Below are 65,077 nucleotides of genomic sequence, written 5' to 3' on the forward strand. Positions count from 1 at the left end.
CCAGGACCCAGCGAGGAGTTGCTGTGACGCGGAGTGTGTTTTGTGAGGGGAAGAAGTGTCACTACTGCCCGTACACCTACGGACGGGCGCCCCGAGAGGGCCGGCGGGCGGAGGGCAGGCGGCCCCCGCCACCTCGGTCCCTGAGGGCGCGCCAGCCCTTCCCGGCCCTTCCCGCCCTGGAAGCCCCTCCCCCCGCTGGAATGCGCCGGGAGGGGAGTGGAATGACGCGGGCGCCGCGGGGTCACGTGGCGCGAATGGAATGCCAACAATGTAGCGAATGTCCCGACTGCGCCCCGCACTCGGCGCCCGGGACGGCCAAGGGGGAAGATGGAGAGCGGCCCGCGCCGCCGCGGCCGCCGCCGCTGCTGAGCCGCGCCGTGCCGACCCACGGAGGGCGAGCGGCGGCGCCGGGCACTCCGGGGAGGTGAGCGGAGCGGGTGCGGGCGGCGCGGGCTCCCCCTCAGCTCCGGGTGGGAGCGCTCCCCATCCCCCAAAACTGCTCTGCGCGGAAGGGAAAGTCTTGTGGGGAAGCGGGGAGTGCGGGCGAGCGGAGCCGGGTCGGTTCTCGAAGCGGGAGCGAGCGTCCCGTGTGTGAGTCCCCCCCGTGGGGGCCGCCCGGGCGCCCTGCCCGCACCCTTCGACATTTTCCGGACACTCGTGTGACAGCGCGGCGCAGCTCCGGCGGAGCGGGGTGGGGGTCCGCCTGCCCGAGGCCTCTGCCCCAGCTGGCCGGAGCTGCTGATAAATGGCCGGAGCTTATTTTGGGAGCTTTCTGCCCACGAAAGGAGTGGGGGGAGAAGGGGCTCCCGGTGGCACGGGGTGGCAGGCGACCCGGTGGGGCAGACCCTGCGGGCTCGGTGTCGCAGGGAGCGAGGGCCCCGGGGAGCGGCCGGGGGCAGGCAGGGCCCGCGGGGTCCCCTGTGGCTGCGGCGGGGCCCCGCTGTTCCCAGTCAGCTGAAGGTCACTGCCAAAAGCCAGCAGCTCGCCACCCTCTCCGCTGCCTCGTGAGCGGTGTGCGTGTTGAAATACCCCTTTCCTCGGGAAAGGCACTCGCCCAAATGACGCAGAAAGGGCTTGTTTGGAGTGTCCGGGCTTTGCGGTCAGTCACTGCCGGGCTGCTGAAGGAAGGTGAGCTCTTTCCCAGAGCCCTGCGTTGGGCCACTGCTTGTGGCTGGCAGTGGGACACGGGCACAGAGTCACTTTTGGACAGTTCTGTGAGCAGGAGAGGTGGAATCGTTTTAGGAAAAATCCCCTTTCTACTTTTCTTCCCTTCCACAATGTGCCCACTTATAAAGAGAAGCACGGTTTGTATAATAATGAAATTCCTGAAACGCTTCCCCCCATTGTAGACTCCAATACGAACTGAACAGTCCCTGCTTCCTTGAATTAGTGTTCTAAAAAAGCCCAAAAAGCGATACCTGTAAATTGAGAGAGGCAAGGAAGTTGTAGCAGTTTCTTAAAACTTTACTCCTTCCTATACTGCAGTGATTTCAAGTTCAGCTCACTCCAGTGCCTGCACAGTTACAGGGAAACAGCTCACCAGCTTGGGTGAGCTTTAGTTTCTTGCCTGTGTCCCAGCTCCACAGAGCCACTAGCACATGCAGCCCGTTGGTGAATGAAGAAACAGGAGAGTGAATAGATAGTGCTGCTGGGAAAACAGACATCAACATATAATTTCAGTGCGTCATTGATCGGTTGTTTAGTTGCTGACAGAGCAGCTATTGGTATTTCTCAAATAAAACAAAAGAATCAGTTACTCAAAAATTGGTTAACTTGATGTAATTAAAGTAATGCTGCACCTGCTTAAGTGTCCATTATCCTTCAGGATAATGGACAAGCTTCTAATTAGTACAGAACATGTAACATTTTGGAAAAGACATTAGGACTGTTTAGTCAGAATGGCTAACAACTCAAAAATACTTTCTTCTGATGGCAGGAAGGCTGTTGTTACATCCATGCTGCAGGCAGGGTGCAGATTAGAAGGATTTGAAATTATCCAAATCCAGATGTACAGTTAGAAATGCTTGGATAGAATGAGACACACTACATATCTTTTAAAGCGTACAACGATTTAATATTTTTTTTCTGAAAAATGCAAATCACAGGAAGATATAAAAAAAGCCAGCAGCTTGTCTTTCCTTGTAAATCATCTGTAATATTTAGTGTTCCATTTTTTTTGCTTATCTTACATATTTAGTTTTTAAAAAAACCCTGCAAAACACGAAACAGGTTTGCAGCTAACTCCAATACTTACTGCTGTTGTTGCTCTCATCCATACTGTCTGAACGACAGTATGGATGGTTTCTGGTTTAAGCAGTATTGTAAATGTAAGCTGAGGAAGTTGCCAGCTGGCTTGACCCAGCATTATTAGACTCGAGCTGAGGCTAAAGGTCACAGAAGTTCTTTATGTGAAGCATGTGTGTAAGTGGGAAAGCAGTCTTTTGCTGCAAAAAGGTGGGGGGCTTGCAAGCTTTCCCAGCGGGTCCCAGGCCTGAGGATTGGCACAGGGACTGAAAAGGAAGAACAACCCAGATGCCTAAACCAAGCCATATGGTGCCTGCTGCTGTCAGGAAAAGAAAGAAAATTATCGACCAATTAATTGCTCTGTATCTTCTGAGCACTAGCTAGTTATGATGTAATCCAAAGAAAGCTGCAATACTATTGTGTTTCATTTTTTACCAAGCCTGTGTATTATCTTTTGCTATATTCTGTCCAAGTAGAAAAAAACCTCTTTTTGAGATCCAGCAGTTGCTTTTGTCTTCACTTGGGACAATGAAAGCTTGATCTGTTACTGACCAATAGCTGGTTTGTGGAAACATCAAAATCTGGATGAACAGCTTTAGCACTTCCCTTAAAACAATTGGCAAATGTTGCTGTCACTTCTCTGTCAGTTAGCTTTGCTGGGTATTCATGGAAAGCACGGAATGGAGGAGCTCAAGACCTCAAGCACATTATAGGTGGTTTTTTTTTAGTTAATGAAGCATTTAAATCCTAACAAAAAAAGATTGACTTGGGTTAATCTCAAGTGTTTAATCTGTGCTCCTGCATTTCAGTCTGGTGAACCATCATAGAAGAGTCTGGAGCCTGACTGCACTGTTGCATTTGAGATTTTGGTAGAGGAAAGCTTGAAGTAGACTCTGTCCTGATGCGGAAGTGATGGTGGGCTTCAGAGGTGAATGTGTCCTGATTCTGTTGGGCTTCACAGCAGTAAGCTGTTTGCTTGGCAGTGAGAAGTGATGGTAAATGCATGGAAATGGTTGGTTTTTTGGAAGTACTACAGCTTATCACAACAAAAAGAAATTTCAGTATGACCATGGGAAAATAAAGAACAGTACTTCCCTGAGAAATCCTTTTCAATGATAAATGTCCTATGATCAAAAGTGAAGCACCTTTAAAAAAAATCAAATTGACTTCTGAGTGCCGGTGTGAAACATACAGTGTGTTACCATCCTCCGTATTTGCAATTTGGAAACAACTGAGTGGAATTCTTCCCTTACCAGCAAGGTGGCTGGAGCACCATTCACAGTCACTTTGCCAGTGCAAATGGCAGCAGAAGAAGCCAGCTTGCATAACCATCATCAATAGTGAGGTTGTATTTCTGATGAGGCTGTCTTTTAATCCCATTCCAGATTATTTCATTATTGTATTGAGGTGATGCATAAAGATTTAGTTGAGGTAGGATTCTTGTTGTAACCTCTGCTGCATGGAGATCACGAGTTTTACAATTGCTCAGCTGTGCTGCATAGGTGTTCTCTGCTGCACATCAGAAGAGCTGACATGCAGCAGAGAACATAAAGCTGTCTCAAAGTCTTCTTTTTCTGTGTTGGTGTGCTGTATGATCTGGTTCTTCATCTTCTGCTCTTACTGTGTAGCTCCATTTACCCATCTTTTCCTTTTCTTCCCTATAAGGCACAGCTAATGAAATATCAATATACCCTTTCCTCTCTTCTTTTTTTTCCTCCCCTCTTCCTTGCAGTTCTGGTGAGAACTGTTACCTTTGGACTTTGCTAAGTTATTCACGTGGAAAGACAAAATATCTTGTCTTTCTGTTATTCACTTTATTATTGAAATACTAGAAGTTGCTATGGTTAGAGTCATCAATATTTCCATCATAAATCATTTTCATAAACTTCTGAAACTGTGCTCAGCTAGTGTAAAACAAACAAAATCTTAAGTGGGGAGAAAAACATTTCATAAGCATACTCTTCCCTATTTATGAAATAGGATAGGCTTGTCCAGAATTCAGTTATGCAATTGGATAGGAAACTTGCCACAATTACGTACTGTAAAATTCTTAAATTATTTTTTTAAACCTTGGTTTTTAGGAGTTTTAATTTATTTTGAAGATTAGACTTACAAGAAAAACGAGTTATTTATTGGTTATGTTGAGAAAATGTTCTAGAATCCTGCTGAAAACAGATATAAAGTGAAAATCATTAAAGGGTATCCAACTGTGACAGCTTAAGAGGTTCAACTGATTCATTTTCACTTGATTAATTGTCATGCTGTCCCTTCAGAGGCATTTACAATATCTACTTAATTGAATGTACTTCTGGTTTTTTTTTTGTTTCAGTCACTGTCAGTCTGCAAAATGATGATTCCACAGATTATCGTTTTCTGTAGGAAATGTGAAGATTGTGAGCTGAAGTAAAACATTGGCAGATATCTCTTGAGAGAATTTTGCCTTTTCTTCTCTGTGAAGGATTATGTTTACAAGAAATTGATACCATCAAGTGACACTTCTTTGAAATAATTTAAAAGAAACAAAGAATAAAGCTGTATTTATGCTCAGAGAAAACTGGATCAACAATGAGGCCAAAGACTTTTCCTGCTACGACGTATTCTGGAAACAGCAGACAAAGGTTGCAAGAGATTCGAGAAGGTTTAAAGCAGCCATCCAAATCTTCAGGTCAGGGACTGCCAATTGGAGCAGGCAGTGAAACTTCTCTGGACCCTAAGATTTTAATAGGGAAGGATGCTGCAAGGCAGCAGCAGATGAGACAAACGCCCAAGTTTGGACCATATCAGAAAGCTCTGCGAGAAATCAGGTATTCTCTGCTGCCCTTTGCTAATGAGTCGAGCACCACAGCAGCCGTGGAAGTCAACAGGCAGATGCTCCAGGAACTGGTGAATGCAGGTTGTGATCAGGTACGTATGAACTGGGAGGGGAGGATTGGCACTGCTGTCAAAACAAGTTCATACTCTGGGCTGAAGAAAGGATTTTGGTGGTGGCTGTCAAAATTATGGAAATTCACTGATTCTTCTGGCAGTCATATTTCTGTATGAGCAACAGAATAGATGGACTTACTGGGGACAGATGTGACTAGTGTGGGGTTCAATTATGTTAAAGACAATCATGGTCACCTCTAGGATTCTCCTATGATTATTCTATAGTTTCCCCAGTTGATATATGAGACAGAACAAAGTAGCTTGTCTTTTTTTTAGCTTTCTTTTCTTCTTTTTTCTTTTTTGTTTCTTCATTTTCCCTGCAATGCTTAGTAACAAGCCTTAGTTGTGAGTAATAGGGTGGAATTTTGTCTAGCACATCTAAGCCCAGCTCACTGTCAGAAAAAAACTGTAAGAAATTATAGACACAATATCTGGTATTTGAAGAATCTCACTTGCTGTTGGCCAGAAGCACGAGGGCTTGGATGGATGTTCAACTGACTGCAGTGATTCTGTCCACACCTTTTCTTCTTCACTTTCTCTGCTTCTATTAGGAAGTGGTAGCCCTGCTCAGATCAGAGACTTGGTGTAGAGATGCTTTTTATTTTTGTCATCCTGGGATTGATGCTAGAATATATTCTTAATTTAAAGACTTTTCACATGGTGCAGAACACAGGCTTTTTGTGTTGAGCTGCATTCATCTTGCTTGTGCTTCCAGTATTGGCATCAACTTTCACCCCTGTCCAGGAGTAGTTCAAAATTCGGCTTTTTAGGGAAAAAATACTGGTTTGGGTTCAGATTCTGAGTGTTGTAGGAACACTTTTTTCCCTGTGTGATTGAATAGAAGTTGTTGACAAGCTGAAACATTTCCATTTATAGTCCTTGATAGAAATTGGAGAGATTTAAAACCAAAGTGCTTGCAGTGGCACCTCCTTGATTTCAAAACTTGGCCCCCATTCACTCATGGCAGAATGTGAGTCTCTTTACTCTCCTAGACTATATTCTCATTCTGTATAACAAAACTAACATCAAGCATTATTATAAACAGTATAACAGTATGCATTTCCCTGGAGCCATATAAATATTAATTAGTGCTGTTTCTATGCCAAAGAGTTTATGCAACACAAGATAATCAGAGCTAGAGTAGATTGCATATCTAATAAGAGGTGCTGCAGAACAACTAAACACTTCCTTGTCCAGTGAACCAAGATGCTGTACTGAATTATTTAACTGGAGGAACTAAGGATTTTCTCTGATCTCTAGTACATCATGAAAACAGTGTTTTTTAGAACTCTAGCCTCTAAATTTCCCTAGCTGTTTAGGATGGGAACACTCCCTGTTCATATGAGCCAAGGTTAAATGAGCACAGCTGGATTCTGGATTGGAAATGCACATTTGGTAGGTTACAGGGACAAATCGTTCACACATAGAGCTTGGCTTGTTGGACTGAAATCTTGGAAAGTACTTTGAGCACACTACAGCACAGTAATGTTAAGCCAATGTATAAACCAGAAATACCTGAACACCTGTTAAAATGTCTTGGTATTCAAAGCAGTGTAATGAAGTATGTGTGTAAATTTTTTTATATATTCAGCTATTTTGACTTCAATGTTCATACAATGATATTGCTGCTTCTAAAGCATTGAACCCAGTTCTGACTCTAATGTGGAGATTTTTGCTCCTTAAATTTTGCTCACATTTTTGGTTGGGCTTTTTTTTGCTCCTCCTCATTGACCATGATTCTTCCATCCTCCCATTTGTTGTTTCTCCCCAGCTATGACTTGTTGCCTGGCAATGGCATTACTGGGCCTATTCTTTAGGTGTGTTTGGCACTCAGGTCTGTGCTTAACCAGGGTCACATTTGGCTGGGGTCCAAGTAGAGGTTTCAAGACTGGAATCCTGTGAATAAAAGTGCTGAGCTTCCTAGGGTGAGTCCAGACCACATAAAGATTCACTGTCCTGGAGGGTGTGAATGAGTGGAGCTTCTTGAGATGATGTGAATGGTATCTGACCTTGGAGATGGCATAGTGTAGGGTGACAGACCTGATTACTGCTTCTAGATTCTTCTCTTCCCCCTTGTGCCTGAGCTGTTCTGAATCAGATGCTGAACTGTTTCGTATCATGATGTGTTTTAAATCAGTGATCCCAAGCTGCTCTGTCCCTGCTTGTAAATCAAAGCCTTTGGATGCCTACCACACAGACATCTTCTGCAGTCCTGTGGGCAGCGACAGATCTCTGATTTACCAGAGAAGTGAAGGCAGCTTCAGTTTCTTTGGGGATGTTTTTATTTACCTCTGTACCCAGTGCTTGTGTGAGGTTGGTAAATGGGCATTGAAGCCCACAACCAACCTTCCCCTTTCAAAAGCCATGAGAAGCTGTTTTGAGGTTAAGGATTTCAGTCCATGAATAGCTAATGTTCTACATGAGCCTTCCACTAGAGCAACCCTGCAGAATACAAAATTTTACTCCTCCTGATCCTGCTTCACGGTACACAAATAGCTGTTCAGGTGCTGCAAGCATCCTGAAGTGTCTGGCAGTTTGTCATAAGCTCTATTCATGAGCATTCTAGGAGGCTGTGAAGAAGGAGTAGAGGGCTATAACACTCAGTTTGATCTGATTGGAACTCCATTTTCCAGCTGGGTTTGGGCTGATGATTTTTGGTGTCCTGGATGGAGCACTGAAAATTAACACTAACCTTGTGGGAAATGTGGTGGACACCATTCAAGGATCAGGATTCTTCTTCAGTCTGTTTATTAAGTCACAATTTTGGCTTTTGGAAGGGTGAAGGGAAGTAGTGACAATTAAAAAGGAAAATAATTTTAGAGGCTAGAAAAAGGATACTTCTCTTTAATACTCTTACTAGCTCCGTGTATCTGTAGCGTGGATAGATTTTAAAAACAACCATTTTACATCCTACAAGAGATGTTGCTTACTGGGGTTTGTAGCTCCCAGTTCTGCCTAAAGTGACTCTTAAGTTTTAAGATTAAATTGAAATTGGTTTTATTAAATAAAAAGGAAACGTAACGTTTTATTACTTGACTCTTGTTCTGTAAAGTCCCACATAGCCAGGAGGTTCATTATAAACCACTTGATAGACTTAACAAGTATATGAAATGCAGTGTAATTCATGAAGTAAATATCAAATTCTCATGTCTCCCAGTTGCAGTCAGCAAGGGTGTTACATAGGAAAACAGACTTTTTTTTTTTTAATTGGTTAGGAAGTTGCCGATATTATTTTAAATGACCTGTTTTCTTCCAGAAAGATTTCTATTTTTCAGCCATTGTGTAGTTTTTGGTTTTATAGTGAAATCTGATCCCCTAAACTTAATGGAGACTTCAGTGTTCACCTGAAAGAAGCCACGATTGCATATTTTCTTGTTTTTAAGAGATAGAAACCAAAATAACACACATAATTAGTCATTGTTTTTCTGAAACAAATGGAGCAACTTGTCTGTTGTTTGCTTAAGTCTTCTTTTCAACAGTAATTATTTAGTGAGTTTCAATCAAAAATAATTAGTGCAGCCTAAATAGTTTCGAAACTCACAGAGCATGACTGTAAAAGACCAGACCCTTTTCTTTGTAAAAGCTTGAAACCAAAAGCACACCTAATATGCCATTCTTTAGTAAATAGAAGTCCTTGGGCTTGGAAGTATAATTTGCAGTCACTGTAGGGGGACAAGAGTGTGGGGCATCTGTCCTGTGGGCTGGTAAACCACTGGAATCACCTGGGGCAACTGGGTGGTGTTTGGGGTGTGGTGATAAAAGCAGCTGCTGTTGTGGACTGAGTGTTTCTAATGAATAGATGCAATTGAGTGTATGATCAGTGGCATTCCAACAACCTGAATGGGCTGTACTGTACTTACTGTACTTCCTTAGAGCATAAACAGCCACTGACATTGTCATTTAGAGTGGGCTGCAGCAGTTCTAGATGAACTGTGGAATGTTACACACTTGTCACTTTTGTGGGCTTTTTTTTTCTTTCCCTCAAGCAAACTTTCCTTTGAGCAAAGGGTGCCTTTTCTGGGTGAAGATTTCTAGACATGGTTTGTTTGGGCAGCTATTTTTAAGAAAAAAATCATGTTTTAGGATTTTTTACAGGCTACATACTGCCAGTAACATGCTATCTGCTGTACAGCTATGAATATGTGAAGTGGGGAAGTTCTTATGCTTCATTTTCTCCAGAGGCTTTTATAAATATCTGGAGTAAAACATGTACCCCCTGTGCCAATATCAGGATATTTTGAAAGGCAGGATCTTTCCACTAATTGTAGTGTCTTTCAATAAAATGAAATGGTGTCTGTGGAATGGTGTAATAATGTGTGTAAGAATATCAAATTGACTACTTTGTCATCAGTGTTATGCTGAATTAATGAGATTCAGTTTGTAGAAGTGGGGTGGGGGTTTTGGTTGCTTTCTTCTTTTTTTTTTTCCTTAAATTCCTCATTGCATTCCAGGATTCTTTCAGTCTCTTCGTCATGGCTTGCCTTCTTTTTATTGAACCCGTTTGGCAAAGATTCTACCCTGATTTGGGAATGCTGATTGGTTTCAGGTTTTGAGAATGGGGGATAAAGGATTTCTCTCAATTTGAACAAATATTTGCAGTTCTTTAAGTGAGAGAAATTCTGTTCTGCCAAACAGAGCTTGGGCAAAAAGTCCTTTTTTTTTCCATTTAGCATGTAGAACTAGTATTCTGTTCTTCCTGTTCTGTATAGGTTGTGCTTGTCCACCTATGATCCATGTGCCATCAAGAAGTGTGTTACTGAGCAGTAGGACTTTACACCATAATGTTGGAGTGATGACAGGAAGCAGATACAGTGTAGAGTTTTGTTTTGATAACAGACTTGCTGAAGCTTTGCTGTAGTAAAATATCTGTTGTGATGTATTTGTTAAGAGAACAAGTCTAAAGAGACAGCTTACCTTCTAGGTGAAGGACAGCAAAAATGTAATAGCAAGTAAGAGAACTAATTTCATAACGCTGGCCTGTCCTGTAACATAATTTTGTGTTTGCTTGAGTAAACTTTACCTGTGTTAGGAGTTTTGCCTGCCCAGCTATTTACCAAAACCTCAAGGATGAACATCTTAGTCATCTTCTGGATGTTTTCAGTCCAGATTGTTTGGTTAATGAAAAATGACTGAGCTGTTATAAGATTGCCTGGGTTATTCTGTGGGACATACTTTAAAGGTGAGGATCACAGAATATTTTGAATTGGAAGGAATCCACAAGGGTCATCAAGTCCAGCCCTTAAGTGAATAGCCCATACAGGGATCTAACCTGTGCCCCTGGTGTTGTTAGCACCATGCTCTCACCAGCTGAGCTAATGTGGTGCAAGTCATTACAAGCTGTGCTGCTTGTAGAAGTATTTTGGGTTACAGGGAGGAAGAAAGGGATGTTCAAATGAGGGCACTCATTGCTGAATGCAGGAGAAAGGTTTTATTTTAGCAACTGAAATAGATTTGATAATTCAGGCCAACAGTCTCTTGAGTGTTCCATTTGCATCCACCATTTGAAAGTAAGTTGTTCACTCTGCCTTCTCTTTACTAGCTGTATTGAGGGCTTGTTTCATAACCTTTTCCTACACTTTTTTCTTTCTAACCTCCCTTTTTGGTTTCAGTCTTTCTGAGAGATTTCCAGTGTAATGCAGTGTTCTTCCATCAAAGCATGTAACGGAATGTGTTTCCCCACTAATATGCCTGAGGTTAGCAACTTAAGTCATTTCAGTTCTTCAGAAAAAAAATGAGTCATAGCTTTCCAGGGGCTGAAAGCAAGAGGTAGAGATGGCTCTTCAGATGATAGATTCAGACACCTTTCTCTCCTAAGCCCTTTCTCTTGTCTCCAGTCTTCCTATGTTTCTGTCACTTCTTGATGATACTGCCTTAGTGAGCATACTTAGATTGTCTGTGTCAGGACACAACTCCCACAATGTATTTGAGATGGCTCTTGCTGTTGTTCTGTGTGAGCATGGCTTGGAATATGCTTGTCCTGCAGAAGGAAGAAAAGTATTTTCCCTTGAGTTTTTGTGGTGGTGGAAATATTTATTAACAGTTGTAAATGATTGTGTGTTCTCCTTCACGTGACAAGATTTGGCAGCTGGGCAGTAATATTGCACTGAAGAAGAATATTTTAAACTCTGCCCTTAATTGTTGTTAGTCTTTTTTCTTCTTTATCAAACTATAGAATAAATTACATCTTGGTAGTAGGATTGTGTTTGAAATGACAGGACAGGAATCAGATGCTAGACTTCAACTGTAGATAAGTGTGAATCTTGAGTTATCTTAAACTTTCCTATTCCTCATATGAGATAAACATTCTAGAACTTGGGAGTTAATGTAAAAATATAAAATTGTATCTTGCTATAACCAGGTACTGGATTAACTTGCACTGGATACTTAAAATGTATTTTTAAAAAATTTAATTGCCCGTAGAATTTTGAGCTATGGATTTTATTTTTTTTGTGAGAAAGGAAATGACTTCTTCACAGTCACTAAAAAATCTGCATAAGCATTTACTTCAGTCTCTGAATAAAAAGCCCTTGTGACCAAAAGTGAAGATTGCCATTATTATTCTAACAGGAAGCTGATATCACAATAGTAGTAGGGTGTAACAGTTCCTTTTGCATTTTTTATGTTGTTCTCAGCCTAAATCTCTGCTGCTCTTTCAGCTTTAGTATCTCAAAGGAACCAATGTGATTTTATATTTTATACTGAGACTGAAAAATAGCATCTCTGCATTGGAAGGGGAATGTGGAGTGTTTTTTGCTTGTCTGTGGGGGTTCTTTTCTTTCTTAAAGAAATTGAATGGCACTTATAAACTTAGAGATTTCAGCGAAAGGACTTGATACAAGACTTTTGCATGCTATTGTCTTTAGGGGTAGGTCAAGGTGTGCATTATGAACTCAATTCAACCTAGGAATGTTTTTTAGTAGTTACCAAACTAATTAAAAGCTTATGTTAAAGCTGCTAATTAAATGTCAGTATAATGAAAATAAAAATTCCTTGCTACTCATGTGATACTCAGGTATGTGCCATACTTCTGTGGAGTGTTTTTTTAAAAAAATTCTTTTCTTTTTCCTAAAGCATGGGCAAATATACATAAAATAACATACAATTACATTTGTTTTTCCTCAGTTTTTTCTTGCTGTAGCCCCATCTCAAGCAGACAACAGCTTGTTGGTGCTCCCATGGGCTCAGCATTCAAATTCTGCTCGGCAGCTGCTTGCGGTGTCAACTCCTATAGAATGTCCATGTGTCCATGTGCCATGTGTGTTGTCCATGTGTCCCCCTAATCTTCCATAAATCAGGCTTCACTCTTTGCTTCTTGGGTGCTTCCTGTCTGACTTGCAAATGCTTGTATGCAGTGCTGTCTGAAGTAGGTGAAGAGAGATGTGAAAGAGCCCTTCAAATCTTTTTACTTGGTGGTGCCAGCTGCTGTTTTTCTCATGTAGTGGATATGTCCATTAATTCCCCACCATTGCCTTGAATCACTCTTAAGAAACAGCTGGTTAGACCCAGCTTTTCCTTTCTTTGACCTCGGAAAGAATTCTGAGCGTATTACAGCTGCCTGTGGCTATAGCTACTCTAGCTATAGAGTAGATGTTCCACAATCAAGTACTGCTGGAATAAATGCCATTTGCACTAGTAAAATCAAGCAGGGACAGACATAAGATCATTGTTGGCTTAAAGCTACAAATGTTTGTGTTAACTTGGGCTTTAAACTTATGTAGGTTATGTGTATAGCATGTGAAATACATCTAACTTCTTTCATTCCTTCTGCTTATGTTCATAACCTACTTGTGAGTGTAGATTAGATCTGACATTTTCATATTGCTTGGAGCTGAGGCTTAGAGTGGGAAATGCTGGCCCTTATTTCTAAGTTTTTATCATTCCCTAGTTTTTTGGGGAAAAGAAAATTAAATTTAATAATGCTTCTGATTACCAAATTAGAGGCTGAAGTTGCTGTGGCATTGCTGTGGTCTCATCCTAGCAGTAGCAGTCTCATGTTGTCCAGGCTTGAGAGAGGTCCCAGTTTCCCATCTCCAGAAGATGCTTTAATAAAAGCCTGGTGAAAGTCAGTCAGTCAAACTCTTGCTGTCTGCCTGCTCTACACATCTGCTGCATGTCACCCAAAATACTGCTGCTGATAGGAATATTTTTGATTTTCTGTTACTGGGCAGCTTCTGTGGAGGTGGTTCTGTCAGCTCTGATCTTGATGGGGTCTCCCAGCTATGGCTGCAGCACAGCAAAAGTGGTTTGTTCCTAATGAACTTGTCCTGCCATCTGGGCAGTCACTGGCAGTTCACAAGGAACTTCTGGGTTACAAATGGACACATAGAAATTTGGTTTCCTACAAGCAGTGCATGTGTGCATATATGTGTTGGGATATAGACTCAGTGTTTGCATGGTGCCAGCTGTTTATGAAGAACTTAATCCACAGGATTTGGTACTGCATTGAGGATTTCTTTTTCAGTCTAAGAAACAATATTCTAATGTTTGAGGCTATGTTCTGCTTCCCTGCAGTGTAAGAGATGGATTTTTCCTGACGAGAAACTTGTGCTCTTCATTTTGAGTGAATCCAAGTAATTAAAAATATTTCCTTAGGGAGGTGAAGGATAAAAAGAATGAGAGAGGATATGAAAATACTTAAAAAAAAATTTCTAGGTCAGTTAATTTTCAGAAGGCCGAAGCTAAAGAACACTGTGTACCTGTAACTTTGTGAATCAGGTAATGGCCATGGCAAGGACAGTCTGTGGAAATAATTCTGTGCCTTTGCTTTGTCTTTAATTGTTATCAGTGTATGTGTGCATGTGTGAAACTTACTGTGACACACACAGTCAGTTATGCACTTAGAGAAATACAAACACAGAGCGAATTGGGAAAATGGTGGGATTTAAATGTGTACTGCTTGAATGACCAAGCGTTTTGCAACTGTTTTCTACACCCTTCATTATCCTCCTTTTCTGTATCCTTCATTACTCTAACACAAGGTTTGTAAATTACGCATTTAATCCAAGGCATGCAAAGGTGCGGGGTCTGGCACCTCACACGCATAAAATGTTAGAAAGAAGGCTGCTGCTGCTGGGTGATAATATGGTTAAGTTTCTGCCCTTTAAAGAGACTGACTTTAGAAGGAGAGCTAGCAGTGTAAAATTACTCCTGTAAAAGTCTTTATATGGCTACATTTGGATTTTATCCACTATTTGAATCTGTTGGATGGGGTTTATTTCAAAACAAATGTCAGCTGAAACTTAGAGATAACTGTTGCTGATCTGCAGCTTCATTCCCTCCCTGTTTATTTGTTTTGTTCTCCCCCTGTATCAGTTCTTATCTTCCAGCCTCTTCAAGTCTATACCTTCCTTTCTTTACCTGTTGTCCTATTGCACTGCTTTTTCTGCTCGATTGGTTTGAATGACTAATATCCAACACCTCTTATGGGCCTTTCTCTAAGTGCCTCTGAATACCCTAAATAAGTTTTTTGGTTTTTTTAATAATTGCAAACTACTAAGGAATAACTCTTTTATAGACTTCAGTCTTAAATATAAAAAAATTTGGTGTGACATGTTAAAGAATTATAGATGCAACTGTAATGTGACTTTGCCAGCACACCCTGTGTGTTTTCCTTTCTGCATCTTTTCTTCCATTCAGTGTCAGGGATTCATAGGCTATGCTTAAACCAGCCACCTGTGCCATTCATGCTTTTCTTCCAGCATTGCCACAGTTGCTGTGTTCATTCCACGATCCTGCCAGATGTCAGCCTGATGAAGATGCATAAAATCCAATTCAATCAATGTAATTGGAATCTTTGAAATACTAATTTGTGTGGGGTATCCCCGTTAAAAAAAAAATTCTGATTGTATCAATTAAAAACATAAAAAGTTGTGGTCAAAAGACAGAGACCTTTGAATCAAGATAAATTCACTCCATATTGGGCTGGTTTTGTCCTGGCTCCAAATGAGTGCTCCAAACAATATGCATTACACCTTGGTGGAGCCTGGTTTTTTTGGTTGTCTGGCACAGTTTGATTCTATTTCAGATGATCTCTGTATTTTAGATGATCCCCTGATTGCCCATGTGATCTGTGCTGCCCAGACATGGTAGCAACCTGCTGGCTGTGTGCTGGAGCAGGGTGAATTTTTCTTCAGCAGTTGCTATGCTGGAAACTCACTTCCATCTCCTTCCTGTGATCATTTCTTGCATGTTGGCCATCCCTTCTGTTTAGAAAATCTTTTTATTATGTTCTTTAATGCAAGCACTATGTCCATTGAGTGCTTTCTGGAAGGTGTTTTATGACAAACCTGTGAAATGCGTGGTGTTGCAATTGTGCAAACAGTGGAGAGAAGCTACTGGTGCATTGTTCAGCAGTGCAAATTGAAGACCTAGAGCCTAGAAATCTATAAGTGGGCAAAAGTCTCAGTGTCAGCCAGGACACGTGGCAAGCCAGCTGCCCGTGCTACAAGAGGACCTTACTGGGAATTGCCAAAAAAATTGAAAGCAAACCACAAGAATTTTCATTTGTGTTGGTGTGCCTCCCCCCACCCCTCATCTCTCTGTTTGCTGAGAAGTGAACCTTCAGGGCTCTTAACCACATGAAAGTAACTAGAAAAAGTATTTTTTCTGTATTACTTTGTAATACTATAAAATCATTTGCAACAGATTTTTCCAGGAACTTCTCTGTGATTTCAGAGTGTTAGAAACTGGTGGAGGTTGAGAACTTGCTGTTGCAGGCCCTGCTCCTCACTCAGGCAGAAGTGGGTGCTCAGATTTGCTGCCAGGGAGAATCTTGTTGTCCCCCGAGCCTGGAACACCACTGCTCGGGAGGGAGAGTCTGGGACACAGCTCTGCTTTGCAGGCAGAGCTGCCTTCTCCCAGATTCCTGGGAAGGTCAGAGTGTTCTGCTATGTGTTCAGCACCTCCAGGAGCACTATTTTGAGCAAATAGCAGTGCTACGTGCCTAGCAGGATTTTTTGGTTCTTTTCAAAGAACTATTTCTTGCTTTGGGCCAGAGGGTTTGTGCTCCCAAGCTCACCACTGTGTAGTGGAGTATGAACTCAGTCTTCACCCTGCCCTACACAGCCAAACAGCAACAGCTGTAGCACCAGCTCAGCATCTACATCTAGCTGGAGCAGGCCAGTTATTTTAGTTTCTGCCATGCACATAACTTCCTTCTCTTCCTCTCTCCCATGAACTTAGAGAAGCAGGACCATTGCCTAGCTTCAGACAAAGCCATGAGTCAAACTAGTGGAGCCCTCCTTGCACAGAAACTGTTGAGCCTATGAATTTGGGGAAGCTCCTGCCACTAAACAGAGAGCTAGTTTGTTTTGCCACATTCACATAGTAGTTTTGTGATTTCCCAGTCTGAGAAGAGGCTTTTTTTCTTTATTTTTTTTGACTCACAGATCATGGCAGCTAATGGATAGAGGGAGGAAACATTGCTGTTGAGGTTTAAACTCTGACAGGAGAGTGATATCTGACAATGCTGATGGCCAATGGGAAGCATAACAAGGATGAAACTCCTGCTAAAAAGCAGGAGCTGGGTGTGTGAGCAGAGATGATATTTGACATTTACTCGAGGGGCAATGGCAGTTGGGTCTCAAAGGTGGTAGTGCTGAGCTCAACCATTAGTAGTAAACTGGTTGTTTTAACTGCCATATCTGGCTTGAAAGGATCATGCTCAGGTGTTGGGAAAGCCCTGCTCTTCCACTCTGCAGGGTGGAAGAAGCAGCAGCCTGAGCCTGAACTGCTCCCTGCACATCAGGGAGAGCAGTGTGGGGTTCCCACCAGAGTTCCCCCAGTGTGTGCCTGCTCCTGGTTTTAGCAGGGGTCACTGCAGAGGTGCTTTCCCCACCTTCTCAGTTTACTGAATTGAAGAGCTCCAGGTTACCTTGCATTCCTCCCTCCCACCCTCTTTTCAGTTTTTTGTTTGCTTGCTGTCTAAAGTCATCCTTAACCCCTCATTCTGCCCACATGCTCTGTTCCACAGGGCTTAATTGCTTTTTGTACTTTCAGGTAACACCCTCCTGTACTTGAAACGCCAGGCTTCTGTGCTTGTTGCAATGGTTGTTCTTGTTTTTAAGAAAATAAAGGATTTGCTTTTCATGTAAAATTAGCTTTATTGTTTCCATATGCAAGGAGAAATCAGGGCAGGCATGTTTCCAGGTCAGCCTGGAGATGGGGTTGGATAGTGAAACCCACTGTTCCAAAAATGGGCTGGAGCAGGCAACAGTTCTTGATCTACTGAGCAAAGTTAACTGGCTTGGAGGGAGGCAGGATCCCTTTTTTGGGTGCACATGCATCATGCTGGTATTCTGGAGAGGAGTCAAGCATTGCAATAATGAGCATTTTATTCTGTTAAGTGCTCGTGTTTGTTTTACAGTTTTCTCATAATCAGGTTGTTTTGGTAACTGTAGGCATGAGTTTTGCATGAAAGATTACAAAGGAAAGTTTCTTAGGGCATAGTTCTATACTGCAAGAGTATCTGAGTAGAAGATGTTTGCAGGAGCAGTCTTGTATTGTTCCAAGATTGTGCTCAGTTGGCAGCTGTACTTTGGATTTTGTTGTCTATGGTAGCCTTCTTGTGAATCTTATTGCCATGTGTTTCTAAATTTATATGAATGTGATATGGATCTTTTTCATCTTTGTCTTTTGCTAGGTCATATTTTTACTTCCTTCAGGTGTATTTTAGAAATCTCTTTAAGGCTTTTAAAATTAGTCAGCTTGAATTTTTCCTTTAGCTTCACGAAAGTCACTACAGGAGTAAAAAGAGCACAGAAGGGGAATTACAGGCAGTGTTAAAAATGTTCCTTCAGAACAGAAAAGCAGATTTAACATGAATTAAAAACTCAGCTCTGTTTCAGAGTTGCAAAAGCTCTTTTATTCACCAGAGAACTGTTAAAGCTAGTAATTTTTGGCATAGTATCGGTCAGGGAAGCGTGACAAAGTGCAGTGGAATGCACTGAGCTGTGATCCAGCTTGTAGCGTTATATGACTTTTAGTGTATGGAGCATTGCAGGAAGTGCTGCAGGGGGATGGGGAAGGCCTTTTAGTTTCATCAGCTACTGAGTAACAGTGTCCTCCTTCCTCAGACCCCACCTGCATAACAGGGGGTCCACCTTGGTTGCTTGGGTCAGAAGACAAAAAGTGAACTTTTTGCCTGCACAATCTGCTCAGAGCCTGTCTGTTTTCTGAGCACCACTGTGCAGAATGCAGTGAGATGAGGAAATTTTGTGAAAGTAGTGAGAAAGAAGAGGAATGTGTTTGGGATTTCAGATCCACTATGCATGTAGACTGGGATTGTATCCCCAGCCCCACCGTGCTAGAATATGAAGATTCTTGAGCTGAATTTCTGCCCTCACTGGAATCAGCTGTAAAATTCCTAGTGATTTCATCAGGCCAGAGTTTCGCTGCCTATTTTGAGCAATAAAAGAGTCCTCCTGTTTCATCTGTACACACACATGCTAAGTCCATTTACTTAGACTTAGGGTTTGGCACAGATTTTGGATTTTGGCCTTAAATGAAGTATGTTCAAATCTCTTTAATATTGGTAACTTGGATTTCAGATAACATGCACAACTGAATAACCAGTTATAATAACCAGCCAAGATATTCTTGTAACTTGAAGCATACCTGGTATTTTCCCTCTTTCCTCTCTTAATTTTGCTGCCAGTGTTCACAGAATTTTCCAAGCATTTATAATGACATTATAAAAAAAAAAAAATCATACCTTTCCTAGCAGAATAAGATCTTTGGTTTATGATCTGCATGTTAGAAACTGGTAAAACCTCAGTGTGGTATAGATGGTATTACCACTGTAAATGCCTAACAAGAGTTTTACTATTTGCTTTGGATTTCACATTTGCATTGCAGAGATAATCAAATAAAAAGCCACCATTTCACCCTGACATTGGAGTAAAGCTGTTTGGTGCAACATTGCTGTAAAAAATGAGGTCTCTACCCAGAAGACATTACAAGCTGGATTGATTTTTCTAGGGTAGAAATGTGAGAAGGCTGCAATGCAGAAAAGATAAAAGGATAATGATGTTCAGTGGTTTTATTGTTTGCATAGAGATCTCTGTCATTCTTACTGTCTTCTTATTTAACTTTCTACAAGAGAACACCTTGAGGTTGGACTGGAAAATAGGCTTGATGTTCAGGGCAGGAGTAAATGAGTAGTCAGCTGGTGGGATGGCCCTGTCCATACACTTCAGGTTGGAAAGAATGCAAAGTCCCTTGGCAGAGAGATTGATTAGATGGGAGCATTGTAATACTCACTGAAAGCTCATTTGGCTTTTAGCACATAGATCCTATTTAAAATTTCGGCTGTCAGATTATTACAGCTTAGGGTACTTCTGCTCTAGTTTCCTGGCTCTAAACTTTTGCAGAGAAAAGCTGCAAGCTAAAAACGGCCTATTAAAATTGATATATAAGAATCATTATAGTCACTCAAGTAATGGGCTACATATGGAACTACTATGGCTGTATTACTGTTTTCTTTTGCAAGGCAGTACTTTGGATAGTTCCAACAATCTCAGCTATTGCATATTCTGAAACATAAATCCTACACATTTCATTTGTGGAAAAACATGCCTGAATTCAGGTTTTCATACATAGTTTTGTATATGTGTGTATATATATATATATGTATGCACATACTTCTGAGCCTGCCTGTCATTGGCCTCTGGTTAGTCTCTGAAGGTGGTGGCAGACACTGGAGAGCTTGATTAAAAGTAATTAACCATAATGCCAAGAATTTTAAATGCTGATGGATGCCTTGGAGAAGAGGAATAGACAGTTACAATGCCTGTTACAGGAAGCAGATGTTGGCCTTGGAAGCACTGCTTGAACACTGCTGTTCAGGAGTAACTGCATCTGTGATTCTGCATCTCACAGCACTGTCCAAGGCAGTGTGCACACAGCTGGAAGCCCAAGTAAGTGGAATTGTGGAAAGACCATTTCTCTGGAACTGTAGAAACTACCCTAAGATGACCTCTCAGTGTAGAGTTAACCTGATCATCAAAATACAGGGGACCATCTCCATGTATCATCACCATGGAGGCTTAGCTTTGTTTTGTGCTTGGCATGCTTGAAGAATACAAACATAGATCATCTTCCCGTGAACCTGTAGTGTGGTCTGATGCAGGGACATATTTAACAGTACTTGGCAACATGCTTGCAGATTAGCAATCAGTAGGAGGACTGTCTCCACCCAGTTCTCTGAGGGCAAGTTTAGGAAGTTGAAATTTGATTGCCTAACCAGGCATACGTCCTTACCTTTGGCAGCTCTGTCAAACAGGTGCAGAGAAACTGAATTATTTTTACTTCATGCAGAAATCAAGACATTCACCTGTGCACTACTGCACATTGTTGAGTCTTAGTTTCCAAAACTCTGCCTTACTAATCCTCCCTCCCGTGCCATGTAGTGTTGTGCTTGTTACCCCATTGAAGCATGGGCCAGTTTTCATTCTGCTGCTGAAATACTCAAAAAGAATATTGCTCATTGTGGGTTTGCTGTAGACCTCAATTTTAAGAATATGTTTCCTCAAGGAAGGAAAGTGATCACTTGTCTCTTCTTGTTTCTTAATGTTTTGCACCCTTAAAGATCTTAGAAGAAACAGTGCTGCCTTTAAATAGTATTTGTGCAACTGAGTATGGGCTCTAATAATAACAATGATGATGATAACAATTTCACAGAGCTGCCGAATGGGTCACATTGGATGGGACCACAGTGGGTCAGCTGGTTCAACTTCCCTGCTCAAGCAGAGCCATCCTAGAGCACGTGCCACAGGATTGTGTCCAGATGGTCCTTGAATATCTCCAGTGAGGGAGGCTCCACAACTTCTCTGGGCAGTCTGTTCCAGTGCTCAGTCACCTGCACAGTAAAGTAGTTCCTCCTCATGTTTAAGTGGAACTTCTGTGCATCACTTTCTGCCTGTTACCTGTTGTCTTATTCCTTGGCACCACTGAGAAGAGCCTGGATCAATCCTTTGACACCCTCCCTTTGTACATTTATATACATTGTTGAGGTCCCCTCTGTTTCCTCTTCTTGAGGCCAAACAGCCCAGCTCCCTCAGCCTGTACTCAGGAGAGATGCTTCACTACTGTAACCATCTTTGGAACCCTCTGCTGGGCCCCCTCTGGGAGCTCTGTGTCTTTCTTGTCCTGAGGAGCCCAGACCTGGACACAGCACTCCAGATGTGCCTCACCAGGGCAGAGTAGAGGAGCAGGATCTCCTCCCTCTACCTGCTGGCACTGCTCTTCATCTCAGGATCCCACTGGCCTTCTTGGCCACAAGGACACTGCTGGCTCATGGACAGCTTGTTGTCCACCAGGACCCCCAGGTCCTTCTCCACAGAGCTGCTTTCCAGCAGGTCACCCCCAGCCTGTGCTGGTGCCTGGGGTTATTCCTCCCCAAGTGCAGAACTCTGCATTTGCCTTTGTTGAATTCCAGACAGTTCCTCTCTGCCCATCTCTCCTACCTGTCAAAGTCCTTCTGAAGGACTGCACAGACCTCTGGGGTATTGGCCACTCCTCCCAGCTTTGTGTCATCAGTGAACATTTATCAAAATGATACTGGGCCAAGTATTGAACTTAATAGTAGTAATCCAGCATGAAAAACAATTGGCAGTTCTCCTATCAAATTATATAGGTTGAAAGCATTGGAAAGTAAGAGTCTCCTAGAAGTTTGAGTAAAGGCTTGAAGGAGAGAGGTGAGGAATACTGATCCCCTGCCAGCATTACTGGGAACAGCTAAGCAAATGTGTCAACACTAAGTGACTTATTCAAGAGAATATATCTGTTTGAACCTTCTCAAACTCCCTCCTCAGACTTCAGTTTTGAAGATGAGTAGAATCATGTCCTCTGCTCTCCTTTCCTCCCTCTCCTTTGTTTCAGTTTAATCAGGTTCAGACTTCTCTAGAGTTCAAAATACTGTATTTTCATAAGAAATATAGTTGTTGTGGAATAGGTCCAATATATTCTAGAGTGTTAGAAGGTTTTTATTGGCTTGGTACAGTGAGATTTTTTTTCCTTCTTCTGTGGTTTAAAATTACTCGTCTAACATGTTGATTTATAGCCTGTCATGTAAGACTGTTTCCCCTTGGCTATATCTTTTTAAATGATCAAATGTATTTTTGAAAAATGTCCTAGTTTTGCCTTGAAATATTAGGTGATAACTGCACAAGTAAGGGAGGGATTAGCTTGTTAAACTTAGTATGATACCAACATGCAAAATACAGCACTTAATGCAGCACAGAGGCAAAAAGAAAAAAAAAAAAACAAAACCTTATGATCTGAGCTATCACAAGCATATTCCTTTCACCTGGGAAGTTTGTAGACTGGTGTGAAGGAAGTAGAGGAGACTCCTGGGCTGGATTTCCAGGAGAGCAGCTTTTGTTGTTGCTGCCAGAGTCACCCGTCTTCCCTCTTGCTTCTCCCCAGTTCCTTCTTGCGAGCTGTGCCAGCAGTGTGTGTGTGGAGCTGAGCAGTGACAGATCAGAGAAGTGATCCAGGTTAAAAATAAGTTTTTGGGGATGATGGGAGAAGCATGAGCACAATTAAGGGGTATGACAGGGGGAAAGCACAGAAAGCAGCAGAGAAGTTGAGAGTGGTGGCAGCTGCCTTGGCTGTCAACCACCATCAGAGGAAATGCCAAGAGAAAGCTCAGCCTTGCACTCACATGCTCTCCTCCTTCCAGCTGTGCTCCAGGGAGGGCCATCTGCTCCATGCTGTGTTATCTTACCCCTCCTCTGGTGAGGTCTTACTGCCCCAGCTGAGCTGCTGCTGCAGTTAACCGTAGCTGTCTTGGGGCAAAATGCTTCAACAGCTGGAGCACCAGTCTGTGCTAACCCAGCTGGCTCTGGTGGCAAGTGTGGTCAGGCAAGAGGGAAGCAGGTGATAGTTGGGCACAGGGAGAAGTGGCAGGCAGCCAGAGACAAGACAGAAATAGTTTTCTGCAACACACTTGCAGCTGGAACAGGTATGTGAATAGTAAGTTATGAATGCTAAATGTAGTGATGTGGTTGTTTTCTACATTGCTGTGCTGATTTCATTGATGGCTCATGGCAGGTTTCTGAGAAAGGGGTTGGCATTGAGGAGAATCTTCCCAGAGGATTTATTTTCTTACAACAACCTAAAATACATCTCACAGCTTTTGCATGTAAATGGAGCAGAGTGAGAAAGATGCTTCTTCAGGACTGTGTGTCTTGACTATTGAAGTGTGCCACTTGGCTGGTAGCCATCAGAAGTAACAGTGAGGTGAACTGAGTAAAGATACTGTTAAAGAAAAAGAAACAATTTAAAAAAGGACAATTTCAGCGATAATGTGGAAACCTAGAAAGAAATAGTTTTATACTGTCATGTGTACTTTTGAAAATAATTGCACAATAAAAGCAAAGCTTTTTTTGTGGATGACTTAGCTGTTTCAGTTCCTTTCCGTTCTGGTCAACACCATCTAATATTTATCCCCTATTCTTCTGTATTGAACTGGACTTGGATTCCTGCTTACAGTGTTCTTCTAGGACACTAATTAAAGCCTGTGTTACTAACTGGCTTCAATTTAGTTTTCATTTACTTATTTATTTGTTTACTTATTTCTACACTTCTCTATTCTCATGGAGCTCAGTAAAGGAGCAGTGGAGTGAAGCATTATCACCAAGCAGAAGTAGTCTTTTCATCATGCTTCTCATCACTTTTGGGGACCTCAGTGGGCATTTCTCCCTCCCGCCCTGTAGCTCCCAGTCTGAAGAAGATGCAGCTGCTCTCTTGGGGGAATTGTTTACCTCTCTGTGGAATCTTGTCCTGGTCAGCTATGTGCTAAGAATGTGAATAATTTTGCTGCGGCTGCTTTACATGTAAAAAGCCGGACCTTAAGATATTTTATCTGACTGAGGGTTTTTTTTTCTTTCTCTTTTTCTTTTTTTGCCTCTAACATTGGTAGATTTGAGAGTTTTGTCTTGCAACTGCAGAAAGCTGTGGTAACTTTGAGTCGTATGAGGCATTTAGTACAAAGAGATATTTTTGAAGCCTTGAAAATCATTAAATGCCAGTCAGTGCTGTTTAGCAGTTCTTACTTTTGGAGCTGTAGTTATATATATATATTTTATAGAGTTAATGCAACTTAGTCAAGAGCTGCATGGAGACTTCTGGAAAACGTCTAATGGGATCTCTAGTGCTGCAGTGTATATTGCATTACTGGATTGAGGATATTGATTTTAAAATGTTAAAAGCTGAACGAATGCCTTTTTGTGTTTTTGAATGAGAATTTGGGGAAAAAAAAAGAAAGATAGCATTACAATTAACACATAAAATTCAAAATGCCAAGAAAATTTTTTAAAATATTATTTTATGTACAAGTTTTCCCTCTTCCTATTCTGAACAATAAATACGGGGCAAGTTGCCTTGCAGAACACTTGTGTTCTGTGTGTGTGTAAGTGTCTCTGCAGAAAAATATTAGGAATCCTATCTCAAGATAAAACACAGATGTTTCTTCAGTCACGTGAGGTGTGCTGTGTTGCACTGGGAGGCTGAGAGAGAAAGTAGCCTTCATTTGTCTCACAGCAGAGCTGTATTTCTCAGATATATTCTTTGTTTTAGACTCTCCATTACTGCTTGATGTGTGTTGGGGTCCCATTGTGGTACAAATCCTCAAAGGAGAGAACAGTTCACTGGTAATGCATTCCAACCAGGTATCCTGGAGGTTTTATAAGTTATTTTAAAGTACTCCCCAAAGAAAAAGTAGGGGAGCCAAACTCTCATAAACTTCTAAAGGCCATGTCAAGAATACTCTGGAACCTTGTTTGAAAAATTGTTAGTACTTGACCTTGAATATGAACAGACAGCTTAAGTTTGCTGCCTTCACTTGAATTTTCCTTGCCTTGGAGGCTTTAAGACAATGCTTCAGAGTTCTAATGGTTTAAAACTGAACAAATCACCTACAAGAAAAAGCAGGAAGAGGAATATCACTCTTTAATGTTAAAATCTTTTGAAGTAAAAGAAAATTTGTAATGCCTTAAGTAGGTAGCGCTCAGTAAAAATGACAGAGGCACTGTTAACAGGAAGAGGTACAAAATTCAATGTGTAGAGTTGAATATGGAGAAATGCCATAAACAGTACTGATGCATTGCAAATTTGTAGCACTATGTAACTTTGTGGGTAACAGCTGTCTCTGGCAGCACAAAAACAATTTCCAGTCTTTGACACAATTCTTTTGTATGCTTTGGGGCTTTATTCCTGGACAGCAAACTTCCTAACTCATCTTGCTGAGTCTAAATATCCTGTTTACAAATTCCTCATATCCAATGTGTCTAAAAATAATTTGTAAAGTCTGTGAATATCTGTGAAAATCCTGTTTTCTACATAACTCAATATATATGTATCTTTTTAGTATAAAGAAAAGCAATAGGAAGCCCTCATCTTGGTGTCTGTGGCTGCTGAAAAGAAATGCTTTAATACACAAATACCATATTGTAAATGTAATGCCAGCCAAACGTGTTTTTGCTAATGCATGAGCAATAAAATTAGCTAACACATCACTTGCTGCTAATGAAGAGGAATAAGCTCATCATGAAACCTTCATTGAACTGCTATTCTATCCAGCTTGATTTACTCACCCTGATAGAGTAATAAACTGCTGTCTCTGACAAAAAGAAAAAAAAAGAAGAGAAGAAAAGAGGGGGAGATACGTGTGCTAGCAGGAAGGGGTCATGCCACCATTCTCACAGCTCAGGATGTGAAAAGGAGGTCTAGAGGAGGGCATGGATGGCCTGGTGATCTTGCAGCAAATATGCCCTGGTTGCTAATAAGTGTAATTGCACAAAATATCCAAAAGTAAATTAAAAAAAAAAAATACCACGAAATATCCCACTTGGGAGAAAGAACATGAAAGAACCCAATTCCAAGAGTAGACTTAAATGACAGCTGGCTTTTGCACAGCAAGGTGTTGCTTTTGCAGGAATTTGCTATCATAATGTATTTAGTCATTTAAAATGCATTGCATGAGGAATAAGTGGGGTTTTGGTTTTTATCTTTTAAGATTGCACATCTTGAGTGTAGGGACCCTCATTTGGACTCCCAGAGTGCAGAGTAGGAGGTTCATTTCTTATTCATGGCCGGATTTCATACATGAGGATCCTGGCACATGACTGGCTGTGAAGCTGTCCTGGAGCACCCTTCTGGAAACAACTATGTTGTTCTGGTGTGTGCTGCACTTTTCCCTCGAGGCTGGGCTCAATTCTACCTCAACTTTGAAGATGCCTTCTGAGCAAGGCTCTTTGCTATGTTCTATGTGTGTTGAGAGTTTGTGAGATTCCAGTGGAATCAATAAACTCCTGAAGGCAGCTTGCTATGATTTTTTTTTCCAGTAACTTGTATAGGTTCTTTGCTGGGTGCTGCAGTGTTATTAAGACCCTCAAATTAGTGCTTACATTAGTATTAATATCAGCCATCACTGTTGGCTGAATTTGAATGTTTCATTGGGCTGAGTCAGACAAGGGCAAAAGTGGAGGAAATAGTCTGGTTGAAGTCTACCCATTCTCTTGGGTAGGAAAACTTTCTGATTGCATTGGTGACATGCACAGCACCTTTCCTGCTCTGCTAATTACTTCAATGTGCTTTATGAAGAAGTGTTAATAAAATACTTCCTGTGTGTGTTACTGGTCTTGTCTTTTCAAGCTAAATTCTCTCTTTAAATTGAGTTTCTGGATTCATTGTTGCTTTCTGGATGGAAATCATGCCAATCCAGAGGAAAGTTTCAAACCAAATGGTGAGGGGGTTTTTGAACCAAGAATTTGAAGATTCTTGCCCCATGCATACCTTCCTCCTAGTTATAAAGGCTGTAACACCTGATGTTGTCTGCTATTAGCTTCTGGCAAAGTCTGCTGCTCAGTGCTGCTGCTGAAATGGTTGTTTGCTTCTCTTTACACCAGCTCAACTGCTTTACTGCTGGATAAAGAAGGTAGGAAATAGGGAGATGAGAGGTGTGGCATTCAACACTTTAGTAATGCAAATTCAAATCGAGAGGCTTAGTAAAATACTCTCCACTGGCTTGGACTTCTGTGCCATGTAGAAAGGATTTGGTTTGGAATACCAGGTAGAGATCTCTTGTTCTTTGAGTTAGAGTTGTAAGCCTCAGAGTTTGCCCAGTGCTTGGCTTGGTATGAAAAGGGGATGATGAGTGCAATCACACCCATAGTTATTAAAAAATGTGAACAGGAACCTGGAAGGGGGTTTCAGTGAACATTACAGGAGATTATAGTGGTGCTTGGTTTGGGACAACTCATGAGCTTATACTTGAATTTGTTTACTAATTGCCCTCTGTTTTCTTTTCCTCAGGGTTTTAAAGCTATTGTAGAATGTACCTTACCTTTGCAATACTAAAGGTGTGGATGAATAGTGCTGTGCCTTGCCTTGTGGGATCAGGAGAAGCTTTTAAGCCACACTGGTTAATGCAAGGCATGTGGCTGAAACACTGAATGATGGATTACAGATCTCTACAGTGGCTGCCAGACAGAAGTCAACTGGAGCCCAGGCTGAAACTCCTACCAGACTGTGTCCAGAGGGTGGGAAGTTCCCTGTTTCTGTAACCAAAGTGAGAGGGTTTCAGGGAAGTAAAATAGGATCTTTGGAAAGGAGTTACGTACACAGTTGCACGTGTGTGCATGTGCATTCACTCACACGTGAAGTAAGCAAAGCTCCTCCGTGCTGCTCTGCAATGTAAACCTGCCAGTGCAGTAATTTGTAAATGCTGCTTTTAACATGATTTCCCTCACTATAAGGTATGTGAATTAGCACATAATAGTGCTCCTGCTCCAGGGCTAAGGAAGAGTTGGGAGAGATTTGTCCAACTTTCTTGTCTGTTGATGGACCCAACATGGGTCATTTGCTTAGACCTGAACTCTAAATAGTTTAAATAGCTCTCCAATGAGCATACTTAAAGAGTAATGAGGAACAGTAGTGGCTCTATATACAATTGTTTGCTCTGTTTTAAATTAGAAATCCATTTCAAAATAGGATTGTTCTCTTGTGTCTGTGTAGAGCTCAGCCCAGTGCAGAAGGCTTCAGGGTGCCATCACAGTAGAAAGGATTTTGTGCATTTAGGGGATAATTCAAGCACAGCAGATGTACAAATACACTTTTTTTCCCCCCCTCCTTTATTCTATCATTAATGTAAACCTGATCCCTGTGAATTTTGGAATATAGATAGTTCTCAAGTACTACAAGTGTTCAAAATGGAATGCTGTGTGCTCGCTCCTTACAACTCTCTGCTGATGTGGGATTTGAAGCAGTGTGTTTCCAGAAGGGGAATTTTCTGTACTCAGGGAACTACTAATATTGCCTATTACTGTTAGCCAAGTATGATTGTTAAATCAGGAGTGTGTGCTCTTTGAAAAGCTGGGGGAGCAAGCAGGTGCCTTCAGAAAGGGGCATTACAGCCTTTGAGGTAGGCAGCAGATCACCACGGATCTTGTATTAAGTTTACAGTATACTCCCTTCACCAAATATTTGGGAAAAGAGGGCTTGTGCCATCAGCTTTTCAGACACAAATGTGCTTTTTCCAAGGCTGGTGTGGACAGGGAGAACAGGTTATTTGTCAGTGCTCCTCAGGTCTATCTTTTAAGTTGCCTCTATGATCAAGCTCTCTGCACCCTGCTCCCCTTCCTCTCTCCACCCTGTTCCTCTTCCTCTCATGCCTGTGTCCTGGCTGGAAGAGAGCAGCTCTGGTCTGTTTTTCCTTTCCAGACTACTTGAAAGAAAGGAAGAAAAGAAAAGTGGTATTTGTGGTATTCATAGTGGCTCTTAGTTATTTTCACTCACTTTATTATTGTTCCTAATGTTGTGGTCTCTCTTTCCTTGCCTGTTTGTTCTTTCATGGCACTTGAGCTTTGTGCAGAGTGCGGCTTTGTTGCCTGGAGCAGGACCTCTTCCAGCTTCCTTCAGCCTCCCCCTTTCCAAATCTTTTCCAGAGTGCCTGTTGTGCTTCCAGAAATGGTCCAATAAATGTATATGCAAATATAATTGAATTACTTGTTTTACCAGACTGGTGACACAAATAAGAGTCTTCTTTATTTTTACATACTGCTTTTAGGGAGCTCACTTGAAATTAGATTATTTTAAAGGAAATAATCTACACAGATGTGCAGACATTATGTAATACCTGTATGTCTGTCAGTACATACACACACTCTCTGGGGTATCAACAGGAATTGTTTGATGAAATTTTCTGGTTGGATTTGAAAATGGACATAGCAGTGCACGTATGTTTTCTCTTTAAACAGATTGCATCTCTTGAATAGTTCATCAGAGCTTCTTGAAGTGTTTACATATGCGCTCTTTGTCTGGAGATGCCTTGTTATAAATACTTTGTTCATTTTACAGGCATTTGTTTGGAAATATGTTGAGCAGCCATGCTTGGTTTATTTCCAAATGTCTTAACTTTGGGACCGTGGGTTGGCTTATAGCCTGTAGTTCATATCTCTCCTTTTCAGGGGAAGAGCTGTATTTGAACAACTCATGGAGCACAAGGACTGTAGTGTAAAATGGGAGGTGTCCCCCGTGAAATGCCCATGGCCAAACACAATGTGTCTTGTAATGAGCTGTGGTGGGGGAATGGATTATACAGACTTAGTTAAAAGAACAGACAAATGCCAGGAAAGAAAAATAAAATTAGTTCTATGCTGCTAGGTAGAATCAGTTGCATAGTGTTAAAAAGTATTTTGATATAACTGGTACCTTTTGAGACATCTGACGAAAAGTTATGTCATATTTCCAGTTGCTGTTCTCAGGTCTGGTTTTGTTCTCTCTTGTCCTTTATAAGATGCTGAAGATGTTATGGTAGCTGTTTCTTTATAAGTACCCTGCTGCTAAATCTATATAGCACTTTTTTCTTGTCTTTTGGATGAACTTAAATAGTCTTGATTAGTCATCAACTTAAGGAGAAGCAGCTGGGAAAAAACAGTAGAAAAGTCTTTTCTGTGATACTTGTGAGAGAACTTTGTATTCACTCTAGGGCTAATAAAATACAAAAACTAAAGTGATAAATTTCAAATATTGGTATCACTTGTCTGGTTCATTTGTTTCATTTTAAGCATCCAGAGTTGTTTTAAATCCTAAAGGTTATTAGAAACACTTTAATCACCAAAAGAAGGGTTTTGTAAGTGAAAAAAAGTAACCAGATGATCTAGTTACTTTTGTTTTATTTTGTCTGATTCTTTCCATAGCAATAGCAAATAGAGCTATGGAAGGAATATAGCTGGACATCAGGAAAAAATTATTCACAGAAAGGGTGATTAAGCATTGGAGTGGACTGCCCAGGGAGGCGGTGGAGTCACCATCCCTGGGTCTAGTTGATGTGGTGGTGTTCGGTCAAAAGTTGGGCTTGGTGGAGGTCTTTTGCAACTGTAGTGATTCTGTGGGATGTGTCATATTCTGTGGCTTTGAGGATTAAGGCAATTTATTTTAGAGTTGGTTTGTGGTGATCATGATACAAGGGTTTCTGTGCTGGGACCCAGTAGAACTGACACTTCCACCCTCCACCATCTTTTTGCCTAGTACTCCAAGTTGTATATTTTGGCCTGGATTTAATGACCTTATTTTAATAGTAAGTTATCCTGCTGCCATAAACACAGTAACAGGACCCCATTGTACTGGGTGCTGTACAAACAGAGTAGTAAATATACCACTCTTCTGTAGGTGACTGTCTAAATAAAGACTGAAAGTGTTGGAAGGCAAACAGAATGAGCAGTGGCATAGCAATGACTGTCACATTAGATTTATTTTTATTTGTTTTTCTTCTGATAGGGCCTTTACCAGAGCACTATATCATTTATAAAATCCTCCCTCTGTCTTTTGCACATACTCCCTTTGTTAGTTCTGCAAATATCCCTTGAAAATGTGTATAAAAACCATCTGGTTAAAGTTGTTCCTTACCTGCAATTCCCCATTCCTAACTCACAGTCATGTATTTTTTTCCTGTGTTGATGTGATTTAATTTAGTGAGTCTTACATTTTGTGAGGTGTCTATATTCTTTTTCTGTCTGCCTAGTTTTATGTACTACAGTGTGTTTCTTCTGCATACTTTAACCCCTGGTAAGCCTGGTATGAGGGGAAAAAAAAGAAGGAAGGAAGCACTCTGACAATGTGAGGTGGGAATGCATAGTCAGTGCAAAGTAGAGCTAAAACATCCAGCCAAAAGAATGGATGACCTTCAGAGCTGGAGTGCTAGCAGAATTAAAAATAATTCAGGAGCACAAAAGGTAGAAATGCTGTAAGGGCTAAAAGCCAGGATTAAAGCCCCAAGCGACTTTACCACAAGGATGACTTTTCCACCACTGTTGGCATGTCATCAAGAATGGTGTGTCCACCTCTTATCAAAATCATGTCCCTGTCTGATCTTTCTTGATACAGAGATGGGCTACTACACCAATAAAGGGAATGAAATTCCCATTTAGCAGAAGAAAACAAATTCAGCCCTGGAGGCCAAGCTGTGAAAATCCCTTAGGACAAAGGGGCTCACTTTGTAGGTAACAGCAGAACTGCTGTGAAAAGACAATCAAAACTAAAATCAGAGGCAGTAAAGTGACCCTGCATAATTTAGGCTGGGAGGGAGGTTTATCATTGCCTAAGCAAGATAGCTTGGAGGAGTTTGTAACAGGAGCAGCCCTTACTAATCATGGGGCAGATATCCATTAGTTTCTGAATGGATCACATCGTTTCAGAATGGACTAAGCAGTGCTGCAGCACTCAGTAGGTTTCTGCCTCTGCTAATTTCCTCCTGCTTTTCTGATGCACTAAAACTGAAAAGCACTAGTGACACTCAGGATAATATCTTAATTACGTAGCTAGAATATTTTAATCAAGGTTATGGTAGGTATGGGAATTTATGTGCAAAATTTAGCCCCTGATGTTAGCAACCTGAAAACAGGCAAAACAAAAGTCGAGTACAAAATTGGATGAAGTGTCCAACTAGAGAATAATTAGAGAGAGAGAATATTGCAAAATAGGCTTCTCTGTTCTGTGGGGCTGCAACAGTTCTGATAGAGTACATTGTACACATTGTTTCCTGAACTGCTTGGGTTTTGCATGTTTAAAATCATGAATGAAAAATCCTGCAATGGGGGGCTATCGCAGAAAGGCTCGTAATCAATGCTGGATCATCTCTTTTGGCATGAGCTTTATTTTTTTTCCTTCTGCAGGGAACCTGTATCTGTTTCCTGCATCTGTAGGCCATCCTTCTTGGTGAATGGAAAGCAAGTAATTAATTTTTGTTGTTGCTAGCAATTAATTACCCTTGCCAAATTTTGGAGGACCTATTGTCTCCTTCAGACACAATGTTCTTGGGAAAAAGTCTTACTTATTGTAACCTCTTGTGCAATCTTCACTTGGATGATAAGTACATCTTGGCAACGAGGAGCTTTCTGAATGAAAAATGTTGCTGGACAACCCTGTAGTACAGCAAGAACGCAAACCTCTGCCAATGCTGGTGGAGTGCAGCCAGGCGGGAGGGTAAAATGGGGAAAGCCTTTCACACTGCCTGCAGAGCACAGAGTGAGATGAAGTCTTTATGTGCACAAATCCAAATATCTGTTTACCATCAAACAAGGATTTTTCCTATTGAGCATCTGAGCTCAAAGGTGGCCTCCCTTCTAGCAAAATCTTGAAATCTGTTGGAAGGCCGCCATCTACCAGTGTAAGACTGGGGAAATAACAGAGAGCATGTGGACCATGCAGCAGTCAGGTTTAGGTAGCCCACTGTAGGAATTAGCTGGGAAACTCCACCCTCCTGTTTTTTTATTTGAGTCCACAAATTTGGGATGCTGCAGTTTCCTCCGTCTGTTTTGTGGTTCATGGCCTGACTTTGGTTTTCCACTAGATCTGTCCAGAACCATCGCTGACCACTGAAACCTCATTTTAATATTGCAGCTGTTCAATTAATTACAGCTTTGGTAGAGTTAATTGTAAATGTTCATTTTTCCCCCTGTAGCTCTTCACCTTTACTTTTTCTGGTTCATTTTTTCATCAATAGTTAGTGATGTCTGGAAGCAGAAAGGTGCATAAAAGCCCTGCATTGAGAGATGTTTGAATCCTCCAAAGGGAATAGAGAATGAGCTGGGGCTGGGAGCACTCTGTTCTCTTGAGGTTTCTGTGCACACTGCCAGGGGCTGGTGTTTCTCCGTGGGCCTGGCAACTGCTGTGGGGCAGCAGAGCACAGCCAGCAGCCAAGTTTCTCAACCCATGCTGGGCTGACAGTGCTTGGCCTCGTGAAAAGGAAACAATCTGAAGCAGAGGGCCTGATGCAGTGTACCTTGCAGTTAATGGAAATCTTTGTTGACCTCAGTGGAAGCTGGATTTGATGCTGTGCCTAGTTGAGTGTTTTGGAGTTGGCTGCAACTCCAAGTGGCTTTTTTTCCCCTGGATCATTTCTGTTTCCTTTTTTTCCCTTCTCTTTCTAAAGTGTACTTACCTTCCAGTGGTGTAAAATCAAGACAGCTCCATCCATGTCACTGTAACTGGGCACTTTTATCCTTGCCCAGTGTCTGTCCTCATTTCCTCAGCCCTTCCACTGTCTGTGTATTGATTTGCAAGATTTTGGCATTGATTTCCCCCCTTTTTGAGCCATTCTGCTGCTTCTGACAAACACTCTCCATCTCACTTAAGCCTCTGCTTTCCAACGAGTGTAATTGTTTAATCCATCTTCTGCCCTTCTTCCTCAACTTCAAAACAGTCCTTACATTGATTCCTAGCAAATGCAGCCCAGGCCCCAGCCCCAGCTGCCAGCAGGGAGCCAACTTCCCCTTCAGCCGGCCAGCCCTTTGCTGCCTCATGCCAGCCATGCTCCTTTGCTCTCAGAGCTCATCCCTGTGTTGCACATAGAAAGGAGAAGGGCCTGGGGAGCCAGCAGCCACCTCGGGCAGAGCACGCTCTCTGTGATCCTCAGCCACACATCAGCATGTCTTCTGTCCCTAAGGAAAAGGTGCTGGAGGTAATGGAGCTCTTTTCAGGTGACTGCCATAGAGAAGAGACCTGTGGGCATGGACAGTGGCAATAGGAAGAATGATGCAGTAGAGGACAAATGCCAGCTGCAACAATGCTGGGGCTTCTTGTTGTCCTCTACTCTCCTTGAGTATCACATGCCCCTAGAGGGATTTATCTCCTGGGTGGAGAATTGTGATTATCTGTGATTTGCCTCTGAGGAAAACCTTTTTCCTTTTGTTACCTTTCCTTACTTCATTTTTTCCCTACTTATATTTTCTCCTGCAGTAATGTAAATGCTGAGCAAACAGGGTGTGTCATGAGGAAACCCTTTGGAGTGTGGGAGCTGACCTAGTGAAAGTGGGAGCTGGAGCACAGGGCTGCTGTTGCACTGGGGGCTTGCAAGGGTGAGATTGCCACTGACACACCTGCTGGTCCCAAGCTCTTGCTGGCCTCTTAGGTTATCCAGCTGTGCTCAGTGAAATGTGTTGTGCCTGTTCCATCACATTATTCCCGCTGAAGTTTAAATATGAGTCCCCTAAAACTGTGCTGAAGGTAGAACATGCAGTTTCAGGAAGACCAGTGTTGTTTTTACTTTTGCTTTTCAGACACGGACAATGGCAAAAGAGGAGAAAGTTACAGTATGCTTTCAGAGATGATAACATTTCTCCTATTTTAGCCCCTTTGAATTATATACAGCCAGCACAGATCAGAGAGGGAGAAATGGACCATGTGGGCTGTTTCATTAATCATTAATACAATTGTTACCCAACATCCAAACCAGCCCAAATGTGCTTATAGAGAACATTTAATTTAGGAAACTTAGACTTGTGACCTAAGGCTAGATCTAGCTGCTGTAAATGGGACAGAGTATGTTAGCAGCCATGTGGAACAGGGCTGTAAAGCCCAGTGTCCCTGGATGATGAGAATGGTGAGCACTAAGATGTGCATTTGCTAATACTTTAGAAATGTATCCACAAGAAGAAAAAAAGAAAGAGGAAAAAACATTGTGGGAAATTCTTTCCTTCATACATAATATTTTTCTGATGATTTAAAATTGTCCTTAGTAATATGTTGATGCCAGTGAAGTATTTCAGCTATAGGAAATGTGAAAACAACTATTGCCTTTCTATGAATTACGAGTCATAAATTGTATGAAAAATATTCAGCTTGCTATAGCTATTCCACAAGCAGAACCTCTGACTAATGAAGGAACTGCTGCCATTTTGGGGCAGTAGGAGGGGTCTGAGTAAAGCAAACAAGATGCCAAGTGCCAGCATGTGGCTCTGTGCTAAGTGTGAATTAGTGTCATCTGAGATGGGCCTCCCTTGCTAAGTAAACAATTAGCGGGTATTTGACGTGTACAGAGCAGCAAAGCTGCCCTTTGCTCCAGCTGGAGTTCCCGACTGCCAGCCAGTGCCCAGAACTGACCCTTGGGAGAGCCGTGCACCAGTGCCAACCCAGCTCCACATCTGCAACCGGGCAGCCAAGCCAGGGAGGCACGACCTCCCTGTGATTCAGCGCTCAGTGGGCAGGTTGTGATGACAGCATTCCCCTAAAAATAGTAATAAAGTGGCAAGAGAATAGGATACTGACATTTGCAGGCAAATCCTTGGTGGTAGCATTCATTTCTTTCAGGATCAGTCATCTAAGAACTGGGAGTTTAGTTCAAGTTAGTTCTCTAATCATGTCACTAAGTCACTAGGGTTTATCTCCTCTTATACCTATTTTATGAATTGCCTTTTGGAGGTGATTATAGAAAGATGCTCAGCAACTACTTTTGAGTAGATATCCAGCTTTTTGATGGGTGAAGTTCTGTGAGTGAAATTCAACATTAAAGCTCTGGATTTCAAATTTCTCCTTCATTTCAGAAAACACCTTGGAACCTCATGAGCATTTGTGAATTTTGCTTTGCAACCACATGGTGCTTGAGTCATTGAAAGGTGTTTAATATACCTGAGCTATAAGTACAAACAAACTGCTAGGAGCTGTAGCAACAACTACTGCTAGCAACAACTAGCAGTAGTTGTTGCTGCTAACAACTGCAGTAGTTGTTAGCAGCAGCAACTACTGCTAACCATAGTTGTTAATAAAATACAGCTAAAAAGACTGACAGTGTAGCTTTCAGTTTGGGATGCCCAGTCATTTTCCAAACAAATAGTGGATAATGTCCCAAGTGTACTGAAAACAGCAATTTTTCTTCCCTGTGGACTCTAGTGAGCAGAAATCAACCCCTGCCTAATTAGCGCCTTTGTGGTATTTGTGAAAGGATAAAGTTTTTACTGTGTTCAGGTGTGACTAAGAGACATGCTCTCAAATACTAACAGCTAAATTTTCATTTCATTACATTGCATTACATTACATTTCATCCAGTGTGAAATTATGCTGGCTTTTCCATACCTTATTCAAAGATTGTTTTAAGGGCTCTTGAAATACACATTTTAATTTGATGCTTCTTTAATTGCTAGAATCTGGGTAGGTTGTATGTTTTATTATTTTCTTCTTATGATTTTTAAGTTGTGTAAGGCATGTAAATGCTTTCAAAATATGAGTCCATTTGGCTTCAGGCAGCTGTGATCTGATGTTTAGAATGCTCCTATTAATATAAGAACACTTACTGCTCTTCAGCTTGCAGTGCTTGGGTTTTGTCACAAGGTGATTCAATTCTTGTTTGCTTTGCAGGAGATGGCTGTCCGAGCACTGAAGCAGACAGGGAGCAGAAGCATAGAAGCAGCCCTGGAGTACATCAGTAAGATGAGCTACTTGGATCCTAGAAATGAACAGATAGTACGTGTAATTAAGCAAACCTCACCAGGTGAGCATGATTTTTTTTTTAGTTGTGTTCTTCTTTCTTGCAATAAGCTAGTTTTTAAAGTAGGATCGCTGCTGGGGAGAAGTGTTGGACAGCAGCGTTCCACAGCAGTCAGGACACAGTGCCAGCTTGCAAGGCCAGCTGGGCTGGAACCTCAGTACAGCTCACCTGCTTCCAAAATGCTGTCTGTGTACACTTTCATAGTCCACCTTCTTAAACAGAAATCTGTTGTTCAAATCCAAATATTCCCCTATTGGACCAGAACAGACTTACTGGTGTACAAATCTAGGAGGTGGACATCATATCTCTCTTGACATCAAGATTATTTGCACAGCTGAATTATGTGTCCCAAAGAAGGACAGTTATTGCTGCTACATTGCTTTGTGGCCTGTGATGAGGGAAAGCAAAGTCAGCTTGGCCCCAAGGCTCAGGATGAATCCTGCTGACAGAGATGACAAATGGGTCTTACTAGCTGCCTCCCACTTCCAGGCCAGGGTAGCCACTTCTTAGGATGCTTAGGATTGCTACAGCCTCCTTCAGTGCATCTCACTGTGTCCCAGCAGGTGAGCTGTCAGGGTGCTGTTGTAAGAACAGCCTCAGTAATGCTGGCCTTGTGTTATCACAGGAGAAAGAGCTGCCAATTATAGATTTCACTTTAAAGATCTCTGGTTATTTGTCCAGCCTGATTCCATTTCAAAACATTGCATTCTTTATGAGGGTATCATTTAGTGTGGTGCAACCCTCAGCGTGCAGAGAGTATGCAGAAACCTCTCTTAATACCATGCACGTCACTATGTGTCTGTAGGCAGCAGGGCTTGTGTGTCAAGGTGAGGAGTCAGCGGCTGTGCTCAGGTGTGCTGCATCTGGCCCAGCTGGGGCGTGCTGTACTGCAAAAAGCTTGTAATGCACTGTTCAAGCCTGTTAGTATGTCAGTATGGCTATTCTTAAGTCAGAATTTTAAAAGGAAATGGTTTAGGCATAAATGGGCCAAGTCCTGTAATTTGTGAGAGCTAAAGAAGCAGGAGGGGAACAAAAACATAGCAGCACAGAGTCTTCCCTTGTCTTTTTAGCACAGCCAGCGCTTTATACACCTGCAATTTGTCCTCAGATCAAAGAACTGATGAAAAGTGCCATTAACACTTCCACTGTAGGAATGCTGGTATCTTGTCTCTGCACATTCTTCAAGCTAAGATTAATATGTTGACACCCTGAAAGATTTTCCTTCCCAACAGATGGAAGATGAGTAATGTGAAGGGGTACTCAGTGTCCAACACATTGGAAGGAATACAGGACAAACTGTATGATGCCTTTGTTTAAATGAAGGAGAAGGAAAGAGGGATTTTTGAGAATGATGGAAGAGAGAGATGTAAACAGAAAACCAGTGTGAGCAGGTGGCTCACTGTGCAGAAGATGGACTCTGTGATGGCCTAGTAGTTTATAGCAATATTGACTTTAAGTTGTATAGAAAGTCCTTCCAGGAGTTTTTTTTCTCCTGTTGTTGTATTTAACACTCTGCTCTGTAGCTTCCTCCTGTCTGAGAGCAATGACTGCTAATACTGGTCCAGCTTTAAGAAGCAGGCTGTAGAGTAGTCTGATGAGTTCATAGTTAGGGAATTTGTGTTTCTATTTTCATGATTTGATAGGACTCCCTGATGATTCCTGGCATGAGCATTATTGTGAGCTTGGCACCGTTATCAGTAGGTATACTTGCCACCTATAACTTTAAGTGTTCAGAGTGTTAAATTTAGGTATTGAAAGATGTTTTTAAAACACATACTCCCTGAGCAGTGGGTCTATGTGTGTGTGTATGTATGTATAGATGCATGAGTAATACAAAGTAATTGGTTCACCTGAATTGTTTCCTAACGTTCTTCTGTATTCTTTTTATAAAGGAAAGGGTATTGTGCCAAATAACGTAACCCGCAGGCCAAGCTTTGAAGGATCAAATGAATCTTTTCCGTCCTACCATCAGATCAGTAATGCAGCCTATGAAGGGACAGGCTTTGGAGCAGAAGGTGCAAATATGCTTACTGAGGTTCCTAGGCCATACATGGACTATTTAATCTCTACTTCTCAGTCTTCAGCTATGACTGCTCCTGTACAGCGACCCTCTGGAGTAGGCACTCACAGCACACCAACGAGCCATCAGCAGAAAGCATACCCTGCAAATATGGAGTCTTCTGTGATTAATTATCCAGTGGCTAATCACAGCAGTCAGGCCCTGCAGCTGCAGGCGTCCCATGGCTGCAACAGCCAACATTACACCAGGCAGCACATGATGGTGCAGGGGGAACCTATGGGATATGGTGTTCAGCGGAGTCCATCCTTCCAAAACAAGATGCAGCAGGAGGGGGGATATGCCAATCTCCCAAATAAAGGGGCAGTTGTTCAGAACAGTACTGGTCATGCATTTCAGCAGGCACCACCAAGCCTGTATATCTCACATTCTCATCACAAGCAGACAAGTCCTTCTTCTCATCAAATGCATGTGATATCCAGAGGTCCAGCCTTTGCTAATGATTTTTCAGACAGTCCACCACAAAATCTATTGACTCCATCTAGAAATAGCCTAAACATGGACCTCTATGACATGAATAATCCTCAAGTTCAGCAGTGGCAGGCAGCAACACCATCACGCAGAGATTCTGTACAAAACCCAGGAATAGAAACATCTCCACGGCAACATGTATCCTTCAGACCAGATGCCGCAGTGCCAAGCAGAACAAACTCCTTCAACAACCACCAGCAGCAGCCACAAGTGACAGTGTCTATGAGACAGGTTCCTCCAGGAAAACCCGATCCTTCCATTACGTCTCCAAACACAATCACGGCAGTCACATCAGCTCATATCCTCCAGCCAGTGAAGAGCATGCGCGTGATGAGACCAGAGCCTCAGACTGCAGTGGGACCTTCCCACCCTGCGTGGCTGCCTGCTCAGGCACCGGCTGTGGATGGCCTGGAGATCATGGAGCAGCATGTGCCACCGCCTGGAGCAGCTAATGCCTACCAGCTCGATGTGGATTACGGTAACCAGGAGCTGCGGTGTCCACCCCCGCCCTATCCCAAGCATTTGTTCCTTCCTGGCACCACTGAGCAGTTTGATATCAACTGCTTGTGCATGGGCGTGGAGCAGACTCTGCGTGTGGTCCCCACTTCAACAAGCAACAAGGCTGAAGAGAGCAGTGAGAGAAGTGACAAAAGCAGCAAGAACACTAAAGCTGAAAAACCAAGCAAAGATAAAAAGCAGATTCAGACGTCTCCGGTGCCTGTGCGAAAAAATGGCAAAGATGAGGAAAAGCGAGAATCCCGGATAAAGAGCTACTCACCTTTTGCCTTCAAGTTCTACATGGAGCAACATGTAGAGAACGTCATAAAGACCTACCAGCAGAAAATTAACAGAAGGTTACAATTGGAGCAAGAAATGGCAAAAGTAATTCTTGTTTTGTTATTGTAAAATCTAGTAGGGTCAAATTGATTATTGCTATTTTTAATTTGTAAAAAAAATTGTAAAGGCAGAATCCACTGAAGTGGTAGGTATCAGACACCTCCCTATACCAGACTGTATCCCCTTAAAAGTGTGGATGCAGGTCTGGGAGGCTGTTAGAAAAACCTTAGATGTGAAATGATATTTGTTTGTACCAGAAAAGTAAAATGAGGCAAAACCCCCCATATTATAGGTAAGAACTTAGAATGCAGGCTTGAGGCTGAGATAATTCTGGCAGTACTTTGGCAGCTCTTGCAAAACTCTTTGCTCAAGTTCCTCCTCACTGTTCCATGATTGCTGCCCATTCACCAAAGCCATGGTTCAGCTTGGAGGTCGCTCTGCCATATTTTCAGATGACTGTGTAATACTTGACTGAAAGTTGTCTGTTGAACACATGTAAGTGATAATGTCATGCAAGTAACCATATTGGACTGACTTGAACTGATTTTGGGACCATTGCCAGAACTCATTCTAGAGGCAGGTCTCAGGGACATGCATTTTGGGTGATAGAACTTCTTTCGTGCCTAACTGCAGCTCTCAAATCTAAGCTGACTCTCTGATAGTGCTGCTTAAAACAAAGCTGCCAAGCTCTGATGATTGGTCTGGCAGTTGTGTTTTTAATTTTTACTTCTGAAAGAGGAAGAGGGATTTTTTCTTCCTAGGCATGACTGGAATATGACTAGTCTACTTTTGCATTAAAGGATAAGCTCTAAGAAAAGCTGTTATTAGCACATAATGGGTAATAATTAACTACCTAATTTTCCCTAGCACAGTCAGTTTCCAGAGGCAATTGATTCAATGCTCACATTGCACCAGAAAACTCAGGAGTTTGTTTACTGAGGTTAGAATTAAGAGAATATTCTTGGAAAATCTCTTGAAACATTGGCATTTTACTGACAGTTAATAGCTTGTCCTCACTGCAAGTACAGGTTGTATTGTGTTGCTTGAGTATTTTCCTGAGACTGAGATAGGGAATGATTTCTAGAGAGGTATAATAGGATCTAATTGTGCTAGTTCTTCTCTTCTGACTCTTCAGCTTTCCCTCAGTCAGAGATAATTCAGGTGTAAACAAAAACAACTCCTTCCCCTAGAAACCTTATCACTGACTGAAAATACACATGCAGGAGATTCTGGCGATCTTAATATTGCATTATTCTAGAATTAGCAAGAACAGACCGCACTCATTATTTTACCCTAAAAAGTAAATATTTCCTCTATTATGGATTGATGTAGTTATATTTCATTTCAAAAACAGTGTTTCTTGTTTTGATTTGGCTTTTTCCTTTAGTCTGAAACTTCATCCTACCTGTTCTGCAAGTTTCTGTAGACTTACCCCATCCTTTATTCCTACAGATTTAATTTTTATACTGTGAGGATCTCATTGCATAGTCTGGCTGCCCACATTCATCTTTAAATACCTAGACTACAGATGTGAAATTAAATCAGCCTAAGCAGCAGCCCTGTGGGTGTATGCTTGGGTTTCTAGCCTGCTAATCAGTGAGCTTCAGCTCCCTTCACCCTCCCAATGGCCCCTTCTCACCAGGCACTGATCTTTCTCTCAGAAGTAGTTCAGTTGATGCCAATTAATTCAGGATTTTGGATCTGGGGTGTGCAGAAAGAAAAGAGCATGCTGCAGGAAGTGAGTTGTCAGAGGAGCCTCGGGTCAGCCTAGGGGTTTCTGCTGGTGGAGGCCACCAGTGGCTCTCAGCAGAGGGCCAGACACTGAAGTTGGCAAATTTGGCATTCTGCAGGCTCTGTCTTGAAAGGTGGGGGAAATCTGGTTGGATCCAGCTGCTTCTCTCTTTTCCAGGAGGTTTCTCCCCACAGCCCTGTGAAATGTTATTCGCAGTTACTGGGAGGCTCTCTGGAGACGGGAGGTGGACAGGCCAGCTGTTCTACAGCTTGGGTGCAGAGGGAAAAGGATTCATTTAGGAGGGAAATAGCACCGGGGTCTGGGCTGCAGTGGCTGAGGGGAGACCAGACCTGAGGATTTTAGGTACCTATTTTGGGAGGGGAAAAAGAGAAGTTTATAGAACAGAGGCTCAGGAGATCTAAAACCTTGAGAGTGGAGGATATTTATGGCGGTGGAAGAAACACAATTTCTGAAGGAGTTTCCAAGGCACTTGGGAATGTGTAGGTCAAAAGCAGCTTTTTAATTACAACACAAAACCAAACAAACAGCACCCAAGGTAGGAACTGCTAATGTGAGTTGCTGTGGGGAACCATTCATGAACAAAGTGAACTGCTGCACATAGGTTTAAGTTTGATCTTAAATTAAGCTGGGCTTAAGTGCACATACATATGGTGGAGTACAGTGGCAAAATGCACATTTGAAAGGTGTAAACCATATCCCACGGTCAGGTTTGTTATGTTGTATTCCCCTCTCTGACAGTATTGCCCTATGCCTTCTTGTTCAGCCAAAAGAGACAGGCATACCAGTTTCAGATATTGCAAATTCAGGCAACAAGTTTGGGCACAGTGAGTTTTCAGAAATACCTCGACAGACAAGAGAGTATATCCTTCACGAATACATCTTTTCTGGTTCTTGGTTAATTTTTCTGAGAAATGTGTTTTTGGAATGCTCATTTGTTTTTCTCTTGCTATGAATATAACAGTATAGCTCTTGTGGTTTGTTTTCCTTTGTAAAGGCAGGCCTCTGTGAAGCAGAACAGGAACAAATGAGGAAAATTCTCTACCAGAAGGAGTCCAACTACAACAGACTTAAAAGGGCCAAAATGGACAAATCTATGTTTGTGAAAATCAAGACTCTGGGTATTGGTGCATTTGGAGAAGTATGCCTGGCCTGCAAAGTGGACACCCATGCCCTGTATGCCATGAAGACTCTGCGAAAGAAGGACGTGCTGAACCGGAATCAGGTGGCTCATGTCAAAGCAGAGAGGGACATACTTGCTGAGGCAGACAATGAGTGGGTGGTTAAACTCTATTACTCCTTCCAAGATAAAGACAATTTGTACTTTGTGATGGACTACATCCCTGGTGGGGATATGATGAGCCTGCTGATTCGGATGGAGGTCTTCCCAGAGCGTCTGGCTAGATTTTATATTGCAGAGCTCACTTTGGCCATAGAGAGTGTGCACAAAATGGGATTTATTCATCGAGACATCAAGCCTGACAACATTCTGATAGACCTCGATGGGCATATCAAACTGACTGACTTTGGACTGTGTACTGGATTCAGGTGGACTCACAATTCAAAATACTATCAGAAAGGTAATATTTTTACCCTTTTTCTAGGATGCTATTGTGTTATTTGTTTTGAAACAAGCACTTACTTGTTGGCAGGAACACCAGATCAGGAAACTAGACAAACAGTCAATGGCAATATAATGTGTCTGTCTCTCTCTGACTCACTCAATTAGCTTGTTTCCAGTTCTTTTGTTTCCAATACTGTTCAAAACCCTGTCTGTAATGTGGCTGTCTACTGTAGAAGCAGTAATTTTTCAGTTTATACTTGTTGGGAGGGTCTCTTTTGCTGGGAAATAATTTAATCACAGATTTGGAGTAGTCCATATGTCTCCTGTATGTGCTGTTGAGTTCTGGTGTCTGTTGGCAAAGAGGATATAAACAATTGGTGTAGCTAACTTAAGTATACTCCATAGTTCTGTGTCCTCCATATGGAACTATACTTCCTTGTGCTGAGACAGAGAGATTTTGTTGGACATTTTGTATGGAAAACCAATTGAGAATGGGAGGGCATTAAAAAATACCCTGGGTTTAAAGTTCAAATGCCATTCTTCAATGAGAGTAGAAAATGGCTCTGTATCTGAGTAAAAACTTCTCTCTTTGTGTGTCAAGTTTTATGATCACAAATGTGAACTTTCTCTCCCATATGAAAGGGAGCCATATCAGACAAGATAGCATGGAGCCCAGTGATCTTTGGGATGATGTGTCCAACTGTCGATGTGGAGATAGGCTGAAGACATTGGAACAAAGAGCTAAGAAGCAGCACCAGAGATGTCTGGCCCACTCATTAGTTGGAACCCCTAATTACATTGCTCCTGAAGTCCTGCTTCGTAAAGGTAGGTAAATCTGTATTTTTGTCCTGTTTTGCTTTTTTTTTCCTTGAATAAGCTTGCTGCTTTGGAAGATTATCATTCTGAAGGCCACAAACAATTAGATTAAGGAGAACTCCTGATGCTCCAGTGTGTAGCATCACCACACTAGGGGTGGCCATACTTTGTGTGTCCACACTCTGCGACCTTTGAGTGAGGCTGCTTATAACCATGTTGGATAATTTTAACAGTGATATTTTTCAAGTATAAAGCAGATTATCTGTACTCGTGGAGTACAACTCTGACCCCCCTATCAAGTTTACACAGACCAGTGAGTAGCCAGCTGACATTCTGGATCCCTGATTCAGATGGGCCACTTCAGCATAGATTACATAAACTTGTGGAAATACGTCCTCCATATTCCCACCCAGAGCCTGTGGAACCCAACAGGAAGTTTTCCACAATTTACTCTGGACACTCTACATTCAAAAGGTTAGCTTGAGGAATTTGGACAGTACTTGGTGACTATCCATGCAGAACTGACATGGTCACTGTAACAAGAAGATTAGGTGTTCAGAGTTGTCTGCAAACTAGATCTGCCTGATCTTCTCTAACAGAGATTTCACATTGGATCCTACATCATTTGATTACACAAATTCCATTGAAATCAGTGTTTAAATTTTTTTTTTTTCAGATCTTAAGCATACACCTTATTGGTCTTGTTCACAACACTTAAGTGATTAAAGTTGTTCCTTTGCTTGTAACTTGCTCAGAGAGTTGTCTGTGGCTTTCTTCTGTCTGTAGAGCCAGGCTGTGTCTTTCAGCAGCTTTTCAAAGTCATGGAGTCATCTCCACTGAACCTAAGATGGACATCAGTTGCTAAATATTTTTGTTATTTGAGGTTCAGTTTGTGCTGCTGTGGGATTGGGCACAAAAAAACCCTCCTTCTTTCTTTTTAATGACAGTGTCATGATTCACTTTTGTTGAGAATTTATTCAGAAAGGTTCAAGGACAGTAGGATTAGATCTTTACTAGAAGTAAACAGCAGTAAAGTAAGTCAGCAAGCAGAAGTCACAAACTTTTTGTCTGAGAAAAGGCAGAAGTTTGTGCTATATGTTTTAATACTTAATTGCAAGCAGGCCTAATAACTCTGTACACATTCCCCTTAGCTAGTGGAGATCAACCTTTTGACTTGCCTTTCAGGATACACTCAGCTCTGTGACTGGTGGAGTGTTGGTGTCATCCTCTTTGAGATGTTAGTGGGACAGCCTCCTTTCCTGGCTCCTACACCCACAGAAACCCAGCTGAAGGTAAGTTGAAGCAAAGTTCCAGTCTGTGGTAGCAAAATTTTAACCCTTCCCTTCCCAGACCTACTCCCCTTTCTTTTGCTAGAGAAAGGAGTAATGGTTAAAAAAAGCCTGATTTTAAATAGTTCTGTGCAAGCACACATCTTTTGCCAGTAAATGAAGACACTGAATATCAGACTAGAACTGACTTGTCCAGCTGCAGAGATAGATATTAGTTTTATGAGTCTTCTTAGCAGAATTGTGATTTCTCAAGCATAAGTTCATCCATTTAATTACTTAGGGTGCCTATTAGTACCTGATATGCCAGTGACAATTGCAGTTGGCAATATAAGTGTTTCACAATTGAGCAATGATAGGTGTTTTTTAGAGAGATCTGTCTTGTGACCACTTTTCCTAGTTTATATTTTGGAGACAAAGAGAAGTAATTCCTTTGTGTAAACTGAGTATGTTCTCAAATCTGACTGTTGGAATATTTGGGAAGGAATTTGCCTTTTAAACAAATGGTACTGTTCTTTTTGTCTGCTAGCCAACAATGTTTTTCTGGTTCATTAGAGTAATTACTAACAGGAAATGCAATCTTGAAGCTGTGAACTGTGCAGACTGTGAGATGACTTGTTAGGTGTGCACTCCTGTACAGTTCATGTTGGCCATTGGAAGAGTTCTGTTTCCAGATCAGAAGTTCCTTAATACCTTTGTTACCTGCAGGTGATAAATTGGGAAAGCACACTGCACATTCCCTCACAGATCAAGCTGAGCCCTGAGGCAACTGATCTGATCACAAAGCTCTGCTGTGCTGCTGAGGACAGGCTTGGAAGAAATGGAGCAGATGATATTAAAGCCCATTCTTTCTTTCACTCTATGGACTTCTCTACCGATATCCGTAGGCAGCCAGCTCCCTATGTTCCAAAGATCAGTCATCCAATGGACACTTCAAATTTTGATCCAGTTGAAGAAGAAAGTCCTTGGAGTGATGCTAGTGGTGACAGCACCAGGACCTGGGATCCACTAGCCTCTTCCAACAACAAACACACAGAACATGCTTTTTATGAGTTTACTTTCCGAAGATTCTTTGATGACAACGGGTATCCGTTCAGGTATCCCAAACCTTCTGGAATGGAAGTTTGCCAGTCTGAGAAGTCTGATGTAGAAGACAAAGGTGTGGTAGATCAGACTGGAGCTTGTCAGCCTGTATATGTGTAAATTATTGTATAGAGTACTCCAGATAAGACTAATCTCAAATCCAATAGGGCCTTTAACTGATCCTTTAGGAGCTGATCCTGCAGTACTTGTGTACCTTCAGCTGAGGCTGGAGACATCCTGGGGAGTAAAAGAAGCTTGCAGGGCTAGGTCCTAAAGATGGCACTCTTGAAAGTTCAGGTCAGTTCTACTGTAAATAACTTTGTTGATAATTACACTTGAAACCCTGGTCTTCACCAAAATCTGCAAGGCCAGCAGTCTGTCATTTCTGGCCTATTTTATTTGAGGTCAGCATCCCCCTTACTCAGATTAACACTTACAGACTTCTGCAACTGTCAGCGTTGTTTTTTAAATGAGTAAAGAGCACTTATATTTTGTTTATAGCAGGGTTTTTTTCCTACTAAATTATAGGGATTAACTTTGACAAATCATGCTGCTGTTCTTCTTTTCTACATTTTTATTTTATCCATAGCACTTACTTCATATTTAGGAAGATGCATAAAGTTGAAGAACATGTGATGAAAGGTCTGTGCAATAATGTAAGAAAGAAAAAAAAAAGAAGAAAAATGAAAAAAAGAAAACTGCTCTCTAATTTTCTAAATTTACTGATGCCATCGTATTCACACCGTGATTTTTGTTTATTATATGTATTTTCCACATTTCAAAATTGTGACATAACCTTAAAGCTGCTTTATTTCTTTCTGCTTATTGGAGTGAAATAGAAAGTGTGAGCAAGTGGCAACTTGGGTGTGATTTCATTGTCTAGTGTGTGAAGAATGTTGCATGAGCAGTGGTTTTCTATTTGAAATGGCCTTTTCTTGCCATTCACAGGCAGGTCCTGTGGATTCATTTTTCTAAGGGTCTAAAATTAGACCATTTTAAACCGTGTGTTGATAATGTATTGTGTGGATGGTTTCCTCTTATGATTGTATCCAATATTAATTTTGTAAAACAGATTGCAAAGGTTATACCTGAGTAGTGATGTTGTGGTCTGATGTAATAGATGGTTTTAGCAAGCACATGTCACGGGCACACGCATTTCCCAACGTGGATCAGCAGCCAGAACATTACAATGGAGCAGATTTGTGGGGAGAGCCTGGATGGGGCTGGCTCAAGCAGGGAGCAGCACAGAGGCCGTGGCTCTGGCAGGGAGCAGCACAGAGGCTGTGGCCCCAGCTGGCAGAGACAGCACAGCATCCAGACTGGAGCATCTCCCAGCACGGGGCTCCCATAACACCCCAAGGCCCCGGGTGCAGCGAGGCTGAGGCTGGGTGCCTGCAGCTCCACAGACACCTATGGAACCTGGAGGTATGTGGCTTTCCAGACATCAGACCCCACATGTGTATCCATTTAGGATCTAATGTTTTAGGCTCTGACATTGGAAAATGTTGGCATTGTTGGTAGGTCATTCTGTCCCATTGTCTAGAGTTAAAATGTTGCTGTGACGGAGCACAATAGGCCTTCATTTCTGTCAAATTATAGGCATACTTTGAAATATCAGTTTTTAACTATGTTAAAATATGCATTTTTCTTGTATGTATAAGTGAGAATTATTCAAGATGATATCAGAATACTAAAGATAATTAAGCCATACATATTTGCATATATATTATATATAACTAAATAAGTAAACACACAAAAATCCGTAATTCAGATTAGTGTAACAGTCCTATTTAAAGTGATTGACCTAATAACATTTGATGAAAACACTCCTTTAATGTGTTTTTGCTTTATTTTATTTTTAAATCTGGAGCTTCATTATTTTTTCCGTATATTATTCCACATATTAATCCTTAATGTTTTAGCATATCCTCTCCTATCCATTGTTTAGATATCTAAGCAACAACATATGAATTCATCAGCCTAAACTAAACAAAAATGATTGTGTATTTGTTTACATTTGTATGAAAGGAATGTTCTGAGGTATGCAGTGCTTGTGTTGTGACAGTTCATGTAAGATTCAGTATTACTGCTTTTTTATATAGTAATGCCATTTTTTTGTTATTTACATCTATCTGACATTCTTTCATGTGGTAGGTTCTTTCTCAGGAACTCAATTTAACTGTTATTTATTGATATATCATTGCCTTTGAAAGCTTCTACTGGCAGAATTTATTAAAAACCTGAATCAAAATCTACAATGTGTTTATGTGTTACTCAACCCTCCTTTAAGGGAGAAGTTTTAGTGGGTTTCTTTTTGTAATGTTATTGATTGAGCTACAAACATAAGATCCAAATCTCATCTCTCCTGCAGCATTTGATGTGGAATCTTGGGGTACCTTGAGGCTATTTCTTCTGTCCTCAACGGCTCTTAAGAATAAGGAGCAGGATTCCAGGTAAAACTTGGTTTGGAGTGAGCAGGTCAGTGGATGGAACAGATATGGAATGGAATAGATAAAACTGAGCACAGTCACTTCCTTTGCAGTGGTGGTGCTGCCAGGGCAGCCACAACGCTGGCTTGCCCCCTCTGACTGTTGCCTCTGATTAATTCTAAAATGTAAATAATTCACCTGCACATACAGAATCTCTGAAACTAAGCAAAACAAGAGAAACCAGCCCAGAAGGAAACAGGTGCTTCCACCATTACTGATTTACAATCTGTGCTGCAGGGAACAGGAGCCAACTCCCCTTTCACCTATAGAACTAATTTGAAAAACCAATCTTTCAAGTTTATCAGACACTGTCTGTAGAAGCCTCTCATCCTTTGCAGACATTTCAGAGGTAAACAGAAACTTGGGAGTAAATTTATAAAATTTGGACAAGTAAACCTTGTGCTACATCCTGAGACTGGCTCTAATTCTTGTTTCTGCTGAACTTCCTGCAAAATCAAGGATCTTCTTTTCAGAGGTTATTAAAATTCAGGGTTGTTATTGAAATACCCCTTCCTCAAAAACAAAACAAAGCAAATGAAAAAAAGCACCCCAGATAACTTAATAAAAAACCAGAAAACTGGTTTAAAATATAGCAGGGCTGCCAGGAACAGAAAGGAGTGTCTACAAACCTTTCATACCTGTACTCTTCAGCAGGGCCAGATTTGCTGAGCAGCAGCAGCAATTCTTGAGAAGCAAATTATTCCTAGTTGGATGCAAAAGAACTGGCAGTGGAAGTTAAAACCAGTTGCCTAGCTTGAGCAACATGAAAGCTAAATGAGGGAGAGAAGCATTTGACTTTTAAATGGAAATGGAAGAATGAGGCTATGCAGGAAGCAGGCGATAGCCTGGAACTGGATGGAAAATTGGTCTCACGAGCACAAGAAAATTCTTTTCCCTGTAATTTTTGAGGTATGAAATAACTGCCTTAAAAGCTTTCCTAGAGAAACTGCAAGGAGAAGAGGAATTTAGAACATATAATTTGGTCCTATCCCAAAATGCAGAAACATTGGCAGAAAATGGCAACTGTTACTAAATTTACTATTGGAATTAAAAATAATAAATCTTTCCTACAGGAAATAATCTTAAGAATAGATAATGTAGAAATAGCAACCATTAAAACACACACACACCCCCAAAAAAGTGTAAAAATGTTTTTCCTGGCAGAGAAATCTGCTGCAGCTAAGAACATGGAAACTGTGCCTACTCTGTGTTTCTGTTCTGAGCAGTGAATGAACAGTGGGCAGCTTTTTGTAAAAACAGAGTCCTGGGTTCCATCTTACTGAAACAAACTGAGGATCTGATCCATAAAACTGGGGTCACCTTCTGCAAATGCAACAGTAGCTCCAGGCCTTGCAGAAGAAACTGGAGCCTGGTGACATGGACAACAGAAATTTGAACAGACTGATGGATGCGCTGACTTGCAGCTCTCATGGTTTCCAAAGTGCCTCAACTTCAGTGCTGTGAGATGAAAAATACCTGTGACAGCATCTATTATTTTTTAAATGTGTGAAGAAAATGGGGCTTCATTAAGCAGACCTTGAATGGTCTTAAGTGTTTCTCAAACTTCAGTGGGGCTCAAAAGATAGAGTTAAAGGCACAGCCCGTCTCATCCCCATGCCCCAAGAAAGCCCCAGGTACTTAGCAGTTGTAAGAAATGGGAAATTGAATGTGCAAGAGGTACACGTGGGCCAAGGGAGATAGCTGATCCTCTTAGGCCATGAGTGGCAGCCAGGAAAAGGACTTTAAAGATGGTCCAGCCTTGCTGCAGTGTGCAGTGGTTACCCCGTGTGGGTGCATGTGCTGGGGACAACATTCTTGGCACCTCCTATTGGTCTGGCCCTTGTTGGGAGCACACAGCAGCCTTCCCAGGGAGTCCTGCTGGACAGGAGGGAGTCCTCAGAGAGCCAGGCCTGCAGCTTTGGGTGCTGCTCTACAGAGAAGGGAGGCTGCACTGCTGCCCTGTTCCCACACCACCTCTGTCCCTGGGCTGCTTTGGAGCAAAGCACAGCCACAGCTCACCCCAAGGCTGCTGGTTTGCCCAGGCAAGTGCCACAAAGGAGCTCACCATGTGCCACAAAGTGTAGCCATAGATGGAAAGCTTCTCCCCTAAACTGGCTGTTCCAGTGAAGGCCACATCAACTGTCCCAGAAATATGCTTGTTGTAAGTTATAGTGCTTTTTTCCCTCCTGCTTTTATGCTGCTGGGCAGCTATGGCTGAGGTTTTTTCCTTTCTTTTTTCAGGGCAACAGTTGGCTGCACAATCCTGCTCCTTTCCAAAGGGAGCCCTGATAGCTTTCTGTGGCTAGAGGGGAAACTGACTAGAAAGGAGAAGAATCCACAGGTCACCCATTAACATGGCAAAGTTATCCCACTAAAGTAATGCAATATATCTTTAGTAATGCAAAGTCTGCAAATGAAATCACTGCTCCTGAGGGCAACCTCTCCTCAGCCTCTCATGGTGGCCTCATGCTCTGATGAGTTACTGTGTCTTCTTGACAGCTGCTTTCCATGGCATTGGTCATTCTTGGCCTCAATAGCAGCAGTAAGCTCAGCTCAGCAACTGCCTGTGGCTTTTACTGATCTGATGCCAATTTTAAAGCAGTTAATTTCACTAAAAAGAGACCCGATCGTGCTCAATAGTACAACCAGTAAAAAGGAAAGGAGGGAACACACATTTACCTTTTATGTGTCTAACTTTGCTACTGGGACCTTGGCACAAGGACAAAAGTGTGCATTGGCACATTCTTATGAAAGGCTCAGTTGTCCAATACTTCACAGGTATGTTCTCCAGCTATTTATATGTTTGGGTTTGCCTCAACATTGAAGGATGGGTAAGAGGTTTTTTGGTTTGGTTTTCTAGGCATGAAATCTAACAGGTAAGAAAACTCAAAATTCAGCTTCAAAACCACCTGTGTAGAGTGTGGCTTATTCTGATGTCATGACAGGACTCAACAAAAGGAAGGGTTTTTTTATAGGAGGAACTCATTTGGGTGGAAACCAGGGAGACTGCAGGTAGCCAAACTGACCAGGGAATTGCAGGAAGAGCAGTGAGTATCAAGGCTGGCTTTACAGCTGGATCTGCTTTGGTTGGGACCAGGGGTGAACAGATAATAGAAGCACAGAAATGCCACAGTTGGCAAAGACTTCTGGAGATCTGCGGTCCAACCTCTGACTCACCATGGGCTGCAGCCCGCACTGGGACTGGCCAGCCAGACTTTTGTCCAGGAAAAGCCTCTAGAGGTGGCACATCCTCCCCCAGCACAAGGGCCTGAGGCTGGGTGGAACAGAAGATGGCTGTCACCAACCACATGTGCTGGTCTCCAAGCCCTTGGGAGCCTGGCTCTGGGGGTTCTGTGGTGGTTCTTGGCATCATGGCCCCGCACAGAAGCCTCATGTCACCACTGAGTGTTGTACCACAGCTGCAGGAAGGCATGGTCAGGCAGTGCCAGCCAAAAGGCCCTGAAAGAAGCTATGGCTAAAGAGCTGCATGGAGGATTCTGCAGCTGTTGAGGTGTTGGGGCACAGACCACCCTGGCTGTTCCCCAGCCTTTGCCCACCACTGAGCAGAGCTGTGCACAGCCAGAACACAACTCTCACCTCAAAGGAGCCCATTTCAGAAAATGTGCACCTGCACAGCCATAGGTGAATGGGGTGACTGCCACAGATCAGGCACCTTATAACAGGCAGAAGTGCTAGATAAATGGCAGAGCACTGATAGGAATGATGATGATCTGCTGCAAATCTGGTGGGACACCCATGGCATGTCACCAAGAGGAGCAATAATGCCTTTTCTGTATCCATCTTTTCAATGTGTGCCTTGTCCCTGCTGTGCAGAGGGAGTGTCACACTCACACATGTCAGTGCTCTGCCCCCCAAATTGCTTAATTCTGGAAGAATTATCTAAATAAAAGTATCTCCCAGAAGGAAGTTGTCTTTCTATTCCCAGGGATTGGCTGGGGACAGGCTGTTTCCCTCAGGGAACTCTACTTGTTATACTGGAGACCAGATCCCTGGGCAGGAGGAGGTGAATTCAAATCCATAGTGGGTTTTCTTTCCCCAAAGAAAATACTTCACATAGGAAAATATTGGTTTGACAAAATGGAAATATTTTGGCAGAATTTACCAGCGCATTTACAATCATATATCTAAAACATGGTAAAAATATTTTGTTTCCAAAGAAATCAAACCAAAAAATGTAGTAAAAAGGCAAAGGGCTTATATTTTATATTTAACACACTATATTCAGAATTGCAAACATTAAAATGAACTACTGTGACTATATAATTTTGAAGTTTCCAGAACGGATTTTGGAAATACAGTTTCTTGGAAATTTCCAACTGTGCATTCCAATTTAGGCCTGAAGGATTGTTTTAACATTCAATTTCCCACATAGCAGGACCTGCCAATTTAAACTAGCTCTAAAAATAACAAAGGAGGTCAAACAAATCCAACTAATATCTGAAATTAAAATGAACTTAACTGACAGCCTCATCCTGCATGGAGCTCTGATGTTATCAATCTTCTTGCCCTCTTCTGAAGTTTAATCCATATTCCAGCCAGGGCTAGGAATGGGAATCACAGCAGGAAGGGTTCTGAGGATGTGATGGTGGGAGCCAGTACCTGCAGTGCCATCGGTGGAGGGTGTCCCACGCTGGGGACAGAGCAGGAGCACAGAGAGCAGCACCCTCAGCCTGAGTGGGGGCTGGCCAAGCTGCTGGCCCTGCTCCACACAGCCCATCCTGTGGCCGAGCCGATCGCTGGGAAGCATCGGTCTGTGAAGTGCCAGAGGAGAACAAGCAAAGCTTATTTACCCCAGCCTGTAGCTGAGGCACTGACACTGCTGTGCAGTTTCCTTTAGTTTGTTGAAATGCTGTGGTTTGCTGATTTGGAAGTATTCTTTTCTACTGTGGTTGAGTCAGGGGAACAGTGGTGGCTGGAATTGGTGTCCCAAGTGGCTCCATGTTTGCGGCGATGCAGGAATATCTTGTTAGTGCTGTTTTCAAAAGGAACCATAGCCCAGATGTGCTTGGCAGCTTTCCCAGTGGAAGGTAAAGAATAGTGTAGATGACAAGAGGTATTGATGTGAAAGCATTTTAGGGCTGGCAGGTTTAAGGGCCAGAGCAGATGAACAGGGGTGAGCGTGGTGTGAGGGCAGGAATTCTTACACCTGCAGTGGCAGAAGCACAGCAGTGCTTCACTCCCTAAAGCCAAGTGGTACCCAAGCGTTTGTGCCCATCCTAGTGGCACTAGTGGACTAATGTCCCATCCCCTAGGGATGTTTTTCTGTCCCCACTAGTTGGGACAGCCTGACACAGGGCCAGGCAGTAGCAAAGCAGCACTGATTGTCATGGCCTGGGAGATTTGTCATCTTGCTGCTACAGAAGGACACATCTGGGGGACATGGAGTCACTCAGGGTGATAGCCAAGCCTATGTCTTTACTGTCACAGCTAAGCATAGGCACATCAGGTGCCTCACAGGTACCAGGCTAAGAGTGGCAGGTAATGCCCACAAGAAAAAATGTTCTGGGGTACCTCCATATTTCATGTCCCCATAAACTGCTGCTGTTTGATGGAGGGGCCTCCTGGTGTTCTTTGACTCAAAGAACTCAAATTCTACATAGCAATCAAGACCAACCCCTGCCTTATGTAGCTCCCTAGCCAAACCCATATTCCATATTCCTAGCAGCCTTGCACTTGGCCTTGGTAGTTAATACAGTCACAACCTTGAAGCCTGTAACTCAAAGTCACAGCAAAATGAAGAACCTCAAGCAGGTTGGAGGTGACTGAAGGCAGCCTGCTGAGCAACTGTGATGGCAGCACCTCTCTCTGCAGTGCTTTACTCTTTTGTTTGGTTGCTGTTACATTCAGCCCACTTCAAGATCTCCTTTACAGGCTGAGAAACCTGGTGGCAAGCTGCAAAAATTCAAATTGCTCAGTGTGGCAATAGCTTGGAGTGTTTTATAACAGCTGGCTCAAGAATCAGCTGATTTAATACATGGTTTTGCCAAAGCAGAGTAAATTGCTTCCAGCACATTCCTGCTTTGCTTCCTGTAAGACACCTTGAGGTGACCTTATGCTGCCTACTCTGAGTTCAGCACAGAAGGCTGGACCTGCAGAACCCCTTCCAGCCTCAGGACTCTGGGGTTCTGGGCCAAGGATGGTAAGGAGCTTCTGGAAGCTCCCCTGTCCAGAAGGTGGAAGCCTCAGCAGAAAAAAACAAACCAAACCAAACCAAACCAAAACAAAACAAGACAAAAACCAATCAATAAGATGAAAAGCAGTTTATCTCGAAGAAAAACTCTTTTCTAGCAGCTGAGTAGCAGTAGGGGAAAAGCTTGAACCACAAAGCATTGCTGTTAGTAGCAAGAAGAAGAAAACAGCGCTGATGAGTGGACTTAGGAGTCACTTTGTGGTAAGGACAAGTCATGGTGTGGCACAGACAGCAATTGGACAACCCCAGTGATAGCAGCTGGAGCTCAAGGGGCAGAGAGGAAACTTTCTGAAACAGATTGCAGATCTCTGGTTCTGTCTGCTCTTTTCTGATACATTGAAATTCACTTTGCAGCTCAATGACTGACTTAAATTAAATTATTAACATCCTCACTCTTACAGAAAGCATCCTCATCACTTTATTATGAATTTAAATGTTACTTTGCATTTTCTGAGTGTCAACATGGATAATCAGGCTTGACTTCCTTTTGAGAAATATCAATAAAATAACAGCTTCCACTGTCAGGCTCTGGCACAATTCCCAGTCATTGAGCTACTTGAAACAACATTTGTCATTGCTAAAAACCATTTTTGAAAATAACAGGAACTGTGCCGTAGAAGTTTAACTGCTGCCCTCTTTTGGGTAGGATAATTACTGCTGGTCTCTGTCGGGATGCTCTACCACCGACAGACACGGAACTAACTCTGCGTCGGGAGCACGGGGTGAAATGGTTCTGTACACTGCATAATATCCTCGAATACCCAAATTCCACATGCTGTTTGTACTTTACAATCAACAGTGGCTTTGCCTATGAAGGATTTATGCAATTAGTGGTGGTTTCTTTGTCCCTCTGTTCTTCTTCTACAGTTCCTGTGGGCACTGAACAGCTCTGTGCTGCAGGACACTGTGGATCACAAACTCAGATTGCAGGCTGAGTTTAAAATGAGTTTTGATTGCTTGCAGAATACCAGGGAGAATAGTGTAGATTTATCCAGTCTCTGTAGCCTGATTTTCAGATGGTTTGCCCTTGTGCTGGGAAGTCCAGAATTAATAGGTACTTATATTAACATGAACATATTGTGCTTCTATTAAGATTCTTTCCCCTAGTGTCTGTATTTATTTTTAAATTGACTAGCAGCAGTTAAGTGGTCACAAGGGGGATAACCAGAATCTGTCAGAGAAGATACAAGTAAATGTCCCAAGACCAAAGCAGGAGAGATGTAGAGGCAGGAAAGGATGTTTGAAGCTCAGGGAAAAGACATTAAAGAACACCTGTGCCTTTGCAAATCAGCTTCTGGATTATTTTTAAATCCTGGGATATGAGTCAAAGGTGAAACATTTCCCTTTAAGTCCCTGCACAGGCAGCTACAGCTGATCAGTGAGAAGAAGCAAGAGGTGACCAGTCTGGAATCAGGGGAGATTTTTGGGGGAAAATGCCTGCGCCTGGGCGGCACGCTTTCCTTCCTCTGTCACTCTTCCTTTCAGTGCACAGAAAGTGAATCAAGGGAGATGCAGGTTCAGGAAATGTGTTTTTCTGTGGTCTCTCCAGCCTTCCCTTGCTTTTGGCTTCACTTGTAGCACTGAGGCTAAGCAGAGAGGATACAAAGGCTTGTCACTAGGATTATCTTCCCTTCCCTCCCCCTAACAGACACTCGAGCAGTGGCTTGAAAAATGGGTGTATCACATATCAAATCTGTGGAAGAAGCTGAAACACAATTCCTAAAAGGTGTTTACAAGCATTTGATTTCTTAGTTGCTCTCCTTCATTTAGACAGCCCTGGCAAATCCCTGGTTGCTGCGCAGCTGTCCCAAATTGTCCCCCCCATCCCAAGTCCAAGTCCAAGTCCATGGAATCTCTGAATTCAATGGTGCAAAGATGCTCAAACACCAAACTTTGCTCCACTCCTTACAGGTTGCTGAGAATCCTTCAAGCTGATGCCAGGCTGGCACAAAACAAGATTCTCACTGTAGAAAAGGGATGCTTACCTGACCAGGAGAGACTATTTTGTAAAACATGTTCTGGTATCTCTAAGGAAAAGGGTGGCTAATTGTGTCTCATTGGGGTACTGCAGTGCAGTGTAGGATGAAGTTCCTGCTTCAGAACAGGATTTTTCAGTTTCTTTATTCCATATCTGAAGGTAGATGCTGCTTTATAACTTGTATAATTTTATGTGAGTTTTCTGCAAGAGATTTTTTTGTAAGTGCATATATTCATCTTCTAAAGGACTGCCTCATTAACTGGAGGCAGTTGGTCCCTCTCTAGCTTGATCTTGCTATTTTTACAAAATAAAACATCTTTAACATGTGAAATCAAGAGAGCTTCCACTATATGACAGCCAGTGCTCCGATGAATTGGACTGTCACAAGAGAGGTAAGAGAAACTTTTGGCTCCAGGAGATGCAAGGTCCAAGACCCTGAGCCCTCTCCTACCTCCAGCCATGACGCCACTGCCTACACTCAAGCAAAAGCAGCCTCCTGTGTGTTCACAGGTGAGAAAGTTGGGATTTGGGTGTCTCTTGCCCCCAAACAGATGCATAGCTCTGGTCAGAAGGTGCCAAATGGGTGACGTAGGTGTTGGGTTTTTTCTCTAGGCCAGAATTGCCAAAGTTGGTTGTCTCTGGTGGTTCTTTCAACAAAGGTTTGCATTTATTATAAGCTTCTAATAAGATATCCAGCTCACCCTAAGAATTATTTATGGGACCTGGCTGTGTACTTTGAGGTGACACCACAAGTTCAGGCACTGATGTCCATTTTGTTGATCTACTCTTGGTGATTTTTAAGGCTGAGGTCTGGATGTCCTCAGCATCTGCTGATGCTAATGAGAGCTGAGAGCACCCCATGAACTCACTAGATTAAGTGCTAACCTTAATAACTGCTGATCTAAATGTTCCCACTCCAGCAGCCAAGGACAGGAAAAATGTTCTGGAAATTTAATTTAATCTCTCAGCATGAGTGTCCTGCATGGAGCTCATCCTTGCTGCTGGACTGTCTTCTCACAGAATGCCTCAGACACCACCTTTGAGGGACCTGCTGATTCTGTGTTGAAATCTCATTCTAAATATGATCCCTTTAGATGTTATTTCACATAATTTTCACATATAGTTATTCACATAACTACAACCAAGTTAACTGTGCAAAAATTTATGTTCATGGTGTCTACGCCCTCATGAACTGAGCAGAGAGGAGAGCTCATTGTTTGGTAACTGTGGAGCCCAAGGGTAATCACAACCCACAGGCTTGCCACATGGGAAAACCATTTTGTGGAGTAAAATGCAGTGATAATAACAATCCCCAGATGCTGTAGGAGATGGAAGCCAAAACTGTGGTTTGTAAAGGCCATCTCGTGGTAAGGCACTCGTGTTGTCATTTTAAAACAGTCCATCAGGAGATGCCCTTAGGTTAGAAGAAATAACTTGAGCCACCCCCAGTCTTTCTGCAATACTGATGGTATTTTAGAGACCCAAAAGTGAAGATGACATTTTCCAGTAGGCACACACTGGGCAAGGGCTTGACAACAAGGACAAGCAACAGTCTGGCCCCAGTCACAGGGTGAGCAGGGCTGCAAAGTAAAACAGATTTTTTCTTTTTGAGGTAGATTTTAGAAACTTCTCTCATTTTAAATTTAATTGCCTGGCAGTTTTAAAAATGGTGTCCAAGAACGCTTTTTAAAATAAATGCCATAGTTAAGACAACTCCACAGATATGCTAAAACAAGACTAAGAAATCTGCTGAACAGAGGCTGCCACAGTCAGGGCATCATCCTCACACCGGAGCAGAGCACAGCAGGCTGCTGTACAGCAAGTCAAGGAAGGGAACAAGGTCCTGCCAGACCTCCAAACTTTGGAAAATGTAATGGAGGTCCTCCATTGCTGCATATTTTGGCCCAAGTGCAGACATGTGCACACATTCGGTGTTCTTTGAAGCGAAGCCAAGATAGCTGTCACCTCACAAGGAGCTTACAACAAAGTTACACCATGCTGTAGCCAGCAACAAACAGATGGTCTTCTGAAATTTTCCAAATGTGAAACCCAGTAAGAAGAGTTCTTATTTTGCTTTAATATCTTGCTTTATACTAACAAAACCTTGAATTTGAACTACATTTTGTATTATTTGTATATTGTTCTCACTGCAGGCTTAATTAATATCAGTGTCTAACAAGGGGCACTTACCTATGTAATTTTTAATATTCAGTTTTCAAAAAAGTATCTATTCATAGAGCTGGATATAAGGTCAACTCTGCTTCAAATAACAAGTGACAGCAAAATATTTGAAGAGTTTCAGTATATTAAAAAAAAATAAAAGCCCCCAGAAAGGTCATCTCTTCATGCCAGAGAAACTGGATGAATCACTGTGTTACTCTGGGGACTATTGCTTGATAGGTCAGACCTACACTGCTCTTTTCCAGTCTGGATCTCAGTTTAGAGGTCATTGTCCCCATCCAACAACTTTTCCATCTGTGCTTATATAAAAGAAGAGATTGATGATGGGGAGAACTGCATCAGGTGAGGAGGAGTGTGCAGAGGACCACTGCTCAAGTTGGACAGAGGAGACAATCTTTCTTTTGCCTCTTGTTGTGCTAGACCAGCTGTTCTGCCTCCATTGCAAATATACAGCACCCCTGGAATAGGTGCAATCATGTTGTACTTGGAAAGAAGATATGAGGAATGGAGGGATGGGATCCAAACATAGGCAGCTGGTATTCTCTTAGGCAGCCTCAGGTTGTCCATGGAGAAAATTACTAGCAGTGTCTGGATACAGTCCTGACTTAAACAGGTCATGGAGGCTGAAGGGTGCTGTGGTTTCCAGAAGAGATTCTTCCAGTCGAGGATGATGTTGATCAGCTGGGAAGCTACATGGCTGCTCCCAGCACAGAAGGGAGCATTTTGCCAAAACTGCTTCATGAAATAGAGAGAAGGTGGGTGCCCCTGGGACCCCACTTTCCTCCAAAGAGTGTCGTGGCATTTCTTAAGAAGCTGCCTCCAGCAGTGACAGATGTTGAAGGGGTCTCTCGGGTGCTCCTCATGCCTCTCCTGCTTGCTCTTGCCATTGCACAATGTGACACGGTGCGGCTGCCATCTCTCTAAACACCCGCTGTGACAGCGGTGGCCAGTCCTGTTTCATGAGCACCATCTTCACCAAAACATTTCCAACAGAGAAACCAGGTTCACCCCTTCCAAATAAAGGTGGATGCAGTTGCAAGAGTGGCTGAAAAGAAATTAAATTGCTCATTCCCAAACAAAAGTTAATGCAGATGCCATGATTATTCCATGATTTCAGCAACACTGAGAAAATATGACTGAATCATCCAGCTGTGTCGGAGTTGGTACATCAGCCTCCAGCGCATTTCCTGACAATTTAGTAATGACCATTTCCTGCCTAATAAACACAGTCCCATCGTTTATTTGCCTTAATCACCTTGGCCTTCCGCTTCAGAGTTCACCCAGTCCAAAACAATGCTCTTGCTTTTCTTCTTCCATTCTTTGTTTTATTTTTCAGACACATCCTGATGTCATAACTACAGCTAGCAAAGGAACAGGACAGGGGACGTTACATTGTTTGAACTGCTGTCATGTCCCTTTGCTGGATCCCACAGACCTTGTGTGTTTCTTCCCATTTTCCAACGTATGAGCACTAATGCATATTTTACTTAGATTATTCTGGAGGAGTTATTTCTAAATGCAATTGCTGACAGTAAGTTATACTGATGGTAGCAAATAAAACAGCTTTAAAGAACTAACAGCTTTAAAGATTGGAGAGATTCAAAACAGCAGCCATAGAAAGAGTAAACACAGTTTTAACCTGACTCCTGCCACACTTACTGTCCCAACATCCCAACAGAAACTTCCTTCAGCATTTTGTTCAATGCAAAAGTCTTTTGAATGCCCAACACGAACTGACCAGATCTAACTCAGCATGAAACTTTCTTTTTACACATGTGGCATTTCTCCCTCCTTTATCTGTACCAAAAGTTCATTTGGATGACACCATTTTCTCCAAGACAAGGTAAAGGGCAATTTTTAGTCGGTATTTCTGCACACAAAATGTCATCTCCAAGCCTTAGAATTGTCTTGTTTCACTGTATTTTACTGTGACACCCTGAAAACATGGTCCCCCTGGCCCGTTGGACAATTAGAGTTTGAGGAAAACCATCCTCTGAGTAAATCATCGATACTACTCTCCTTGAGGCTAACAGAACTGTTTATCTCAGTTGCTCTAGTCATTTAGGCAAGACTGTTTACTCTGATGCTCACTTTCAAGTGACACATTATGTAAAATTACTGAAAAATGTGCTGGCAGACACTTCAGCTAAGAATAATGTGAAGCAGGTGATTTGCACGGGGAGAACTTCTACTTCTGAAGATGAGTAAAGTAACAAATGATCTTGTCTTCTGCAGTTAAACTCCTAATTGGGAATATTTTCCTATGGCAAATTATCAATACATTATCAAATTGTTTTTGAAATTTTAAGGTAAACTATCACAGCATATAGAAATCATGTGTAGATACTGATTATAAATTAGGATTGCTACCTTCCATTTACCAAGGCAGGACCCTTGCCTACTCTTTTTGATTGTAGAGGAGAATTACTCTCAATATTTAAACCTGACATTGGTTGTTCATTCACTAAGTTTTGTTGGGTTTTTTTAGTTTAAGCTGGCTTTAAACTGGAATTTTTTCATACAGTAAATTCATAATGAAGTGTGCTACCAATGCCCCCCAAATCCCCAAGCCAACCCAATTCAAGCCATGAGGAGTAAGAGTGATTCTGTCAAACCCATGGTATTTAGGAAGCAAAGTTTTAAAATACATAAGATACAAAATGTATCTCTATTATGAGATTATTATTGTTCTTTCCTCAATGGCTGTTATCTGGGGGGCAGACTAGGCTACTAATAAGACTGCTGGGCTCCCAAAGCTGTGATGGTGATGTGGCATTCAGGAACTGTGCTATCTGAGTATGTGCTTGCTCTTTCCATTGGCTTTTCAGCCCCATGTCATTCTCTTCCTGGGACAGAGGTTTTTGGGACCTTCAAGAGTAGGGAATTAATCTTGCTGAAAAATAAACCTGGAGGGATTACTTTGGTTTGTTTTTTTGGGTTTTGTTAGGAAAGCTGCCCGGCAAGGGTCAGTGTGCAGCCTCACAAATGCTTGTGCCAGAGCAGTGCTGGAGGCAATCGAAGTGAAGAAATGGCAGGATCCAAATGCTGCCTGTTGGATTTCCTGCTGCCCACTGCCCCTGCCATGTCCCCTTGGTTGTGCTGGCATAAGTGAGCCACTGGTCAGTACACTGAGAGCAGAGAGCTTAGGCCACAAAACAACTCAGTGAAACACTGGCTGCTAATTTTAACTGGATTGATTTTCTGAGCCACTTCAGCTCATGGTGACACGGACAGTCATGCCAGCGCAGGGGAGGAGCACAAGGAAGGGCAGGGAATGGAATGACAGTGGCAGGGTGGGCAGGGTGGGTGGGGACTGCCAGAAGCGTTACTCTTGCTGAAAAATGTTAGTGTAATCCTATTGAAAGTAGTTCAGTCACTGCAGGAAAATCCATTAGTACAGTCTGGCCTGTCAAGAGTCATCAGTCTCCACATTACTGTTTTTCTTTTGGAACAGATCACACACTGATTACAGGGCATCAGCTTTCACTTCTAATCTTGCCCTCTGCACAGGCTTCCATCGGAATTATACCTGGAATAGGTCTCAAGGTTTTTCACCTATGAGACCAGGAGCTCATTAAACAAAAAAAAAGATTATTTAATCAATTCAATATTATGTTTTCCTTTATTCACAAAAACATTTGCAAGCAGTGGCAATTTTAACAGACCTAGTTTGGGAAGCTGTGTTTCCAGGAAATTTCATCTGTTGACTACAAATATGCCTTTGACAAGTCAAGGCTGCTTATCTATGAGACGTAATACTTTATATCGTAATGTAATATTTCAATTTCTTTATAACTAACCAGATTATTATGTACTTGCTTTTCCGGTCGATGTAAATGTAATTACAAAATAAAACTGCTGTGTGGTCAAATAAATCAAAACCTTTATCTGAAGAAACAAATGCAACTCACCTGAATTTATCTGCATAATCATGCGAATGTAACTTCATTGACAACGTTGCACATGGACAACTGATTATGAAATCATTGTTGAAATCCTTTTTGCTACGCATTCCTTTAATACTCTGCTAACTGGGAAAGAACACAGGGAAGTTGTGACACAAGAAAGCTGTGATGACTTCAAGGAGTTGAAGCACATTCTGACAGTGTATTGGCTCATAAAATCTTCATACTGCTTAAAATACTCGTTTTCAACCCCAGCCATTATGTGAATCCATCTCCTAAATCAGCTGCAGTGCTGGAGGGTTAAGGGGCTGGCCATGATTATTCTTGCTTTGTAGAATAACTTTGTGCTGAAATGCATAGGCCACATAGACAACATTTTTTTTCCTGTTTGACTTTTTTAGGCTGTCATAGTTCTGGTCATATCAGCTATCCGCTACTAAGGGATACTAATCTAATACTAGTCTCTGATAAGGCTACCAAATGTTTTGGACTATCTGGTGTAATTGGACTTACAAAAGGATCTTTCTAATGTCTCAACACGCCATGAAAATGAATATTAATTTTTTCAATAAAACAGTCAAATCCATGTGGGACTAACAAGCAGAGTTCATTTTTAACAGTGCAGTGCTGTGATGTGTTGCAGGAGGCAGCAGGGACGTGCAAAATCCAGGCAAGATTTTCAGTGATTCAAAACCAGGGTGCCATTTGTTATCCCCAGAGCGAACTTGGCAGGTAAGAGTGATGGCCACAGCTCATACAAACTTGTCATCCAGGAATCTCCATCTAAGGCACACTGCCATGTTCCATCCATACAACTCAAGAGAAGAAAGAAATTCTTTGAAAATCCAAGTTTATTCTGGAACTGCCAAAGATGAAAAATCTCCTCATTCATAGGATAAGTTTTTCAGGGAGCTGGTGCAAACTACAGACCCAAACTGAAGCAGTAAAATGTTTTATGCAATGATCAGTCTGCCCATGGACCCTCAGCTACCGGAGAATCTGTCAGGAGGTATTTCTACTACATGCCTCTTCTGTATATGGAACAAAAATAAAGAGAGTCCTGTTGCATATTTCTGCTGCAACTTCAGAAGTTAGCCACCTTCAGATAGCCTGGGTACAGCTAACTACTGGACCTTGCTTTCTCTACTGCGATTGATTCATTACGTGGCACGCACTTATGGTGGCTGTACAAGGGATTGGTCAGCTGAGCAGTTAGCTTGCTGACCAATGGATTGACTTCAAAATAGGAAATGGCTAGATGGTGAACCAGCTTGTGAGTACTCAATGATAGTTCTGCTTTCAGGAGGAACATTTTTGAGCAAAAGTTTGTGTCAGACCCCCTTAAGGGAAAACCTCCAAAGTAGTATGGCAGCATTTCCAAACACAAGTAAAACAAGCCTGTGGGTGTGCACGTGTGTGAGTTAAGCTATTGCAGCTTCATTGGCACCTTCTGTGAACTACCACAGATATTTCACCTGTCAGCTTCTCCAGACCCCAC

General features: G+C 42.1%; 1 protein-coding gene across 1 annotated transcript; it reads left to right on the plus strand.

Annotated features, from left to right (window-relative positions):
* The first annotated feature begins 299 nt into the window (after positions 1-299).
* On the plus strand, positions 300-49,066 carry LATS2 (large tumor suppressor kinase 2). Its single transcript, XM_036404157.2, has 8 exons — positions 300-424; positions 4,574-5,148; positions 36,802-36,934; positions 38,824-40,361; positions 43,064-43,646; positions 44,273-44,455; positions 45,632-45,738; positions 46,441-49,066. Exons 2-8 carry the CDS (start codon positions 4,810-4,812, stop codon positions 46,933-46,935), a joined length of 3,378 nt encoding a protein of 1,125 aa, XP_036260050.1. The 5' UTR covers positions 300-424; positions 4,574-4,809; the 3' UTR covers positions 46,936-49,066.
* The last annotated feature ends 16,011 nt before the right edge of the window (positions 49,067-65,077 follow it).

The sequence above is a fragment of the Molothrus ater genome, chromosome 2 (genome assembly GCF_012460135.2).
Source record: "Molothrus ater isolate BHLD 08-10-18 breed brown headed cowbird chromosome 2, BPBGC_Mater_1.1, whole genome shotgun sequence".
NCBI lineage: Eukaryota > Metazoa > Chordata > Aves > Passeriformes > Icteridae > Molothrus > Molothrus ater.

Bases quoted from the DNA above. Each gene is read 5' to 3' on its own strand.
- LATS2 (XM_036404157.2), top strand. From the start codon at position 4,810: ATGAGGCCAAAGACTTTTCCTGCTACGACGTATTCTGGAAACAGCAGA. The intron at 43,647-44,272 runs GTAATATTTTTA...CCCATATGAAAG, and splicing joins TTCAAAATACTATCAGAAAG to GGAGCCATATCAGACAAGAT. The intron at 45,739-46,440 runs GTAAGTTGAAGC...TGTTACCTGCAG, and splicing joins CCACAGAAACCCAGCTGAAG to GTGATAAATTGGGAAAGCAC.